The sequence below is a fragment of the Poromitra crassiceps genome (assembly GCF_964638095.1).
Source record: "Poromitra crassiceps genome assembly, chromosome: 8".
Lineage (NCBI taxonomy): Eukaryota > Metazoa > Chordata > Actinopteri > Beryciformes > Melamphaidae > Poromitra > Poromitra crassiceps.
In genome coordinates this window covers 52874604-52946692 of record NC_139629.1, presented here as the reverse complement: position 1 = coordinate 52946692, position 72089 = coordinate 52874604, and the positions used below count along the sequence as shown (strand labels likewise).

The window sequence follows — 72089 nt, the reverse complement described above, 5'->3', positions numbered from 1 at the left end:
GTGCAATAAAATAAACCTCACCTGGAGCCCTTGCAGTGTGTGAGCTGTTTTATTTATTTTTCCGGCATTGACTTAAGCTTAATTTATACTTATTAGAAAGTGTAGCTCAGCACATGGTCGGAGACGAAAAATAAAGTGTCGCTCATGGTGTTGCATTTATATTTCAGTGAACGTTCGCCTCGGTTCAACGGTCACGTGACACTCGAACGCTATCAGTGCAGACAGCCAAGGCAAGAGAGGGAATGGAATGCAGTGAAACCACGTCAGAGGCAAGATGTAACGTACTTGGCTGCAGCCGCATATAACGACACACAACCACACAACTCACCTCCTCTCTCTCTGGGAAATTGGTCACGATGTTCTTTGTGATTTTCACGAAGTCATACATCAAGGACAGGCTGATAAAAATAGCGGGGACACGTTCATTAATTTCAATTGAAAGTGTCGACTCAAGTCCTCATTTCTGTCGGCGACCGTTTCAAAAGTGTCGGCAGACAAAGCATAAATTGGGCTTAAGAGTCTTGACTGAGAGATGACTTGCCCAACACACACACACACACACGTCGGTTGCAACACGCGTGGGTTGTACAGAATCCGTGCTTGTTATGCTTGCTGCAGCACAAATCGTCCTTTTTGGACAAATAATAAACTTGAACCTTGAACCTTGCTCACTTGATCAGGTAGACGTCGAACTTTCCGGCGGAACGTCCACTCTTCCTCTGCTTGAGTTTTCGGGTCCAGCCGTGGGGCAGTGAGGGGTCGTCGTACAGTGGACCACGATCCCTGATGACGGAGCGCCGCTGCCGGGGTGACGCCGCCGGGTCGCCCCCGCCCGGCGGTTCTGACCAGGGCTCCGAGGGGCCCGCCACCTCCAGCGTCTGTTTACCCAACAAAAAAAACACATGGAAACTAGAATTACATGAGAGGTGTTGACGCTTCCTACCAGACGTTTCAGTTTGGCCAAAGAACTTATATTGATAAGAAGTGATGGCTAATACATTGTTCCATTGCAACATCCTGTGGCCTCCGTTGGTGTACTGTACACAGTGCTCATAACAACAGTCGAGTTCCTGGAGGGGAAGATCAGCAGCTACCTGCGAAGATGGCTCGGCCTACCACACAGTCTGAGCAGTGCTGCTCTATATGTGTTAGAGCAGGGGTGCCCAACCTTTTTTGACCGAAGATCTACTTTTCAAGTAGCCAGCCTCCCGAGATCACCAGTCCAGTTTCAACATCGCAAACGCACACACATCGTATCCAGCCTGCAGTAACTAACCTCACAACACTTTCTCGTTGTCCCACAACCACTTGACATTAGGGCTGTGAATATTCACTGGCCTCACGATTCGATTTGATTACGATTCAGAGGGCTATGATTCAATTCGATTACGATTATCGATGTATCTCGATGCATCTTAAATCGATGCATCACTTTTTTTCCCCAATACATGATTTATTTTTTCTCACTTTCTTTTTTCTCACTGTGTGGCTACTTTTACTATGGGCAGTGAATACGCCACTGTCTGTGGCGTGTCTTACTGCTTTATTGCTTGTTGCCTCTTGTTTTTTATTTATATATATTTTATTTTTTGCACTATGTTGTAACGGAGCCTACAGCACAAGAATTTCACACGTGATACTTGTACTACGGAGTGACAATAAAAATCTTGAATCTTGAATTTTAAAATAAAAGTGCATTTGGAATTGCATTGTATTATGATCCATAATTAAAATAAACAACTGCATGTACTTCCATTATATTTTATTTGATTATTATTTATTATTATTTTTATTTATTTTTAATAATCGATTTTTTACGCGATCGACCTGGGGTGAGTCCGCGGTCGACCAGTAGACCGCAATCGACTGGTTGGGCACCACTGTGTTAGAGAATGAAATTCCACAGCCAAAAGGTAAACAGTGAACCACTTGAAGGAAACCAGTTGAAATTAAATGATGGAGCCAGGAGTCAGAAGAAGTCGTCCGATATGATGTATTTAACATAGATGTTGGCCAAGAGATGCACTCTTGTATATTCACGGATGGATAAGCAGGCTTACATACATTGAACAGAAAGTCAAAGATACTTATAGGACACACATCAGATTACATCTGTCTTGACGCACACTTGAAGGCTACTCTGTAGACTCAACCTATCTGTTATTCTGGCCCTGTAGAGGGCACTAGGGATGTTCATTTTGAAAAATGTCCATAATCGAAAATCGGGGGAAATTAACGATCAATTATCGATTATCGATCATATTAATAATATTATTATTATTTATTTTTTTTACAAAATGAATGCCTATGGCAGAAAATACGAAAGACAACGTGTTCTCCTCAATTAACTCTTTATTTCAATGTGTCTCCTCTCTAACACTCTGCTGTCCCCGGCGCATGCCGGTGTGAATTCCCCATGTTTAAAACCGTTTTGTTGGCACAAAGGCCCGTGCCCAGCCAGAAAACTAGACTATATGAAGCTCCACCTCACGTTAGTCGGCTGTGCAATGGAGTGGGGCGAGGAGGAACGAATTCCACCCAAACCTAGTCCGCAAAAAAAAAAAAAAAAAAAAAATTAATAACAAAATCGATAGAAATTCCACATGATCGATTCCATTCCTTAACGATCAATTATCGATTTTCGATAACTGATGAACATCCCTAGAGGGCACCGTGGCACGCTGACAGAGCACAGTGTCAGATAGAGAGGAGCTGCAAATGTAAGGTACAAGTTATCTAAATACGTCTGTCTGTGTATGTACACAGGTTATCCAAATATGATGTCTATCTGTGTATGTACACAGGTTATCCAAATATGATGTCTATCTGTGTATGTACACAGGTTATCTAAATATGTCTGTCTGTGTCATAACTATATGTAACTAAAATGGAAATGTATATGAATATATTAATAACTAGTGATTGTCCAAATAAAGGCTAATGTGATGTACATTTTCTCTATCAATATGGCACCAGCAACATCGTGCAGCTCCCAATTAGTGGCCTCGCTGAGGAGTTCATGGTGTCACGCACACGCAAAGCTCTCCAGTACAGAGAATCTAGGGATCCAAAAGTGGCATCGGCTGGCGTCCAGGTTCGAACGGGCAGGAGATGGATGGCAGATAAAGCTCTGGAGATGGCTGAGTTATGACTGAGGCAGAAGGCACTGGTGGTCTCTGTAGCAACAGGGCGTGCAGGCATAGGCTACTTCCCAGCAACCAGGGTCGACAACACCCAGGGCAAGAAGCGGCAAAACCTTGTGCAGGAGGAAGTGCGGGCAGGCGTGGAGGAGGTACGAGCCAGCAGGATGGTGGGGATGGGACAGCAAGGAGCATGGACTAGATGGGAAAGTGTACTGCAGCGGAAGATCACCTGGTCAAACATCTGGAAAGCAGACTTCCATTGCATCAGATTCTTGATCCAACCTGTCCACGGTGTCCTACCAAGTCCAGCAAACCTCCACGTCTGGGGCAAAAGGTGAGACACCCTCGTGCCCTCGTTGTTCTGGAAGAGGATCCCTAGAACACCTCCTTAGCAGTTGTATAATGGCCCTCAGAGATGGGCGCTATCGCTGGAGCCATGATGAGGTGCATAAAGGATCATTTTGTTTTTTTCAACCTGGACCCTATTTCCCACACCTAATAAACTCATCATGACACATTTTTTTCAAATTGGTCGAGTACTCAAGATAGCCTTGTTTACAGCTGGAGCAATGTGCTCAAACAACTACACAGTGTAACCCAGTCAGGCAATAGCACACCGCATCGTCAATACACGTTCGCTAATAAAACTGCTTGCTTTGCCGGCTGGGAGGCTCAAACTGTCAATAGTGTCTGGCACTTTTGGGACATGGAAGAATGGTCTCCAGCACAGCGCTGACACAGTACGAGCTTCGCTGTCTTACTGGTTGCACCTCAGTCTGCTCCCCTCTCTCTCTCCTCGCCTGCTCGCATGGAGACGACTCTATACATGAATATTATTCTCCGGGGCGTACGTACGAGCAGGCGAGGAGAGAGAGAGGGAGCAGACAGGGGTGCAACCAGCAAGACAGCGAAGCTCGCGCGGTGTCACCATGGAGGATTTCCCCTCTCTCATCAACACAACAGCGCTGTGCTGGAGACGATTCTTCCATGTCCCAAAAGTGAACTGGAAGAAGCGGCCAAAACAGAGGGACCGAATGGGAAACTATCCATCAATAAGCTAAATATATATAGTCTTTTCCATGTTGCCAGACACTATTGACAGTTTGCAAAGCAAGCCGTTTTATTAGCGAACGCGTGTTGACGATGCAGTCCGCAATTGCCCGACTGGGTTACACTCAGTGTAGGAAATAAAAAAATATTTGGGGGGCAGATTTTGCCCCCACGGTCTAAAAAATGGGGGCATTTACACAATTTTGGGGGCACTTAAAAAAAGTATTTACTGCATAAAGTTGCTAAAGCGTAGTGTGCAACAGCACACTGTTTGTGTGAATGTGTTCTTCGTCATCTTCTTCTGGCAACCAGCTTGCAGGTATTGAGTGTGTGTTAGAGATGATTAAATTAATTAAATTGAAATAAAATTATATAAATCTTGGGGGCAATTTTTGCTAAATTCCTACACTGGTTACACTGTATAGTTGTTTGAGCACATTGCTCCAGCTATAACCAAGGCTATCTCAGTGAGTACTCGACCAATTTGAAAAGAAATGTGTCACGATGAGTTTATTAGACGCATACAGTGTGGGAAATAGGGTCCAGGTTGAAAAAAAACGAAGTGATCCTTTAAGGCAGTCGCTGAGAGTGTAGCCATGGCCATCAACACCAGCAAGCATCACAAGCCAAAGAGCATCACATTCCTCAGAGCTGGAGAGAAGCCCCATCCACCACCTAGAGCAAAGTCTGGTCTCCTTGCCACCGACTGGCAAATGGAAGTGGACCTGGGCAAGCAGCTGAAATTTCCAGGCCGGATTACAACTCATCTTCGAACAGTGGTGGTCGATGCAGTGGTCGATATTTATCAGTTGGGTCACATAATTTGTTGGTTGTTTTATAATTACATTACAGTATGATTGAATTTGTGGTCATTCAAATATAGTGTGATGAAGGGCTCAAAATACTTTAAAACAGGTCAGTTATTTGTTTATAATGAAGATTTCTTCATTTCCCTGTCAAAAAAGACATAAAAAATATCGGTATCGGATATTGGCCAAATTGTTATTTTAAACATTGGTATCAGCCCAGGCACCATTGTCGACCCTTGGCTTCAATACTCTTTGGTTTGGATAATGTCCTTACGTGTGTCTGTGGCTCCGCCCCCGTCTGTGGCTGCGGCCCAGCAGCAGGGGGTGTGGCAGAGGCTGCGGACTCCGCCCCCCTGCGATTCTTCTTGGTCTTACTGTGGGACCGGTCTCTCTCTTTGGGGGGAGGCTGGGACCTGTCTCTCTCTTTGGGGGGAGGCTGGGGGTCGACAGGTCGCTCCTCATCCTCACCCTCCCCTCTGCAAAACACAGATATTAAGATAACACATTAACAGAACAGTTCATATTAATAATAACACATTAACACAACAGTTCATATTAATATAACACATTAACACAACAGGATAGAAGACCAACTATTCAGGAACAAGTCCATAATGAGGACCGCATACTCCCAAAAATCCACACGATGACCACATTTATCAAAAAGACATGATTTATTTGCAGGAACAACACAAACAGCCAACAACTCCAGTGTTTCCCATACATAAAGGAATTTATGGCGCACCGCCACAAAAGGATTTTGATCGCCACAAAAAGATGTTGACCACAAAAAACAGTGCACCTGAACGCAACATGCAAGATACCCGCTGAATAAGTGTCCAAATGTTCATGTCATTCTGGCCAATACTTCTGTTATAGCATTTCAGTCAGTCTGGAATATGGAATATCTTTCAATAATTTTATAATATTGATTAATCAATACATGTCAAGTCAATCTTATCAATACATGTCAAGTCAATCTTGAGCTTAAATTGTAACCTAATGTTAAACATCATCAGACTCCTCACTCTCTACCCTCTTTGCAGGATTTAACAGAACAGAAGTACATTTGAAGGTTTTGTAAACATAACTCCTCAGACTCCTCACCCTCTCTCTACTTCTCCTCTTTGCAGCCAATGTGACACTGGCTCTGTTCATGGTCACGAACGGCTTCCAGCTTCATTGATTTACTACCGATGACAAACGTGTTGTTTCTATTTTTCTTTTTGGCATACTTGCGGCCAGTGTTGGGGGTAACTCATTACAAAAGTAACATATTACATGTAGTATATTACTTTTAGCAGTAACTCAGTAATATAACTTATTACTTATAGCAGTGGTTCCCAACCTTTTTACACCAAGTACCACCTGAGAAAGTAGTTGGCTCTCCAAGTACCACCATATGACCGACGTTAAAATACAGTCTATTCAGCTATGCACAGTTCATGCAGGAGGCAAATTTATTCCAACCTGCCGCCTATGTGCAACCTGCAGCAGCTGCACTTGTGCTGGGTTGACTGCTGTCTTCACCTCCTTGTGCTTCATCGTTGCTGCTCTCCTCTACTACAGCTCTTTTACGATTCCCTCCCGTTTTGATCCACTTTAGCATCCCTCCTCGTCTTTGTTCACCAATTGTGTAACCATGCGGGGCGGGCAGGTAATTGTACGGTAACCTACGGTACGCGTACCGTAGGTTGGGAACCACTGACTTATAGGATTTCAGTAATATTATACCAGTTACTTTCTCAAGTAACTCAAGTTACAAATTGAGTTACATTTTATTAAATCAAAGCACATATTTAAAAAAGATACAATCATTTCCTAATCAAACTGTGTGTTTTTATGCAAATAACCACTATAGATGACAATAACAAAGGAAAAGAATAACATTTAGAATTTTGGATTGTTTACACTGACTTCAAGGCGGTTGAAATTATTTTTCTGGATGGTTCTGGGGCAGCGATGTCATTCTGCTGCTGCTGTTGTTTTGGTAAAAGTAATGCAAAAGTAGTGTAATAAGTAACGAGTTACTCTACACAGAAAGTAATATTGTAAAGTAACTTATTACTTTCAAATGAAAGTAACTAGTAATATGTAGTATATTACATTTTGAAAGTAACTTGCCCAACACTGCTTGCGGCACACGGAACAACTCATCACTACAGCCCCAGCATCATACTGTAGCCAGTCTCTTGAAACACCGCTATCGCCAAACTTCCACTCCTCTCGAAACTTTCTTTTGTTAGGTGGTCCCGCTCTCGCTGCCGCTTCATCCTTTTCGTCGGAGAAAGCCGCGGTGGGTTTCCTTTTTAGCGGCCGGCTTATTCCCTCGATATGGTTCCACATTGTAACCCATTTAACGTTATATTAAGCTAACGTTAGCTACAGTATAGCAGGCGGACCGGCGTAACGTTAGCTCCCTGCAGTGCAAGCAGGCGCTGCAGAATGCAGATGGCCACGGCCAGTCAGGACAGAAGAGTAGCGGATGTGACGTCAGCCAAAACAAGCCAAAAATGAGGCCGGAGATGACGCGCAAGGAGAGATTGGGGGCTGCAATAAAGGCGACTGTCGTAAGACCAAAACACACCGCAGTTTAAATTATTTTACATGACTATTTTGTTACCCGCCACGTGGCGGACAGACCTCTCATGTCACTCGCCAAAGCTAAAATATGCCCGCCATTGGCAGGTGGCGGGCTCTAATTTCGGGCCCTGCTCTTAAGCTTTCTCAAAGTACACCAAATTCATGCATTTTACTTTTTTTTAAATTGTGCGGGGGGCATGCCCCCGCACCCCCCTAGGGGGTCTGCGGTCCCCCACCACAAATACTCAAAATCCTGTGGGAAACACTGAACTCACTTCAGTTTTCAATCTGTATTGCATACGTGAAATTTCAGAGTTAATCCAGTACAAAGTTAATTACAAAGTTCAATCCAGTTCCAAAACACAGTGTAATCCAACGTAAACGAAATCCAGTCCGGGTTTTACCACGGATCCAACCAAGTCAACACAGCAAAAACAGGAATTTGATACACAGCACAGTACGTTCATGTTTGTATCAATTTGTCACAGCGACAACTACTCACGGTACCCGTCAGTCAGTCAGTGGTCAAGGAGAGATTGCGTCAGCAGCCTAGATCCGCCATGGCTCAGTCATCATGGCTGATGCCTCTTGGAACTCCGAGGGGAAATACACTCCACTGTTCCAGGAAATTCCAATCCTTCTCCAGACCGCACTCCAAAGACGTAACTCAATCTTCACACGAATGCGGCTATACAACGCGGACTTATCACACACGGACGCCGATCGCTTGTTAAAGTTGAGTTCTCTTCTCCACACACACTGACAGCTGCCAGCTCGCTGGTCTGAGACACTCTACTAGTAGTTTTCCGGGAGGTTGGTTCACACTACGCGGGTTTTTTTTGGAGAGGGCTGTGATTGGATTATGGGACTCTGTGGGTGGTAACATTGAGAGACATGAATGAACTCCTGATGAGTGGGTGGTTCATTCAAACGAGCTGGTCGTTATAATATATAAACACACATGTGAGAGGATAAAGATATGCTATATAATCTGAGACATATAAATCCCCAGTCAGCTGATACTGTATACAGCACAGTAAATAAGGGGGACACCAAAAACCTCATAGAAAAAAGTTATATGATGAAAATATTTTTAAATAATGGTCAGGCAGCAGCGCCCGGCAATATTAAGAGTACAACAAATGTCTCAGATATATGCATATGACGAGAAAATACAACAACAATGGTGGTAATTAGAGAAAACAGAATACATCCGTTTGAGGATGTATTCTCAACAGTATTGCGTTACTGTAATCACGTTACATTTGTCAGTAACTGTAGTGTAAGGCATTACTGTTCCTAAATCCAGTAATCACATTACAGTTACTAATCAAACACTCAAGTCGTTACTTGCGTTACATAAGTTCATCATTTTCAGCAGGATCAGGTTTGAATCTGCAGGACTATAGAGAAAACATCAACTGGGGCGGCTGTAGCTCAGGAGGTAGAGCGGGTCGTCCACTGATCGCTTTGGATAAAGGAGGTCGGTGGTTCGATTCCCGCTTCCTCCAGTCTTGCAAGTGTCCTTGGGCAAGACACTGAACCCCAAATTGCTCCTGGTGGTGTGCCAGCACCCTGCGTGGTAGCCTGCCGCCATCTGTGTATGAATGGGTGAATATACCTACTGATTGTAAAGTGCTTTGGATAAAAGCGCTATAATAATGCAGGCTATTTACCATTTATCAAACTAGGGATGTCACGATACCAAAATTATGAGTTCGATACCGATACCTGCTTAAAGGAGAATTTCGTTTTTTTTTAACCTGGACCCATCTCCTGGCATTAATTATGATTTGGCCACTCACCAGGCGATCTCCGCGGCGTTTCTGGCCGTCCTAGCGTTGTTTTGACATCAATAGCGTCCAAGTCAGTTGTAAAATGGAGCTGACTTGGGGCCAAGTGTGAGCCTGTCTTTCCTGCATCTAAATAGCTATTTTTATTCCCGTTTTCGCCAAATGTCGTCATAATCTGATCCCTCAAGAACCACCACAGTGATATTTCGCCAAAGGCTGTTTCCTGGAGTTGCACAGGGATCAAATTACCTCAAACGTGATCTCGGTCACCAAGTCTCGTGAAGTCCCGCGATACTTTCCTGCCGACTGGCCAAGTACAGGAGGACGCTTTGCGGTGGTGGTTTTAGCGCAACCTATGTGGGGTTTGGCGTAGGGGTGGGGGAAAAAATCGATTCACCTAAGTATCGCGATTTTTAATGTCACGATTTTTTTAATCGATCTTTTATTCCAGAATCGATAATCGCAAAAAAAAAAAAAAAAAAATTGGTGCTTGCAGTCAGGCCACTCACTGAACAGCAGGCCAGGCGCCGCCTACTGGTTTACTAGTGGTTTTATTACTTTATTAGTTAGCCTGAAGTAATAATTACACTTCAGGGTTAAAGTGGGTGCATCTCATTGTAAAATTGGACTTCAAACGGCCCAAATCTGGCTTCAAACGGCCCAAATTGGGCTTCAAACGGCCCAAATTTCACGCGCGTCGGCCCATATCGGCCTGGCCTGCTTGGTATCTAATGCCCGGCCTGAATTATGATCCCAGTCCGCCCCTGTTTTTAACTATATCGCCCAGCCCTACTCATGATATATAATATACAGTCTCTAGTGTATGATTCAACTTTTCCCATGTTCTAATCTAGTGTAAAAAAGCAAACAAACTGAAAAAAGAAAAGAAAAAAATAAACAAAAATCGCAATAAATCGTAATATCGAATCGCAATAATCGTAGAATCGCAATACTTAAGAATCGCAATATAAATCGAATCGGCACCCAAGAATCGTGATAGTATCGAATCGGGAGATAAGTGAATCGCCACAGCCCTAGTTTGGCGTAACCTATGTGGGATTCGAAATAACGAAGGTTATGCCAAACCCCACATAGGTTGCGCTAAAACCACCACCGCAAAGCGTCCTCCTGTACTTGGCCAGTCGGCAGGAAAGTATCGCGGGACTTCACGAGACTTGGTGACCGAGATCACGTTTGAGGTAATTTGATCCCTGTGCAACTCCAGGAAACAACCTTTGGCGAAATATGTGGTGGTTCTTGAGGGATCAGATTATGACGATATTTGGCGAAAACGGGAATAAAAATAGCTATTTAGATGCAGGAAAGACAGGCTCACACTTGGCCCCAAGTCAGCTCCATTTTACAACTGACTTGGACGCTATTGATGTCAAAACAACGCTAGGACGGCCAGAAACGCCGCGGAGAGTGGCCAAATCATAATTAATGCCAGGAGATGGGTCCAGGTTAAAAAAAAACGAAATTCTCCTTTAAGTATCTCGATACCGATACTGAAACGATAAAAACCTAAAACATCAGGAAAAATGCGCTCAGTAATAGGGGTGCTCCAAAAAAATTGATTCTTGAAAGGATCGCGATTCTTAATGCCACGATTCCTGGATCGATTCCCAACTCCCAAGAATCGATTCTTCTTTTTTGTTTTTTCTCATTCCCTCCTCCCCCTCCGCACTGCTTCCCCACCGGCCACGGCCGCTCGTCCTTTCAGGCTTCCGTAGTTGTCGTTGCTAAAAGGCTAGGCTGACGTTAGTAGCGCTAACGTTAACAACAGTTACAGAGCGAAATATGGCATTATTTCTTGCTTACGTTACGTTGATAATAGTACAGAGGAAGCCCATGGACACAACATAGCCCGTCTGTAAACGATGTTTAAAAGTCGCGCAGGCGAAGGGAGCATTGGAAAGGGTGCCGACACATCCGGCTTTGCCAGACGAGCAACAGGTTAGCGAACATAATTACATTCCCTCAAATAAGTCAAGTCAAACGAGTGCTATTTCTTTGTGACAAGCAAACGTTTTTCACCAACAGCGTTTGATGAGGAAATGCGCTCAGTACGAGCACACCTCTGCCAAGTAACGTTATTGAGTCATAACGCTGTTTAATAAGTGATTAATATCTGGTTGCAAAAATATCAAAGAAATCACATTAACTTAAGTATAGGGGACATCAGATCACTGTATACCATGTAAAGGTTTTACAATCAAATGATAATGTTGTTTTTCATTGGGAGGTTGATTCTGGCGCTCAATATTAGGGGTGGGCAATATATGGATTTTATATCAATATTGTGATATGGTAACATGATGATATGGCATAATGTCTTTTGCTGGTTTTAAAGGCTGCATTAAAGTGTACCCAAACGAAGCTGTTTTAGTTGTGTAATATTTTCAAATTAACTGGAAAGTAGGCAACGTTTTTCAAATTAACTTACATTTTCAAATTTACGTTGGAAAATGAAGGTTGATTGATTTGAAATGTTGAGATGCAACATTATTTTGGTTTGCAGAAACGTACAGTGCTAACATTTTATTCTGGCGACTGCGTTGAATGCATGTGAAAAGTTTTTGATTGGCTGAAGTGATATTTTAGAAGCACAAGTGACATAAACAGGCACAGCACAGCACAGCCACACACACACAGGAGGGTATGGAGTTGTTTTTTCTGTCATTGAGAGAGACAGACAGACAGACAGACAGACAGACAGACAGACAGACAGACAGACAGACAGACACAGAGAGAGAGAGAGAGAGAGAGAGAGAGAGAGAGAGAGAGAGGAGACGCAGAGAGAGTCAGACAGAGACTGTCACTTGAAGTGAAGCTCTCAGGTTGGATCCCAGCAGCATCCGGTGTGCCAGGCAATAGCAGCTATAGCTCTGTATTGGCCTCCTCAGTGTTTGTGTTTTAACCTATGGTTTTAACGCTAGCTCAGCAGCTTATTAACTCGCTACCGTTCAGCTAGCAGAAAGGTGTGTGTGTGTGTGTGTGTGTGTGTGTGTGTGTGTGTGTGTGTGTGTGTGTGTGTGTGTGTGTGTGTGTGTGTGTGTGTGTGTGTGTGCGTGCGTGACAGGCAGTCTGGTCCATTAAAACACATACACACCAGTGAGGCTAAAACAGAGATAGCTAGCTAGCTGTAGCAAAGCTAGCTGTCAGACCCTGGGGTGTGTGTTTAGAAAAGAAACACACAGCAGCTAGCTAGCGTTAGCTAACAACACAGCCCTGACAACACACAGTCCAACTTGGTGACGTCTTCCCTGTAGCCCCGCTCGGCTGAGACAGGCCGTGAGAAAAACCAACGCACTTTCTACTCCAAAAACATAAACACACTGCACTAAACACAGCGCACATGACACACGACACGCACGACAACACGTCAAGATGTACTCACAGGCTCTCCTCTGCGCGCTCCGCGGCCGCCATCTTCACTTCAATATATATATTATTAAAAAAACTCCAAACATCTCCTCTCCTTTGCACCCCGCCCCCTGCTCTGACCAGCGTGACAACATACCGCGAGATCTGCGTCACATCAGGCTCGTTAATTCAGCCCAGGACCACGTGGGCCGTGTGGCAACGGCGGGGGCAGGCATCCCTGGGTTGTGGCTAGATGGGAATGGGATACAGCCACGGATGGAGTGATGCAAAGTCGTGGCAATTGTTATTGTTATTCCATTTAATTTGTCTTACTTCTTGTATAGTGTCATGACGAAAGCAAAGATACAACAGGGTGAGATAAAGGATAGATCCCCCCAATATCCAAATAGCCTACAATAGTGTGTGTGTGTGTGTGTGTGTGTGTGTGTGTGTGTGTGTGTGTGTGTGTGTGTGTGTGTGTGTGTGTGTGTGTGTGTGTGTGTGTGTGTGTGTGTGTGTGTGTGCAGGCCCGGCGTTGGAGGGGGGCCTGACCGGGCCGGGCCCCCCCCCCCCCCCCCCATTCCCTAAAAAATTTTTTGCTAAAAACGTTTTTCCGTTTTTCTGTTTTAAAGTTAAAAACGGAATCTGGCTGTCATTAGGCATTGATTAACTGAATGCTATTGCTAACTGTTACTTTGAACATCCATTTGCAATGATTCTGGCTGGATATTAACTATTGTAAATTTGTCACAATGAATGCAATTTGTGCACAATGTGTAAATACATTTAATATTAATTGTTTAGGCCTAATTATTTGTAAAGTCACAACACATTAGAGATGTGTGTAGTTATTCATAGCATAAAATCATAGCATAAAATTCGTCAACCTGGTGCATTTGAGAGCATATTTTGCTCTCAAATGCACCAGGTTGACGAATTTTACTTTAAAATGTACAAAATCTTCTTCCGGGGGAGAATCCCCCCGGGCCCCCCTTGGGTAGCTTGGCCCCCCCAAGCTAGGGGCAGGCCCCCTCTATAATTTCGGTCTGGAGCCGGGCCTGTGTGTGTGTGTGTGTGTGTGTGTGTGTGTGTGTGTGTGTGTGTGTGTGTGTGTGTGCACGCGTGTGTTGAGGAAGGATCACACTTCAATATTTTTATGTTATTTTTATTTATGTTCGTCACAGCATCGCCAGGAAAAACATCAGCTGCCATGGAATGAAAAACCTGCGCTCTCTCATCTGTCTTCCGTGTAACATAAAGAGGAAGCAGAGCAGACTTTACGACTGTTACACAGGAAGTCACGTCACACATGACGTATAGCTTACAGCTTACAAGCGCATTCTAACAGACTGGTTATAAAACATAGGCCTACACATAATACTGGCACATTCTTTAACAAATCATAAAACTCAAAAAACCATAAACAATATTACAGATGAGAACACATAACTCAACAAGATCAATCGTTCATTTTGTGATAAAAGCACCAAATTTTGCAGATGTGTTCAGATATATTCTGAACAAAACTGGATATTGGGGCATCGCAAATTTGCCCCCTGGTGGCCGTGGCAGACATTTTTCAAAATGGCCACCATCGATTTGTCAATATTTCCTATCCCATTGGACCCACATGCAATACCAGACATAATATAGATCCTAGTAAGCCTGATAACCAAATAAAAATAGTCATTCAAAATTATATGGACTTTTACAAAGTAATTGGTCATTTCATTATGTGTGTACATTATAGGCCTATTAGTGTGGCTACTGTTCATTTTGTGATAAAAGTGCCAAATTTGGCACAGGAATAGCTTAATATTGTGTGGTCGACTTAAGAACTGTGCAAAATCATTGTCCGACATATTGTGAATTTAGTCATGAATTATTTTATGAAAATTGTTAATAATCACGCCCCATTAAAGACATTCACTGTTAAAGCCAGATGTGCACCATGAACAGACATCTCTTTAAAGAACATAATGTCTCTGGGACGAGGCCAAAAAGGTTGCTGCTCTTTCAGGTTCTTCTGTTGAGAACTCTACTCTAAGTTAAGAAATCAGGTGACTAGAATGAACAAGTGAATAAGAGAACTTACTATCAGCGGAGAATCTCTGGCAGTGGTAACGGCAGCAAAAAAATATGGAATGTACTGAATTAAATTATGCGTAAAAAGATGGCCCACACTTCTTTTGTTGAATCGAATGGTGTCTATTTGACTAAGCCACTTCAGATCTCAAATTATTTGATTGATTACATGACTATTTTGTCAACAAGGTCTCTAAACTTAGAGAGAACATGGATAGCACTGTCAAGTCTAACTCTGATGAACTGAAAAAAATACATCATGAAAGAAAAGTACTTTTGAATTTGACCTGGATCTTGAAGGGATGGTGGAAATATGTTGAGCTGCCTGTTGGTGGGTCTGCTGGCACAGACCAGCTTGACAGCAAGTTGTTGAGAATTTCTGCTGTACATGTTTCCAAATGTATCTCTGTCACATTTGTAATAGATGTCTGATCAGTGGCGTGTGTCCAGAATTGTGGAAGGAAGGAAAAATAATTCCGCTACCTAATGACACAAAATCTACTTTCTGTTGTCCCAACAGCAGGCCCATCACCATTCTGCCAGTACTTAGCAAATTGTTAAAAAATATGTATGAACAAATACAAGTTTATTTCTCTGCTAATGATTTAAGTACTGTGTTCCAACATGCCTATAAGCCTGGTCATTCCACCTGTACCGCAATGACGTGATGTCTGATAGCTGGTTCTCTTCTATCGACAGCTCTAAGCTTGTTGGTACTGTACTACATGATTTTAATGCTGCTTTTGACATGATTGATCACAAAATTTTATTTCCAAATTTGTCAGTTATGGTTTTAAACCCTCTGTTATTATGTGGTTTAGGAGTTACCTCACTGCCAGGTCGCAGAGAGTGTACTTCAATGGAGCTCTATCTAGTAGTAGAGTCCTTGAGTGCGGGGTCCCGCATGGCCTTGGGCCTCTTTTGTTTTCTATTTTCACTAACGATATGCCATGCAATTAATAAGGCCAATTTGACTATGTATGTATGCAGATGACTCAACTCTCTATTATGCTGCTCCCACATGTACAGAGCTCAACCAGGTTCTGTCTAGTGAGCTAAGCATTATATATAACTGGATAAAGACAAATAAACTTAATATTAATATATCAAAAACAATGTCCATAGTTTTCGGTTCTAATTGTAGATTATCACACAATTCGATAGTGAATTTACAGATAGAGGGTCAAATTATACAAGTAAAATCAATAAAGCTTCTAGGACTTTGGCTTGACTTGCCTCCCTGTCCCACGGAACTGTCCCCTCTGCCTTCAAAACCGCCTCCGTCACTCCAATCCTGAAGAAACCTGGTCTCTACCCTTCCTCAAATACTACTGCCCAATCTCCAACCTCGCCTTCCTATCCAAAACCGTGGAACGCCTCATCGCCACTCAACTCCAAACCCACTTGCACTCCAATAGCCTATTTGAATCGCTCCTGTCCGGTTTTCGCCGACTCCACAGCACAGAAACTGCACTCCTCAAAGTTTTCAACGATCTCCTCACCTCTGCCGACACTGGATGCCTCAACATTCTCATCCTCCTCAACCTGAGTGCAGCCTTCGATACCGTGAGCCATACCATCTTGCTGTCAAGTCAAGTCAAGTCAAGTTTATTTGTATAGCACATTTCATACACAGAGGCAATTCAAAGTGCTTCACATAAAATGGATGACAGGAAAATAAAAGAATAAAAGAAGAGAATAAAATGGACATTTAAAAGAATCACAGCAAAACTTTAAAAAAGAGTAAAAAAAAGTGAATTAAGCAACAGGCGCAGCAGTTGCAAAAAGAGCTAAAAACTTAGAGGACTCAATGGATTTGCATAATGGAATAAATCAATTTATCTAGATTGAGTCCCCCGACATCATGACTAGAAACATCACTACACACACATAATTACAGTCATCTATGTTTTAAAACCAGTTGTATAATAGTGATTGAGAAACAGCTGTCAGCAGTTAAAAGCGACAGAAAACATAAAAGTCTTTAGTCTATTTTTAAAAGTAAGTAACGTTGGGGCAGATCTGAGGTCTTCAGGCAGTTTGTTCCAGCTAGCAGAAGCATGGGTAAATGCAGCCTTCCCATGATTTGATTTGATCCTAGGGACAGTTAATAAGCTGGACCCTGCTGACCTGAGAGGTCTAGACTGTTCGTAGCGTGGGAGCAATTCAGCTATGTATTTTGGGCCTAAGCCATTAAGTGATTTATAGACTAATAACAGTATTTTAAAATCTATTCTATGACACACTGGCAACCAAGATTAATGCACCTTAATGCCAAAACAAGTTCCTATATGTTACATAACATAATGGCGAATAAATGATATCTGATTCTGATTCTGATTCAGTGTAAGAACTGGAGAGATATGATTAGCTTTCTTAGTCTTCGTTAGAACTCTAGCAGCAGCATTCTGAATGAGCTGAAGTTGCCTAAGTTCTTTTTTGGAGAGAGCAGAGAAAAGGCTATTGCAGTAGTCTAACCTACTATAGATGAAGGCGTGAATTAGTTTTTCTAGATCCTGTCTGGACATGTATCCCCTAATTCTTGCTATATTTTTAAGATGATAAAAAGCAGATTTTCTGATTGACTTAATGTGGGAGTTAAAGTTGAGATCAGAATCAATAATAACGCCAAGATTTTTGACTTGATCCTTAGGCTTCAGGGATCGAGACTCAAGACGTGCAGTGATTTTAAGCCTTTGTTCTTTGGGACCAAACACGGTCACCTCTGTTTTGTCTTTGTTTAGCTGTAGGAAATTCTGGCGCATCCAGTTATTTATTTGATCAATGCACTGGCACAATGATTCTATGGGAGCATAGTCAGCTGAGGAAAGAGTTATATACAACTGAGTGTCGTCTACGTAGTTATGATAGGCTACTTTGTTTTTTTGCATAATTAGGCCTAGAGGGAGCATATAAAGGTTGAAGAGAACGGGCCCCATAATGGATCCTTGAGGCACCCCACAGGTCATCCTAGTTAGGTCAGATGTGTAATTGCCAATGGAGACGAAGTACTTCCTGTCTTGAAGATAGGACCTGAACCACTGGAGGACCGTACCCGATAGCCTAACCCAGTTTTCCAGCCTGTCCAATAATATTGAGGGGTCAACAGTGTCAAATGCAGCGCTAAGATCCAATAGCACTAGAATCAAATTTTTGCCTGAGTCTGAGTTCATTGTAATGTCATTTATGACTTTAGTAAGCGCGGTTTCTGTGCTGTGATGGGGCGAAAGCCTGATTGGAGTTTATCTAGGAGATCATTTGAGGTTAGGAATCTATTGAGTTGTAGGTAAACAACCTTTTCAATTATTTTGCCTATAAAGGGGAGATTAGATATTGGTCTGTAGTTACTGATTACCGATGCATCAAGGCTACCCTTTTTTGGTAGGGGTTTAATAACTGCAGTTTTAAGGGACTCAGGAAAAGTGCCGGTCAAAAGGGAGCTATTAACTATTTGCAATAGGTCCGACGACAAGCAGTTATAAACGCTTTCTGTCCAGACTCAAAGCTCTTGGTATCGAAGGCACCGCACTCAGTTGGCTCCACCTCTCCAACCGCTCTTATTTCATTTCCCTCCACAATCACTCCTCTGCCCCCTCCACAGTCATCCATGGTGTCCCTCAAGGTTCTGTACTTGGCCCATGAGGTCATAAATCACTGATGATGTCATACAGTTCTAGATGGCTCGTCCGGGTGGCCAGGCCACTAGTAAAGGCACTGATAATGGCACGATGGCACAATGTCATATGACATCATCAGTGTCTGTCACAAATCACTTACACAATGAGCCATTGTGACATCATCAGAGGTGTCATAAATCCTTCTCTACAAACGCACAGTGACATCATCAGTGATCACTCATTGATGACATATCTCATGCGATCGAAGCAACAGTGCACCTTGCAACTCTTTCTACTTACCCATTGTGACATCATCAGTGATGTCATAAATCTCCCCTGCTGGTGGTATAAATAGGACCTAGATGGTGATAGGAACTATACCATATGGATACTGTAGATAGCTGAGTCCTAGACTACCATTCCCAAAGTTGCATCTATGGACACTTTAAAGAATGGAGGCTCTCTGCCCGTCTACAGTCGCTGGTCACACAGACCCTCTAGTTCTGCCAACTTCTCATCCAACTCAACAGTACCCTCAACCCTAACCCTAACCCCCAACTCAACAGTACGTGGCCTCGAAGATGATGACAGCGGCACTCTTATGCAGCAGAAGCTGGAAAAACAGAGGGCACTGTTTGAACAGAAGCAGCGGAGAAAGCGCCAGGAGCCGTTGATGATCCAGCCCAACCCAGTAGCCCGGGCCCGGTGCTCCAGGCCGCGGCTCATCGTGACTAGCGATGTCCTTATTGATGCTGTTGATGGCCCGGCATCTTTCTTGGGTACAGGAAACGCCCCTGATCTGTGTACGAAAATCCAAATACTCTCAGTGAATCATTCCCAGTCTCGACCTCGGTCCCAGCCCCAGTTACCTGCTGTTGAGACTAAAAGGGATTGGCACAATGAGCTGGTAACTGGGTCGCCCACCGGGGTGAGCTCCCGAATCGGATCTCTGCCCGTCTACAGTCACTGGTCGAACAGACGCTCCAGTTCTGCCAAATTCTCATCTAACTCAACTGAAAGTTGCCTCAAAGATGATGACAGTGGCAGTCTTATGCAGCAGAAGCTGAAAAAACAGAGGGCGCTGCTCAAACAGAAGCAACGGAGAAAGTGCGAGGAGTCTCTGGTGGTCCAGCCCAACCCAGACGGTGTTGATGGCCCAGCAGCTTTCTTGGGTACAGTAAACGCTCCTGATCTGGGTACGAATATCCATATACTCTCGGTGAATCATTCCCAGTCCCGACTTCAGTCCCAACCCCAGTTCCATGTTGTTGAGCCCAAGACGGACATCTGTGAGTTGCTACATAGACAAGGTCTGTCTGGCAGTATGAAGTCTGATAAAGGCAGTGAGGATGAGGAAGATGTGGAAGAAGAGCGGGCACATTCTCTGTCCCCTAACCCGGAGAACACCAGGCCCACCTCCGCCACCAGTGACAAGTTCAATATAGAGCTGTTAACTGGGTCACCCACAGGGGACAGCTCTCTAATTGACGTGGGCAACCTGAAGGAGTTTATGTTACGTCCCACTCAACACGGTGTCAAGTGCTGCATCACCCGGGACAAGAAGGTCATACCCACCTACTCCATGTACATGGAGAGAGAAGGCGGCAGGAGGGTATTTCTGCTGGCAGGAAGAAAGAAGAAGAGCCTGACGACCAACTACCTTTTTTCATTGGACACCACTGATCTGTCGCAGGAGGGCGAGAGCTTCATGGGTAAACTGAGATCCAACCTGATGGGCACCAAATTCACGTTGTACGACAACGGCCTCGATCCCTGCAAAAACCTTGTCTTCCCTCTCCACCTGGAAGAAAGCAAAACACGGCAGGAATTGGCCGCCATCTGCTACAAAGATCGCTACGAAGACGACTGTATTCAACGAAAGATGACTGTCATCATCCCTGGCGTGAACATGAACTTCGAGAGAGTTCCAGCATGGCCCCGCAACGAGCAGGACAGCCTGCTGAGTAAGTGGGAGAAGCACTCACTGGACAACCTGATCGAGCTGCACAACAAGGTCCCCGTGTGGGATGATGATTGGAAGATGAATAAGCTGGAATTCCATGGTCGAGTTACTATAGCCTCAGACAAGAACTTTCAGATTGTTAACGACAATGACCCTGACTATATCGTCATGCAGTTTGGCAGAGTGGCAAAAGACATCTTCACCTTGGACTATAACTATCCCATGTGTGCTCTTCAAGCCTTCGCCATTGGCCTGTCAAGCCTCAACAACAAGGTGGCTTTAAAGGTAAAGGTAGAGGTGAAACGCATCTTAGGGGCCGAACACACCATAGGCCAATCCTATGCTGAAGCAACGCTGAAGCAACACAGCGTGGAGGCAGTTTCATTTCAGCGTCCTTGTTAACAGGCGAGACCGATCACACCAGCCGCAGTGCCTTGCCTCGCCATGCTGAAGCCACGCTGCACGCGTGCTGCAGTGCCTTGCCTCGCCATGCTGAAGCCACGCTGCACTCGTGCTGCAGTGCCTTGCCTCACCATGCTGAAGCCACGCTGCACGCGTGCTGCAGTGCCTTGCCTCACCATGCTGAAGCCACGCTGCACGCGTGCTGCATGCTGAAGCCACGCTGCACGCGTGTTTCATTTTTCAAGCATGCAGCAGCAAGTTGTAAGCGGGGGGGGGGGGGGACTTAGAATCCCCCTAGACACATGATTACCTCACTTCTGCAAACTGGACAGTTGCCATTACACAAATAATGTCACAAATATTGTAAATCTCAAATACATTATTTCATGATTACATTAATTTATTCAATATCAAAATCAGTCACGTTGACCCCAAAACACGTTTTGAGCTTTGTACACTGTGCAGTGGTAGTGCTCGCCTCACAGCAAGAAGGTCCTGGGTTCGATTCCCACCTGGGACACTGGGCGCTGAGGGTGGGGTGCTCCCCCATCTAAGAACCCCCCATGAAAAACATACAGTAGCCTAGATTCATTGGCTGACCAGTGACGGCTGAGAGGAAGTTGGCCCCCGGGCGCTGTGAGGAAAAAAATCTGCCGACCGCTCCTGGCCTGCCCAGAGGAGGAAAGACCAGCCAGGATGGGAGAAATGCGGAGAACACATTTCACAGCGTCACTTAATTGAGTGTGTGTGTGTGTGTGTGTGTGTGTGTGTGTGTGTGTGTGTGTGTGTGTGTGTGTGTGTGTGTGTGTGTGTGTGTGTGTGTGTGTGTGTGTGTGTGTGTGCGTGTGCGTGTGCGTGTGCGTGTGTGTGTGTGCGCCGGCGCCTGTGACAAAGATGGGGGCGGGGGGGGGGGGGGGGGGGGGGTGAGAAGAATGTAAGCTTTCTGGTGATGTCAAAATTATTTTTGTATTCCAAAGATTGAGTGAATACACCTCTTTATGTCGACTGTTTCTGCTTTGTAGCGTTTGAATTTCACAGTAATCTTTACACCGAATGAAAGGCAATTAAGGCTTTATTTAACTAAAATTTGGAGAAACCCCAAAACAGCCAGAACCAATATTTGTGTATTGGAACATTTATGTTCCAATAAACAAACAAAAGACAATGTTCATTACATTATTACATTACATTACATTACATTACATTGTAATGTAATAATGTTCGAATAAAGTATAAACAAAGTACTAATGTAACCCGTGTGTTTTTCCTCTGCGTTGTGTTCATGGATGTGTGTTGCAACATTCACGAGTCAGGAGGCAGCACTGCAGTAGGCTACTGGGTCTCAAGCTCTTTACTGTATTACAAAATAAACAAAACAATAAATAATAAGCGTTCTCCACAAGACTGCTACAAAATAAACAATAAGCAATACATAATAGCGTTACTCAGGTGGAGATATCGCCGACACAGCTGGTCTCGTTGCCATCTTCCCATACGACTGTGTTTCTGGAGCTGAGCCTGCGCGCATGCGCACAAAGCGACGTCACTAGCGTGGGTGCGTTTACACGCAACAACAACAGACCACTCAAGTAAGATTCACACACAAAACCAAGAAATGGTGGTGTTTTGGTTAAATTCATAAGCGAACTAGATTAGTCAAGTCAAGTCAAGTCAACTTTATTTATAGAGCACATTTACAACGACACAGGCCGATCAAAGTGCTTTACAGGTAGATTAACTTGTTACACTTGCAGTTAATATGAACAAGTAGTATAAAGTTCTATATCTAATCATACATTTGCGTTTCAGCGCTACTGTATAATGGAGCGAAGTACAAACAGCCTCAGATTGGGTCAGTGTGAGTAACTCTATGGATACATGATCAGTGTGAGTGTGTGTGTGTGTGTGTGTGTGTGTGTGTGTGTGTGTGTGTGTGTGTGTGTGTGTGCGTGTGCGTGTGCGTGTGCGTGTGCGTGTGTGTGTGTGAAAGACATGGAAGCAAAAGGGATATATAGGAGGCATAACACTGATTATTGATTAGCATGCGCATGTATGGACAAATCAGCTTGGATGGTCCATTTTGCATCCTGGGAATCATCTACTTCCTAGAGTCCATATCTGCAGAAATACTATACTTTTCACAAGACCAAAACCTTCCATTTTCCATCATGTGTATCACCTATACTTGATATTCTGTTGATGTCTTCCAAGAGGCCATGATCAAGGCTAATGTAGGGGTCAAATGTTTTCTGCACACATCCTACATTGCTTGTCTTATGCCTTATAAACAAGTTTCAGATTAAATAAAGAAATAAGGTTTCCCATTAAATAAAGAAGTATCCTATGAATCTACCATTTAAGCCATTTTTTTTTACACTTGCCCAAATTTAGCCTATCTCGCACGCTAAGCACACTCGATTCCTAGGCTCGCCGAGCTGGCCCTGCAGCTTGCCGACTACGCGGCCTCGCCCTGGCTGCTCCTTGATGGCATACTTCAGGGATGCTGGATCACCTGTCCTATAGCTGGCAATATACAGCTGTCCATGGGTGAAGACGGGGGTCTGAAGCATAGGTCTGAAGCCAGACTCCCACTTCTTTCAGTGTCTGCCCCTGGGACTTGAATTTGCTCTTATGACATCACTGATGATATCATCAGTGGGACTCTTATAACATCACTGATGATGTCACAACCGCTTTTATGACATCACTGATGACTTCACAACCATATATATATAAAGGCTAGATGGCTTAAGGCGGAGTCAGCAGCGTCGTTGAACGGCCGTCATCTTGCTACAGTGCCTTTCTGGTACGTTCTATGGTAGCTGGTGACCTGCACAGACAAAAATACTCATAACTCGCTGAAATCTTGACGGATTTACAAACGGTTTGGTTTATTACAAGCATATTCCGTTCCCGAGATAGACCAAAAAAAAAAAAAAACACTAAAAACACTATTTTTTTGATGAGCTCCAAATTACACCAAAATTAAACCGAAGCATCTATGCCAGGCACAAAGTTTCATGCAGTTTCATCCATTTCCCTAGGAGTTATGATCATATGATGTTGCCATACTAACCCAACAACAGATGCTCATAACTCCTAGTAGCTCCCTGTAGCAAGATGGCCGCCATGCGACGACGTCGCTCTCCATTGGCCGGCAGCGCGGGTAAGCTATCTAGCCTTTATATATATCTATGTTCACAACCTCCTATGACATCACTGATGATGTCACAATGCCTGAAGATGTCACAATCTATGACATCACTGATGACATCATCACTGGGACAACAGACAGACAGACACCCTTACTCAATTGTGATAGACTAGGCATCTCGCACGCTAAGTGCATTCGATTCCTAGGCTCGCCCGCTGCGTGGGCTCGCTACCTTGGCCGCTACGCGGCCTCGCCTGTCCTACAATGCGCATTCGCAGCTCGGCCGCTGTGCGGCCTTGCCCGCAGCTTGGCTGCTGTCTGGCCTTGCCTGCCCTATTACCACAAGTCTCAGTCTCTCTCCCCCACTCTCTCCCTCAGTCTCTCCCCCCTCTCTCTGCCTCTCCTCTCTCTCCCTCCGTCTCCTCTCTCCCTCTGTCTCTCTCCCCCTCTCTCTCTCCTCCCTCTCCTCAGTCTTTTCTTCTTTTTGGTGTTTTATGGCAGTTGGTGTCCTCAATGTTGCATTAGGCTACCTACCACCCTCTTCTGGATCCATCCAACCACTGTTTCCCTGCCAAGAGCTTGCTCTCTTCTATGACGTCATCACTGGGACTTGGTGTGTGTGAGTGCATTTATGACATCACTGACGATGATGTCATCAGTGGGATTTATGACATCACTGATGTCATCAGTGGGATTTATGACATCACTGATGTCATCAGTGGGATTTATGACATCACTGATGATGTCATCGGGATTTATGACATCACTGATGATGTCATCAGTGGGACAGACAGACAGAGAAACAAACAAACAAACAGAGAGGATGATGATGATGATGATAGATTAGTGTTGAAAGCATTGGAAAAACAAGTAGCCTATCCTTTTTTTCTGCTGGTCGTTTTCATTCAAACATTAAACCATAGGTTCCTCTTAGTGACCTTGTTGAGTCTCATATTTAGATTACTATTTTCATCTTTATTGTAAAAACCGAACTTTATCCCGCTTTTATTTTGAAGGCAAACCGGACGTCCAAGGCATGGTTTACATCGGGAGGACAGATCGAAGCACTTCACTGCAGTGAGTTGTATGGGAGCTGTGGCGCCCACACAGACGCACATTCAAATCGGGAACGAGGTTACTATCTACGTGTTTATATCGTAGTCTACTCGAGGTTAATCGAGGTGGAGATTGAATGGAAGGTTTTATTTCGAAAAAGTCTGACCGGAAATCCAAATGATCGTGCTGCGCTCACTCACTTGAGCAGGCAGAGTCGGAGCGGAAACAAAGACATTTCTTCAGATTGAGACGGTGCTTGCAAATTTTTGATCCAGAAATCAGCTAAATCAAACAGCTGATCTGTGACGTTATGTGGATTAATCAGGTGTGAGCTGGCGCGTGCTCTGCTGCGGGATGGTGAGTAGAAATATGAAGATAGAGTCGATGTGCAGAGAGAGAGAGAGAGAGAGAGAGGGGGGAGGGAGGGAGGGAGGGAGGGAGGGGGAGAAAGAGAGAGAGTGTGTGTGTGTGTGTGTGTGTGTGTGTGTGTGTGTGTGTGTGTGTGTGTGTGTGTGTGTGTGTGCGTGTCTGTGTCCGTGCGTGCGTGCATGTCTGTTTGTCTGTCTGTCTTAAAACTCACATGTATGAGTATACCCACTTCTAAACCCCCTCTAGTCTAGTGTAACTATTGCTATATCAATGATTGATACCGAGCATTCGTAAGGTCACTCTGGAGTTACTTCCGGTCTGTTGTTGCTACGCAACGGTGGCGTCGGGGTTGGCTGCCCCAGTCAGTTGTTTTCCTGTTGTTGTTTTTAGATCGGAGTGCAGAGAACTGCTCGGAAAGCAGCAAATTGGAGCGGCAAAAACGATCTTTTTCATCATCATGCCTAAGAGCTGCTGTGTGAAGAAGACATTCAATTAAATTATCCAGTTTTCTATAATATGAGGGATCAGCCAAGCAGCATTTTGGTAAACAAACCGGTCACTGCAGTAGGGTTGGGTTAGTGTTAGGGTTAGTGTTACCCTAACCCAACCCTAACCCTAACCCCTGATGACTTTAGCTAGATCACATCTGAAAAACAACCAGTCGGATGTAATAAGTAAATCAGGTTTAATTGTATTTTCTTTATTTTTTTATTTTTTAGAACTCAGCCAGTTGAATAGCCCTGTTGTATTGCATCACCTTGCCCTCCAATGGATCCAAAGTGTACTCATTCCAATTACAGGGCCTCGAAAGAGTCCTGTATTGTTATTCTTCGTCACTACCTCCCCGGGTCGGGAGTGGGTAATTTGCGCGCCTGCTGCCTTCCTTGGATGTGGTAGCCATTTCTCAGGCTCCCTCTCCGGAATCGAACCCTGATTCCCCGCCGTTACCCGTTGTCACCATGGTAGGCACACAAAGTACCATCGAAAGTTGATGGGGCAGACATTCGAATGAGACGTCGCCGCCACGGGGGCCATCCAAGTCTCAGTCTTCTGTCTTTATTCTCTCCTTGTTCTTCTTTTGTCTCTCTCTTTCTCTCTTTCTTGCCCTCCTTCACTCTATCTTGAATAGTTAGGCTACTAAACTGTTTTTGTAGGTTTGATTTGAGTCATATACATGTTGTATTTATACTGTTTATTATTTTTGTGTCAGCATGTTGGCACTGGAAAAAGTGTTCTCTTCGATCGTTAATCAAATCCACAATAAAATTTTGGTTATCGAAAGTTAATCAAGTTAAGGGTGGCTGTAGCTCAGGAGGTAGAGCAGGTCGTCCACTAATCGCTTTGGATAAAAGAGGTCGGTGGTTCGATTCCCGGCTCCTCCAGTCTGCATGTCGAAGTGTCCTTGTGCAAGACACTGAACCCCAAATTGCTCCTGATGGGTGTGCCAGCACCCTGCGTGGTAGCCTTCCCGCCATCGGTGTATGAATGGGTGAATGTACCTACTGACTGTAAAGTGCTTTGGATAAAAGCACTGTATAAATGCAGGCCATTTACCATTTATTAAAATGTCCATCCATAATCCATACAAAGCATACAATACAACAGAAACAAGAAAGCAAATAGACAAAGAAAAGAAAATCAACAGTAAAATAGAATGAAAAAAGAACAAACAAGGAAAACAAATAATCTCCTGTACGTCCTGGGCCGCTCCTCTCTTGCGCTGACGGACGGAGTGCGAGCAACAGGCTGTTGACTGCAGTTACCCTAACGGCCACCGGTGTCAGTAATGTGAAGGAATTTCTGATTCTTACATAATACAGTAGTACCTTTACATTCTGAATTGCGTGTGTGCGTGTGTGTGTGTCAGGAGGAGGCTCTGCCCCGTCTGGTGGAGGAGGAGGAAGGAGGAGATGTTACCATGGAAACGCCCAACGCTCCTGTTTACTGCGTCTGCCGGAAACCAGACATCAACTGCTTCATGATGTAAACCTGTCTGTCTGTCTGTCTGTCTGTCTGTCTCTCTGTCTGTCTGTCTGTCTCTCTGTCTTTTTTTTTTACATTTTGTTCACATTTCCAATTGAAATGAAAGAGCTAGCTACAGTAACACGGCTAACCCTTATGTCTGTCTGTCTGTCTGTCTGTCTCTCTCTCTCTCTCGCTCCCTCTCCAGAGGGTGTGACAGCTGCACTGAGTGGTTTCATGGAGATTGTATTGGAGTGTCAGAGAAAGCAGCGAAGTCCATCAGAGTCTGGTACTGTCTGTCCTGCCGAGGTGAGTGAGACAGGTTAGACAGTAAGACGGGTCATACAGTGAGACCGGTCAGACATGCACATTTTCAATTTGAGCATAAAAAACCTGAGTGGAAATGCAGACAATTCCAGGATTGTTTTTAAATATCGCGAAAAAGTTTTTACGCTTGGGGGAGGAGGTTGGCAGTTGGCAGGAAGTTGGCATATGGATAAAAGGTAAATGTGACTAAGTGCAGTGGAAACAGATTCAGTGATTCCTCCGCTGTGTCTTGGTTAACACTTGTTTAAAGGGATACGCCAACTTTTCGGGAGTTTTGCCATAATCCTCCATACATAACCAAGATACACAGTGTCTTCAAAGTCACTCTCCACACAGTGTACAGTGAGCTACAGTCGTCAAGTTAGTTGGTATCGCCATAGAATGGAGAAAATGCTACAGTCGGTCAAAATCACCAAAAAAACACATCTAACAGGGACAAAAAGCTCTTTGAGCTTCAGGTACTCACCATGCGATGAAATATGAATCCAAAATGTGGAGAAATTATCTTTTTTAAGGCATGCGTGGCATACAGCGCATGCGCTGTGTAGGTCTACAGCAGAAGCGCTGTTTACAGGCAAACAAGGAAGTAACTCGGTGTGGGGATTTATTCCGAAAATTACGTTTCACGTAACTATGGATTAATATTTTCTGGCAGCGAAGCAAAATGCAGAAGGTGATTACAGCGCTCACCGAGAAGTGCGATGACCTCGAAAACCGCAGCAGGAAATCCAATCTCCGTGTTGTCGGTCTCCCGGAACATGTTGAAGGCAAGGACGCAGAATCCTTCTTGGAGAAATGGCTTCCAGAGGTGCTTGGCCCTGAAAACTTTGTTCAGACAAAAAAAAGAAAAACTCTGGTAGTGTTGTGCGTGTTCTAGGCTGTGTTCTAGGCGTTCTAGGCTGTGTTCTAGGCTGTGTTCTAGGCTGTGTTCTAGGCTGTGTTCTAGGCTGTGGCGATCCCACTGAGGAACAAACATGTTGTAGGCTACTCACAGAGTTGAAAGCACTCTCAGCTCAGCACCGATGCGCTCCGCGGCTCATAGTAAACTTCCTTCCAGGCTTCTCCTGACAAAACGCTCCTCATCTGCTCCTCAACTGCTCTGAGTCCGACGTGCGAATATTATTATTATTTGGCACAAAATAAAGAATTTATTCAGGTGAGCTCAGCATAACGTTAGCGGATTTCCCTCTGCTCTCTGAGCTGATCGTCTGACCCCAGTCCAGAGATAAAACCACTCAGAAATCCTCCTATTTTAGGATGAAAAAGGTGACTGTCACCTAAAGGTGACTAGTTTACATAAGTGACTAACGTTATACTAACAAACACATTCCACATGTTGATAATCCTAATATGATGTGTGCTCCGGTTGTATGTACATAACGTTAAAGGATGGCTTTACCGGCAATCAACTCACTGTGTATCATTAATAATCTCTGTAATATAAGCACATGCTTTTGATTATTTATTATGCATGTTTACCTTCTCTCTCTGTGTTTTGCTCACGGAGATCTCCCATTTCCTGCTCTGGCAAAGCGCCCCGTTGTGACGCGTTTTACGTCACAACGGATCACAACGGATCACAACGGAGCTGCAGAGGTTCTGCTGGAGAGGCAGAATCTGCTCCAAGGGCGGCTGTTATTGTTTATTTTAATTTTTTTAAGACAGACAGCGCAAGTTAGCTGGCCAGCTATTTCACTAGCTAACTTAAGAACGTGGGGAAAAAATAACACACCACCCGCTGAGTCGTGACTAGAAACACAAACAGTTGCTGACCCTCTCCCGCTCTGCCCAGGGCCTAAAAAAAGCAGTCAAAGAGACTACTGTTGATATTGTGTTTTTTGTCTTTTGCCAAAGGGAATGTTATTTGAAAGGTTTTTGCCAAGTACATTACATAACATGCCAGACAATGTTATGCAAATTAAGGTTTTAAACTGTGATTGTTTAATAACTTTTAGAAAGAAAATATGCTTGGATGAGGTATTTCCCAACATTTGATAAAAAGTGCCCTGGAAATGATCCAAAATGCCCCCGAAACATATTTCACAGGGGCAGAAAAAAAAGCCCTTGTTAAAAAAAGTAAAAAAACTATTAAAGACTCACCTGTTTACACAGGCTTTTTAGTCATTCTTAGCCATTGTTTTTACCTGTTCATGCTCTGTGTATGTTTTTTATGTTTTTGCCTTTTTCTGTATTATTCCTGCACTTATATTTCTGTGTTGCTGCTTTAATGTGTAAAGCACTCTGTGCATTAGTGCTGGGAAGGGTGCTATATAAATAAAGTTTTACTTACTTACTTACTTATATGCAGACCATACTAAGACCAGTAGTGCAGCGATTTCATCACTCACATCAGATCAGGTTGAGTGGCCTTATATGTTTGAGTCACTGCACAGATTCGGGTTTGGCGAATCATTAATATCCTGGGTAAAGCTCATATACAGTATGCTAGTCCACACAGACAATTGGACTCGAGTCATAGGGACTCGGACTCGAGTCGCAAATTTGACGACTTCCGACTCGACTCGGACTTGGAAGGTAAATACTTGAAACTCGACTCGGACTTGGACGAAAATGACTCGAAACTCGACTCGGACTTGTGACAAGATCAGCCGAGTGCACCAGCTGGGCGTACGCCTAGGTGTAACGCTACGTCCGATGTAGAACTCAAAGTTACGACTAACTTAACTCATTGAGTGCCAATGACGACAGTTGTCGTCAATTCGAATACTAACGTAGAGTGCCAAAGACGACGATTGTCGTCAATTGCGTTTTTTGACGGTGGGACGTGGATCAATGCCCGATACATCTCCTGTACAAATATTGTAGCTATTGGAGGTCTATAACCTATTTTACCGACCCAGTAGGTGGCGACAGTGCTCTCCAGATTACAGAAAGGTCCGGAAAACAGGAGGAAAAAGCCGTGATCAAAGAGAAACCGATGCATGCTGCAGCCAGAGCCATATAGATTGCTCTGTCTGCAGCTGAGGTTGTCTGCGAACCGCAGTCAATCCGCGCACACAACTGAGCTCCTCTGCCTCTGTCTGTCTGTCTGCATAGTTTCTTCACACGATTAGCCGCCAGAAAGGCAGCACCCGACGCCGAAGGGCCAAACCTTTCCCTGCAGTCCGGGTTGGCATTTCCTTGTTGCGCTGGGAGCCGCCCGGCGCACACAAACGGAGCATATTATTATATTATCTTCAGACTCAGTGAATGTGCTTGAAATGCTGCATTTCACAAAAGGCGGAATAACTCAGCTTCTAATTTGAAAAGTGTCTTTTTGCTCAAAACAGCCTATCTTCTCCGGCTCATAACTAAAGAATGGAAAATGGGATCAATAAACTTTTTTTTGCAGATGATAGAAGAGAGTCTCCTCGTTCTTTGTACGTGTTCGGTGTTTACATAGTAATATCACACAATATTCTGTGGGCCTCGAGAAATCACTGAAAACGCTCTGAAACTCTGGCACTGGGAGCGTCCGTTCTCCAAAAGTGGCTGGCACTCAATGAGTTAAAGGAACACTCCGCCCATTTTCAACCAGCTTTGTATCATTAGAACATCAGTAGTATATCAGAAAACTGTAAACGGTTTTGAAGTCTGTCATTTAATTTGACAGTTATTGAGTGTTGAAGTGTGGACCAGTGACATCACTGGTCCACACTAACTCAAATTAATAACTCATTAACTCAAATCAACTCTCAATAACTGTCAAACTAGATGAATGATGAATAGTTTGACAGTTATTGAGAGTTGATTTGAGTTAATGAGTGAGTTCACTCGGTCCAGCAGGTCTCTCACCGGCCCTCTTCGCCGTTGTGCTCGAGCCCCTTGCCCTAAAAATATGTAGTCACCCAAGCCTTGGAGGCCTGGAGATCGGAGGTATTGAGACGTATCAGTTTGTAGGCAGACGATGTAATATTATACTTACATAATTCAGAAAAATGTATCCCCCTCTCCTAGAATGAATCACTTCCTTCGGTAAGCTGTCTGGATACACAATTAACTGGACAAAGAGTCTTTACTGGGAAAATCTCCCATTCATATTGGAAAAGGACCGCCTCACCTATCTTGGCTTGACCATACCCAGAGATCCTAAACTAATATTTAAATAGAATTTTGGTGATTTTGTTCTAAGACTTAATGTATAGAAAACTGGAAAATCCTGCCTTTATCCATGATTGGCCGCATAAATTCAGTTAAGATGGTTTCACTTCCCCGGTTCCTCTATCTATATCAAAATCTTCCCATCTTTCTTATGTCGGCTTTTTTCAAAGAACTGGACTCCATAATTCTGTCTACCATATAATTTTTAAAATTCACTTGCAAAAACCTAAGTCTGAAGGAGGGCTGGCCTTACCAGTGTTTAGGCACTACTACTGGGCTGCCAATGTCAGGGCTCTAATGTTTTGGCGGCAAGGTACTCCTGGCAATTTAACTCTCGGGGCCCCCCTGTGGCTGAAAATGGAGGCCAGTTCTCTATTGCAGCCATGTTATTTTTATAAGCTAGAGAGGCCTGGGACCTTACAAAATTAAAGTTTTATTATGAAAACTGTCAGCATTCTAAACCAAGTTAGGGGTGTTTTGAATCTGCCAGATGTTTCTGTCCACAATGTGTCACTGCTCGACAGCTTAAGTTAAGTTATCCTTTATTTTTCCCCATTGGGAACTGCATTTGACCCGTCCTCTACTAGGAACCTTCCTAGAACTAGGAGCAGTGGGCAGCTGCAGTGCAGCGCCCGGGGACCAACTCCAGTTCTTTTGCCATTGCCTTGGTCAGGGCTACTGACTGGAGTCTTAACCCTAACATACATGTCTTTTGGTGGTGGGAGGAAACCAGAGCCCCCGGAGGAAACCTACACGAACACGGAGAGAACATGCAAACTCTACACAGAAAGGACCCGGGGTTCGAACCCGGGACCTTCTTGCTGTGAGGCAACAGTGCTAACCACTGAGCCACCATGCTGTGCCATGCCGTAGCCCAGCGAGCACAAAACGTTTTTTCAACGTTGATTTTTAGTTGAAATCTGGGTTTGAACGTCTAAGACCTAATTTCACCCTCTTTTCAACCGGCTAAAATGCTGTTACAACGTCAACGTGTCAAAAAACACAATTTGGTTAATCATATTGTTAAAAGCTTTGTTGTAGCTTGAAATAGAGACAATATTGATAGTGTGTGAATTGGCATTTGTCCAATTTATTGTGTAACGGAGTTTAAATCTGGTCTACACGAAAACTACATTTCAACGCATTTTACGTCACATGAAATATAAATATGGGACTATATACAGTATAGGCTATGTGGTGCCAGCAAAAAGCTTCCAGGACACATATGGTTAATAGTTTAGGCAATACTATAAAATAATGAATTTAGTTCCTGCAGCAATGCGCATGCACAAGTAGCCTACTTAGTCGCTAGCTAGCTGTGACTGACTAGACCAAAGCAAGTCTGCACCGGTCTGCACCAAGTGCAGAACGAGGTGCTCTGGGCACGCTATGTTATTGTAACAGACTGTATATGAGGTGAGTTTCTGGTGTTAAATGAAGTTAACCTCTGAAGCCTACAGACTATAGATGCACACACACACAACGTAATTTTAGTCTGTTACATAATATTATAGTCTTGCACACATCACATAAAATAACCTGTCCTCCCGATCGTTGAGCCTACAATCGTGTAGTCGACAAGTTGTGTGCGAGATAGAGTAGATAGAGTATATATGTGCCCGGCTCCCCATGTAATACAAGTAAAAGTATAGCTCATTCTGTGGGAGAACGTGGTTCGAATCCCGTGAGTGGTGCTGAATTTTTAATTTAAGATCTTGGTGAAATATGGTCTAAATGTGAACATTTAATCAACGTCTGCAAATAGTCGGTGAAAAAACGTTCACTCTTGAACCTTTCTTGGACGTTTTTTCAACGTTTACCCTAAACGTTTTTTAAACGTCTTTTCAACCTAAAAATGCTCGCTGGGAGGACTGAATGGGTTAGAGCTGTGAATCTTCACTGAGCTCACAATTCGATTTGGTTATGATTAATCTGTCAATGATTCGATTCGATTCCACGATGCATCATGATGCATGTATCGCATCTTGCTACAGTTCAAAGTATCGCAGCTCCAAGTATCCAATCCTCAATTTTCTATATTATTACTGCACATGGCTACTTTTTCATCAATTAATACAAGTAGTCAGATAAATATCAACCCCTTTTTTATTTAGAAAGTGCTTTAAAATCTGAATGGCAACATCAATTTTAAACGATTCAACGATTCATCTGTCTTTGATTCGATTCCATATCCGCATCGAGATGCATCTTAAAAACAATACATTTTGTCACCCCTAGAATGGGTCTCTCTGTGCTCGACAGCATGGGTCTGAATGGGTCTCACAGATTGGGTCTGAATGGGTCTCTGTGCTCTGCAGGGAAGGATGCGTCTCTGGAGATCAAATATCGGCCCAAGAAGACTAAGGAGAAGGATGAGAAGGAGGTGGAGCTAGAGGACGGAGATGCAGGCTCTGCCCCCCACCCCATGATGGACAGGAGGCAGAGCTCCCAGGTAGGCTTGGGCAGTATTACGGTATACCGAGGTATTTAATAATAATAATCATCATCATAATAATAATAATAAACTTTTTGTATAGCACCTTTCATAATATAGAATGTAGCTCAAAGTGCTTTACAATAAAAACCAAAGTAAAAAGTAACAACAACAACAATGCTAATAAAACAGTAATATAAAAACGTAAACCGTAAGAACAGCAGAATAAGTCATAAAAGGGATAATAAACAAGGGTAGCAAAATCACACAAGGGTAGCAAAATTACATCCAGTCAAGAACATAGGTTCTGCACCAAAATCACATCCAATCAAGAACATAGGGTCTGACTCTGCACCAAAATTACGTGCAGTCAAGAACATAGGTTCTGCACCAAAATCAGATCCAATCAAGAACATAGGATCTACCTGGAAAGATATTGAGTTTTAAAATGGAAAGTATGGGAACTAGGCTTGCAAGGGTTGGCGGAAAATGTCAGGTAACTTTCCGGAAACTTTCCATGGGAAATTAAGCTTGGGAATTTTGGAAATGTGTACAATTGTTTTGCTTGTTCCCAATATTCAAACTGTATTTAACTTGTCATATACGACATAAATATATAAAGTCCCATCCCTACCGATCACTTAATTTAAATTGAGCACGTCAAAACAGTATTTTATGATGTCACGGCAGACATTCGAAGCTTCAATCGAAAACATCAATAGAATCTTCAAATGTGAAAGAATGACATTGGGTACAGCCATACCAATAGATTAAGTAAAACATGTTGTATTAGAAATGTTTGCATGGCTGCATGCATGTCTGTTTATGACAAAAAAGTTTATATTATGTCTGTATATGACAAGATAAATACAGTTAGTATAAATTACCCCAAAATTTCCAGTTTATTCCCATTAATCCTATAATAAAATTGGCTCGGTGGACGGGTCGGTCGCGGGCGGTGTGTGTCACGATTTGCGTCACGTTTTGTGTCACGAAAGTGACATCGGGCTGCAGACGCCGGTCGACCGATACCACGCCGCCCCTCTCACACACACAGACACCCCCCACCCCACCCCCCCACACACAGACTCGGCATAGTGCCACCTACTGGCAAACACAAGATGGGGTTTATCTCGAGAACCGTTTGTCCGATCTACTTCAAACTTGGGGAGTGCTCTTAGGGGGACCTGACAGAGTGCAGTGTCGAATCTTGTGCTATTGGGCATAGCGCCATCTCCTGGCAAACAAAAAGTGGTTTATCTTGACAACCATTCATCGGATCGACTTCAAACTCGGGGAGTGCGCTTAGGGGGACCTGACGGAGTTCAGTGGCAAATTTCGTGCAATTCGGTATTGCACCACCTACTGGCAACACAGAAAGTGGTTTATCTCAAGAACCATTCATCCGATCGTCTTCAAACTTGGGGAGTGCGCTGCTGGGAACCCAACATAGTACACTGTCAAATCTCTTGCAATTCGGCATAGCGCCACCTACTGGCAACACAAGAAGTGGGTGCGCTGCTGGGAACCGCCCAGAACACACACAAACCACTTTCACACAGAGATCACCCAATATTGCCATTCAGAAGGCCCACAACGCCGGCAGCCTTGCCACAGAAATTATTTTCACACAGAGCCAAGCAGCCCCACCATATTTCCGCCCCGGGGTGCGCTTTCACGTTACATCCACCCCTCCCGGATTGAAATGAGGTGAGGAGAGGCATTTCCACCCAGTTCCTCCTAGTAGCCTAAATGAATATTTTCATAGGTTAGTGTAGCCTAGGCTACTGTATTGTTTTTGTAGCCTAGGCTACTGTATGATGAACAAATTCATTCAACAACTAAACATCGCCGATGTACACCAGCAGCTCTAAACGTGCAACTGGTCATTAAGAACATCAAAGAATAAAAGATGAGTCTGATGAGAGTTCCCCTTAATATACCCACAACGCAGAAAGTGTTGTCCACATGCAGCATGGTAACAAGGTTTTCAATATTCATCTGATCGACTTTATGGATCACAGAGGCACCATCATGTATTAGGTACAAGGCTAATTCTTCTCTTTCAGTTCCAGTTTTTTGTAAAGCAAATTATTCCCATGAAGTAGCCTAATTAGCGTCCGTTCTGAAAGTGCCCGTGTGTCAAACAGCTGCAGTCTGCATAACGTTACTTGTCGTCTGGAGAATAGTAGGCTATAGGCTATAAATGCACATGAATACTATAACGTTATTAGTTTTTGTAAGTGACAAAAACAAGCTAGACAGATTGCAGTTCTGGAGCTGGTTTCCCCAATTGGGATTGTTTTGAGGAGAGACAAATAGAGGGAATATCCTCAGACCGACTCGCCACAGACAGATGCACGCCTGAGACGTCCTCTGAAGCTTATTATTATATCCGTTAATTTTGCCTACTAATGTTAACATCGTTTGAGCATAAATAGCCTAACCTACTTACTCATAGTGTAGGCTCGGAGCATTCCTCCTGGCGCCCCTGTTGCAGTCATGATTGTATAGGCTACTTTTTTTCTACTTATGCCTTTCTTGCTGTGTGAGGTGGTTTCTCTGTAAAAAAAAATAATTAATGAGCTGACCATTCGCACCGTTCTGTGTCGCCGCTCCTACCCTTTCAGGTGGAGGTGGGATGGAGCCCGATCCGCCGCTGTGACTCGGTCCACTGGCGGAACGAAAGGCGTAACACAATTATCCACGACTCCGCTTTCATCACTTTCACATCGGAGATGCGGATTACATATTCTGTAACATTTACCACTTTCAATGCCGGTGTGAAAGCGGCTACAGACCTTACACACACAACATAGTAGCAGAAGGCCGCACAGCGGCCTGAAAATCTAGTTCCCATACATTCCCCTAATTCCCATGGAAAGTTTCGAACGTTGGATATCCCGGAACCCTGCCAATCATCTCACATATTCTGATATTTGTGGCTGTGAAGAACAATCTTCATGCCTACAGTGATATGACCTAGCTAGCAGGGGCAAGATGTCTATTTGCCTAAATCATATTGAACACCAGACAAGATCTTCAAAACAAACCAAGGTCTGGAAAAATTCTGGTACTTTGGAATGCAAAATGTGTCTGAACCCTGACTGAATCTGTTTGTATACAGCAGCAAATAAAGCGCTCGGCTCGGATGTGTGGGGAGTGCGTCGCCTGCCTGCGGACAGAGGACTGCGCTGTGTGTGACTTCTGTAAAGACATGAAGAAGTTTGGAGGACCCAACAAGATCCGACAGAAGTGTCGACTGAGGCAGTGCCAAGTCCGAGCCAGGGTCAGACCACAACGCGCTTATTATACACATTATACACATAGTCATACACACACTATATACATATTGTCGCTGTCTGATGACAACCACGCATCTCCAAAACGGCAACATTTCAGGAAATAAAAAAAAACGCTGGGCTCTTTAAATACTGAACATCACGTCGTCAAAGTTGGCACATGTCTTCATTATAGACAGTTTCTCGCTGAATGTGTCATTACATTATTAATATCTTACCTGAATAAGCTCAAATGATGTTAGAGGATTATCACTCTGAGTTTGATGCACTTCTTCCGGGGTGCGCAGCTCCACAAGCCTCCCGCCGTCTGAAGCAGACGTATATATATACATATATATACATATACCTCCAGGCAGGTCCTCCAGCATGTCTGAAGCAGACGTATATATACATATATATACATATATATATGTATATATATACATATATATACATATATATACATATATATACATATATATACGTATATATACATATACCTCCAGGCAGGTCCTCCAGCAGCGAGCGAGTTAGAGGCAGCGTCTCGGGGCAACAGAGCCTCTAACTAACGCCAACATTATTCTCATCAGAAACCACTCTGATCTCCACAGTTTAAATGAGGTTGCAGCCCAGGGACAATTCGAAAACATTTTATTGATCTATTTACGTCAGAGGACGTCAGAAACTAACAATACTAAACCTTAAATACACAGTGGCGTTTGGACCTGCTCAACAGCGCCGGCTTTTCCGGGTAATTCCTCATGCCTGTAAGGGGTCAGATGGAGTGTCTGCCCTCACATACACGGTGTGATTGGCAGCTCTAACATCCAATGGTGATACGTGTTAAATAGATTACCCAATAAAATGTGTTTTCATTGGTCATTTAGACATCAAAACCTACCAGTAGATAGAGGAGAATGGATATATTCTATCTATAGTAATAAGTAAAAATCATAGAAAATTGAGTTAAGTGGTTTTCATCAGACAGCGACAATATACACATTATATATAGCCATACACACTGTATATAGAATATACCAGTCACAGTTTGTATAGAGAGCCAAAGTCACACCCTCTTCTGCATTACGAACCCTCCTCTGCATTAGCATATGAACCCAGGGATTTCAGCTGCCATTTTTTCCATCTACATTTCATAAAATGCTTATAAAAATAGCTATGTTCAGGAGAAACCATAAAACATTTCATTCGGGCCAGACACACACACACACACACACACACACACACACACACACACACACACACACACACACACACACACACACACACACACACACACACACACACACACACACACACACACACACACACACACACACACACACACACAGTAGCGGTTTGACTCAGTGTCAGGGTGCTAGTCAGGTTCAGGCCTGATAATATTTCTTTACGTTCGTCACATGCATATGAGTCCGTTTCAGACTGAAAACATAGTTTGTCTAAGATGACAGGTTGAGAGGCGGGTCATAGTATCATGTCGATGATTTTATTTGACAATTCTGGGGACTGGATTGGGCTTTGGCCAATCCTGGCGTGTTCCGCCTCCAAATCGAGTGGGATTCAGTGTGTTGTGGCGCTCCCCTCGGGAAGAGCCTTTGTGTTGCCGAGTGGAGAGTGCAGCACGTCGGCCTGGAATCTCCAAAGTGCGACCCCTGACAACCAAGCTCTCGGATGCGCGCGCCATTATCGCTGCTGTAACGATACGATATCCCTGGAATGCGCGTTTTAACAAGCCAGTTACATTTCTTTGCATTCTTAGAGATTATAGTTTTTGTTTTTTGTTCATATTTCTAACAACTGGCCAAGTTAGTAGTTAGTTAGTTTATGGGATAGGAATTCTACCAGATGACAGGCACTAGGCGCCATTTTCTACTTCATTTGGAAGAGAAAATTATCCTGAAATGAAGATTTGATTGATTGATTTAACTGCATGTCATGATATGATTGGTTGAAATAGGGTAGAAATTTGATAGTACAGGGTGACGTGAGCAAACTGTACATTACTGTTATCAATGAAATCTTGAAAAATGAACTTTTGATGTGAAAAAGTGTGAAAAACTAAAGAAATTAGATTGTTGTGATTTTCTTTGCATACATTATTAAATAGGTGCACTGCATACCCAGGTATTTGAACTAAAAGAAAATAAGTCATTTTTGGGTTCAGCTCGACTTTAAGGTTAGACCAAGTCAAGTCAGTCAGAGTCAAAACCTCCCACAAAGGATTCATAAAATATGGTTACATAAATACATACTTCAGCATGCGCCGGGACGCGTCATCAGTGATGTTGACTGGGGTCGTAGGGTGTTTCGGGTCTATCGAACATCATACACCCTCGCCCAGTAGACCCAGCCGAGGCCGATTAAGACCCCGACCCGCGTCCCGGAAGCAGCCGCTCACGGATCAGCCTTCCTACTCTGTCTGCAACGTTGCCCGCGGAAGGGTTGATCATGCCCATGATCAACCCTTCGGTGCTTTTTTTTTTTTTTTTTAAACCTTTATTTAACCAGATAAGACATTTGAGATACAAGATCTCTTTTGCGAATGTGATCTGGCCAAGAAGGCAGCAATTACAAGCCAGGTTACAATCAACATAAATTACAGTACATATAAAGGAAACATAAAAACAGGGCTATAGATCTGAAACATTTCAAAAAGCAAGGACAACCAAGTACATCATAAAATACCACATCCAAGGGTAATAAATAACACAGGATCAAGAACGTAAAAACATATGGCCTAAAAACAAAATTAACAGGCATGGAGGGCTAAGGCTCTGTGGGTTAATCCAGGCCGCGCTCCTCCTTCGTCTCATGTACTTAAACCATGTAAATGGTAAATGTCATGAACCCAGGAAAATCAGAATAATAATGTAAGCAGCAAGCAACCATGAAGACAGAATGAATGCAATTGAAACACAACCATCATCACCACACAACAAAGAGTGTATATTCAATGACCAGCTGTACTATTGACCGTTCAGTTCCCATGCATTTCAGTTCAGCTCAGCAAAAATAGTTCAAATCCCCAACAAAAAGTTATTCCACTCCAGAATCTTTTTATGATCAAAAGTAAAGTCAAAATAGTTCAAAATACAGACATGAAATCCCCCCCAGAAAACGCTTCTTCCCAAAATAGACAATCTCCAGCAAAGCTGGAGTTACCTCAGTCTGCGTCACGTGGCCACTATCTCTCCAGTCAGTAGTTGAGAAGCCGGTGCAGTTGTGAATAGGCTTTTCCCTCGGCATGAGAGGATCCCGTGTTGGTGGTAGGACAAGCGGCTACGACGCTTCTACATGGACTTTACTCAGCGCAAGGATATTTTAAACAGGGCGGTCACTGCAGGACGCGCTTTGCTCCTTCCCTGCTTGTGGTGAGTCGTCGCCATCTAAGTTTTAGGCTGCGCCGTAGTTATTTGGAAGGGAGTGGGTCGGATGAAAACAGGTGAGGTGAATGACGATTTGTGATTGGATGGACAGGTGTGTCAAGGGATGTACGTCTCCATTGAGAAATACGTAGTGGGGGTGTGGGAGAGAGATGAATGAAGGAAGCGATGTTTGTGGAAACGGCAGATCGCCACACCATACCCACACACACACAAGGTTTTTTAATCCGTTTTATGTTTTATTTTTGGCCAGAGGGAAATGTTCTATGGTCTCTCCTAATTATAAATATAGCTGAATCGCTTGGTTTGGCCAAGTAAAATTATTTTTATAGGCATTTTACGAAATCTAGATGGAAATATATACATACATACATATACACACACACACACACACACACACACACACACACACACACACACACACACACACACACACACACATACAGTACACACATACTGCTGCATCCATGTGCTCCTTGGATGGTTCGATCTTCCGAGTTGGCATGTCATTCTTCCGACGTCGGTGTGTTCATGTGCTTGTGAGTCGGAATGATGGGAATGTGGAAACATATATTTCAATATTCAAATAGGCTAGAGAAATAGAACAATAGAAATAGGAAACAAATAGAGAAAATACACGTTTTTAATTAACTAACTTAACAAATCATACGCTTGGATACAGTATCAAATTTACAGGGCGTATTTCCCTCCCATGAACATAATATAAAAACTGCACAGCCTGTCTTATTTTATTCCTCTTTCTCTCTTATGTCTGTGAGCATGCATTGTAACACAAAGAGGCATGCATTGTAACACAAAGAGGCATGCATTGTAACACAAAGAGGCATGCATTGTAACACAAAGAGGCATGCATTGTAACACAAAGAGGCATGCATTGTAACACAAAGAGGCATGCATTGTAACACAAAGAGGCATGCATTGTAACAAAGAGGCATGCATTGTAACACAAAGAGGCATGCATTGTAACACAAAGAGGCATGCATTGTAACAAAGAGGCATGCATTGTAACAAAGAGGCATGCATTGTAACACAAAGAGGCATGCATTGTAACACAAAGAGGCATGCATTGTAACACAAAGAGGCATGCATTGTAACACAAAGAGGCATGCATTGTAACACAAAGAGGCATGCATTGTAACAAAGAGGCATGCATTGTAACACAAAGAGGCATGCATTGTAACACAAAGAGGCATGCATTGTAACAAAGAGGCATGCATTGTAACACAAAGAGGCATGCATTGTAACACAAAGAGGCATGCATTGTAACAAAGAGGCATGCATTGTAACACAAAGAGGCATGCATTGTAACACAAAGAGGCATGCATTGTAACACAAAGAGGCATGCATTGTAACACAAAGAGGCATGCATTGTAACAAAGAGGCATGCATTGTAACAAAGAGGCATGCATTGTAACACAAAGAGGCATGCATTGTAACACAAAGAGGCATGCATTGTAACAAAGAGGCATGCATTGTAACAAAGAGGCATGCATTGTAACACAAAGAGGTGTGCATTGTAACAAAGAGGCATGCATTGTAACAAAGAGGCATGCATTGTAACAAAGAGGCATGCATTGTAACAAAGAGGCATGCATTGTAACAAAGAGGCATGCATTGTAACAAAGAGGCATGCATTGTAACACAAAGAGGCATGCATTGTAACAAAGAGGCATGCATTGTAACAAAGATGCATGCATTGTAACAAAGAGGCATGCATTGTAACAAAGAGGCATGCATTGTAACAAAGAGGCATGCATTGTAACACAAAGAGGCATGCATTGTAACAAAGAGGCATGCATTGTAACAAAGAGGCATGCATTGTAACACAAAGAGGTGTGCATTGTAACAAAGAGGCATGCATTGTAACAAAGAGGCATGCATTGTAACAAAGAGGCATGCATTGTAACAAAGAGGCATGCATTGTAACAAAGAGGCATGCATTGTAACAAAGAGGCATGCATTGTAACACAAAGAGGCATGCATTGTAACAAAGAGGCATGCATTGTAACAAAGAGGCATGCATTGTAACAAAGAGGCATGCATTGTAACAAAGAGGCATGCATTGTAACAAAGAGGCATGCATTGTAACATTGACAGCCGTCACAGCAACTAGTAATACCATATTACAAATTAAATGCGAGCAAAATAAAATGTTTCCAATACATCAACAAAGCATCTACTTTCATCCGCCATGTTTCTGCATGCTTTATGACGTCAAGTTGGCAAGTTGTTGTTCCAACTTGAGCATCCATTCACATGAATTTTCCCAGTCGGGATCTCAGTTTTTCCGATTACTCCGGCAGCACATGAATGCAGCAATACATACAGCATATATACACATATATATTCACACATGCATTGTGAACAGTGCTGTGACATTAACCCCTTACTGACTGTGTATTAATTGTCCTGATCAGATTGAGTCAGTCATTGATCCATCCCTCTGTCACATCATCATCACTGAGCAGAAGATGCTGCGTGCCGGAGGGAGGGGGCGCAGCCTCCACAGGAAAGGGGCGGGGCTTCTGCCAGATGATGACGACGACGACGACGACGACGATGGATTCAGCGAGAGCGAATTAGAACTTTACCATCAGTACCAGGCAGCCGGGTACCGAGACCTGGTGGGTGTGTGTGTGTGTGTGTGTGTGTGTGTGTGTCTTTGTGACTGTGTGTGTGTGTGTGTGTGTATGTGTGTGTGTTAGGGATGGGTGGGTATACTCGAGTACTCCTTCATAACGTCAGTACTCGAGTATTGATTCAGCTGTTTGGGGTACTCGTCCCACCCCTTAAAAATGTCACGTGGATCTGGCGATACAGGCAACATGGCGCCACATAAGAGTAATGTTTGGAAGTATTTTGACAAAAACTATGACTGTGCAGTGCAAGATATGTAAAGTTAAACTTACGTATCATTGTTTGATGCTTAAACACATGCGCATAAAGCACAATGAAAAAGTAACAGGGACAGATGGAAAGCAGTCTCACATAACCTTGTTTGTGAGCAGTAACAGACGCCGTTTTGATGCTGTCAGAGCAGAGAAGATTTCCCAGCTTGTCACAAAAATGGTGGCTGGAGATATGCTCCCGTTAAACGAGAGACGAGACAGATGCACGGTTCTCCATAACACACGCCTGATAAAACTCATTCAAAACTTTGCTCTACTTTACTGACTCCACTGTTGTTTCCCATAACGTTAGCCACAAGAAATATAGAGAAATAAGCACTTTTTGGGAGACAATCGCTTCATGCCAATCACTATTTAGCAGCTAACGTTAATAGTTAAAGTATTAACTTTTTGGCAGAACAGCAGACATTGTAATCAGTGGATTTACATGACTGTAACAGTGATCATAAAGCAGTATGGATTTTATACCAGACACGTATTGGGAATATCTGAGCCTTCACTTGTTTCACAACACTGTTGTCTGCTCGAATGAACCAACCAACCGCCGGAGTTACTGAGGTAGGCTAACAGCTGCTAAGCTAACGTCACATCACCTTATCACGTCCGTCCGTTTATTTCAAGCACCGCTTTCTCCATGCCAAAACGCTAACGGCATGTGTTAGCCCAAGATGGCGCCGGGAGAGGGCGACTCGCTTTTAGCTCCGCAACAAATGTAAATAGCATAGGTATTTTATAGTGTTTAGTATTTAATGTTATCGTTTTTTTCTAGCATCGCTTCTCAACTTATACAGGTATAGCCTAGATTCGGAACTGCTTTGTATAGTCGTGTTTTTGTATGACTTTTTCTGACTCCTCGGATAATTGACCGCTGGCTGGCGTTATCAACAATGGAGGACAACAACAGCCACTACAACAACAAGCTTGCATACAACAGAGACACACTGATAAACATCAGATATGCGTGCACACTCACCACAGCCAGGACTGGCTCGCTCCTGACCTCTCTGAATTTCCTGAACTGAGAAAGATCCAGCGGAGAAAGGGAGGCAGGAGAAGCGGGGTCCTAGTCCGTCTGCGAAGCGAGCCCATCGCAGCCCGCTCCCCAGTATGTCGCTGGCCAATGTACAATCACTTGAGAACAAGATGTGTGAGCTGCGGGCACGGATCTGCTTCCAACCGGACATGGCGAGCTGCAACGTGTTCTGCCTGACCGAGACGTGGCTTTCAGCGGAGGTACCGGATCACGCCATCAAGCCCCCTGGCTTCTCTGGTCATCGTGCAGACAGAGAGGAGAGGCTATCTGGCAAGTCTAGAGGAGGGGCGGTGTGTCTCATGGTTAACCAGGCCTGGTGTGAAAACATTGTGACCGTTAAGACATACTGCTCCCCTGACTTGGAATATCTCATGCTGCAGTGTAGGCCTTTTTGGCTACCATGGGAGTTCACGTCGGTAACATTAGCCAGCGTTTATATTCCCCCTCAGGCAAACACGGGGAACGCCCTCAAAGAACTACATCCAACGATCAGCGTGGGTCATTCCGCATCTGCTGATATAGGCCCCGCCCATTTCCGTCTAACTAGGTTTTCCGCCATTTTGAATTTTGCCGAAAGTTTCCGCTATTTCTCCTCCAAATTTTGCCCAATCTTCACCAAACCACATCACACAGCGTGTGTGGACTGTCCTGCACAAAACTTATTTCACGGTTTTTTGACTAATATAATTGACTTCCGAAATGTTGTGGGTGGGGCCTATTTCACAAAAATCGCCATAACTCCGGACCACATTGTCCGATCCGAACCAAACTTGGTCCAGGTATGCACATAATGTACTCTGAGCTGATAAAAAATTAAATTGTGTCATTTCGCCTATAGGGGGCGCTATAGCAGCATTCAGTAACTGTATCTCACAAACCGTAAGAGCGACTGTTCCCAAATTGGGTACATAGGTTCAAAGAGTACTCTTCTAATCTGGCCTAAAGAATTATACCAATTGACCTCACGGTGGCGCTATAGCTGCCCTCTTTACGTTTTGGTTTGTAAGTTTGGAACCGTAGCTTCTACGATCAAAATTCTTTCTGCCCTGGTTTCCTTGGCTCCTCCCACTTGTACTCACAAAGGCCCGCCCATTTCCCGCCCAAAACTACTTAGTACACCATAGCAACGATCTATGAACGCCCTATAGCGATCAGCCAAAAACACCCCACCAACCAGTTAATACACCCTTGCAACCGCCTAAACACGTCTGAGCTACACAGTGTCGATTGAGGCTGTATTTATACTGGATGGGAGGGTGGGGTCTAAGGCAGGGGCGGTGCAAGGGGGGCGGAGCGTCACGCGGGAGCAAGCACAATCAAATTTGCTTCAGCAAATTTAGCCCGTTCTAGTTTTACATTATTATTCCATAACGTGGTGAATGCACGAGTCACAACATGTACATGAGAGTACAAAGGAGCATTTTGGCGCTGTTGGAATGAGTATTTGGTGACTTAACGTGGGTAGGCTAGCCCGTTCCGCAGACTACCACTCATTGTGCTAAGCTAACTAGCAGCAGGGTACGGCGATGCGCACAGAGAAGAGATGGGCATCGATCTTCTCGTCTTATTATCGGGAATATGGCAAATAGACGAATCTCCCAAACTGTTGGCGTGTTCCTTTTAAGTACAGGAACATCTCTGCCAGCCGTGCATTATGGGAAGTGTCAGCGGTGTTGGGATGTGTGTTCCTGTTGTGTGATGTCACTTCCTGTGTCAGGTGTGGCACAGTGAGGAGGAGGAAGAGGAGGAGGAGGAGGTGAGGAAGAAAGCTGTGAAGGTCAAACACGTCAAGAGACCAGAGAAGAAGACGGAGAAGAAGGTGTACACACACACACACACACACACACACACACACACACACGGCAGATGGACGGAAAGACGCACGCTTCTACATAGGCCCAATAAAACTCATTCAAAACGTTCAGCCTATCAGAACACTGAGCTTTTTGAAGCAACAGATACCCACCAATGATGGGGGGGGATCATTAGTACCCATTTTTTAAAGAGAAAGTGCTGGTATCCATACTTTTGCAAAGGAGTATCGTATCGTATCCATTTAAAAATGTATACTTATCAATACTTTTGGAGATTGTCCAACCACTTGGTTGGTTGCTATGCAGCTTCTCTGTGCCTGCCTGAGCTTGGGGTCGGAGGGCATGCTAGAAATGAGCCTGCAATATTTCTAGTTATTATAATAATAGAAATACCACACACAATTTAAAACAGCATAATGCTTAACATAATAACATACATAATGTAGGGAAGAGATTTCCTTTCACCTCCAACTAGAATCCGTATCGACCGCCCGCTCCTTATACACGAATCCGCCGGCCAATTTGTGTAGTCTGCCATCTAGTGGCGCCGCCATTACTGCGGTGGCAGGTAGACTGTGCTGCTGGCTGTTGCAGACTGCAGTAACGCTATGCCAAATGAATGACAGCATCATGAGCTGGATTGATGATGTGAGACAGTGCCCAGTTACTGATGAAGGTACCATCTTATTATGGATGGAGATAGTAATTATTCAAATTGTAAATAGTGGAAAAAACACCACTTAACGAGCCGCATTTCAAGTGACGTTATTGTGTAAACATGCTAATGTTAACGTTACTGTAACTACCGGTAGCTAGCTAGCTGGCATAAACAATCAAGTTGCATGTAATCATTGCACACCAATCACATTAGTAAAAATGTAAAAAATATGTGTATTTTATTAATCACCTGGCTTGTGATGATCAACAGAATGCCAATTACAGGTCTCTCATAGAGGGTCAAAATGACCTGAGCTCGGGATGGATTGGCCAAATAACATCATTCTGAAAGGACCTGTCCAATATTCACAGTCCATCAACAACCATCATAATGTTGACATAACCCATGTCATTATCACTGTTAGCTTAGGCTAGGCAGCTGCATGCTACTCATTATGAGGTGAAATAACGTTAGCGATTCACGACTGTTAACCAAAACCTACCATGCTGTTGTTATTGGGAACAAAGTCCTTTCTGTTAATATTCTTGATCCACCTCTGGCGAACAGCTCGGTCCTCTGCACGTCCAGGGAATCTATATTTGTATGTTTATGTATGGTTTCAGACAGGGGCACTCTTCATGTAGTAAAGGCTTGTGTATTTCACATTCGATTCTCTTCCAAAGCTGAGGTTTGCCACTACTGTTGGAGCAGCTGAGAACTGCACAGCTTCTTCCCGATTTCCTAGACATCGTTGTCAAAAGTAACGTTGAATAAAAATGTAAACGTAGAAAAATATCAGGAAAAATATACACTCGAGGACAGCTTGCATTCAAACGCGCGCGCCGCGTATTTCCCCCAGGAGCCACCGCAGTAATGGCGGCTTGTTTACATCCGGGACTTCGCCGGATTCGTGTATAACCCGGACTTGATACCAAGAAGCGTAGGAGGCTTTCTGGATTCGTGTATAACCCGGACTTGATACCAAGAAGCGTAGGAGGCTTTCTGGATTCGTGTATAACCCGGACTTGATACCAAGAAGCGTAGGAGGCTTTCTGGATTTGTGTATAACCCGGACTTGATACCAAGAAGCGTAGGAGGCTTTCTTCATGTTGGTAAGCAGGCTTAGGCTTAGGGTAAGCAGGGGGACTGGTTGTTGGATATAGGCTACCACTTGACTCGTGGATGTTGACATGCGTTGACCCAGGACTGCCTTTCACAGCATGGGATGTAGTCGGGTCCCTCCGATCCCAAAACCCTTCCCAGAGTGGGAAGTGGCCTCATCATGGTATCCTGACAGACCGTGTGCTCTAAGCGCTCCATTAGTAGGAGTGGTCTGTGCGGGCGCTGAAGTGTCAATGAACATACGTAATGGAGACATGTCCTAGACTGAACCGAACAAACATGTCACTTGCGTCTACTTATGTCATCAGTGATTATGACATCACTCATGGCTCTGATGATGTCACCTCTCTGGTAACAGTTAAATTACAGCATCCTGTCTCGTTTGAAACCTGGATCTAATCAACAAATGCATCTCCCTTAGACATGCCACTCCCCCAGGCTACACCCACATACATCTCCCTCAGTCATTCCACTTCCCCAGGCTACACCCACATACAGTACATGTCACTCAGTCATGCCACTCCCCCAGGCTACACCCACATACATGTCACTCAGTCATGCCACTCCCCCAGGCTACACCCACATACATGTCACTCAGTCATGCCACTCCCCCAGGCTCCACCCACATACATGTCACTCAGTCATGCCACTCCCCCAGGCTCCACCCACATACATGTCACTCAGTCATGCCACTCCCCCAGGCTACACCCACATACAGTACATGTCACTCAGTCATGCCACTCTCCCAGGCTACACCCACATACATGTCACTCAGTCATGCCACTCCCCCAGGCTCCACCCACATACATGTCACTCAGTCATGCCACTCCCCCAGGCTACACCCACATACATGTCACTCAGTCATGCCACTCCCCCAGGCTACACCCACATACAGTACATGTCACTCAGTCATGCCACTCTCCCAGGCTACACCCACATACATGTCACTCAGTCATGCCACTCCCCCAGGCTCCACCCACATACATGTCACTCAGTCATGCCACTCCCCCAGGCTACACCCACATACATGTCACTCAGTCATGCCACTCCCCCAGGCTACACCCACATGCGCCATCTCAAATTGCCTTAATATGCATCCTAGTTTAATATTTTATTTCATGGCCAGATGTGCAAGTCGAGCTGTTTATGTGCTTTGCCTAATTTTGACATTGCTTCACTAGTATAACATTTGTTTAGAGAGGGTCAATCATATTATTCTAATCACTTGTAGAGGGTCAATCATATTATTCTAATCACTTGTAGAGGGTCAATCATATTATTCTAATCACTTGTAGAGGGTCAATCATATTATTCTAATCACTTGTAGAGGGTCAAGGAAAAACATATTTTTGTCAGAGAAGGGTCACAGCTTTTTATTATAGGGCACTCCAAATCCCTCCAGTGACCCCCCGCTTCTAAATAACCAACTTAGCTCCCCCATCATTTGAACCATAACCCTGTGTGTGTGTGTGTACTACACGCACACACACACACACACACACATGCACACACGCACACACACACACACACACACACACACACACACACACACAAACACACAGAAAAACACACTGACCTTCTCTCTCCTCTCCTCCTCTCATCTCCTTGTCTCCTCTCCTTAGAAGTCTGTTTCTGTCCCTAAAGAGGAGGGAAAGCCTCGGCGCCACAAGCAGAAGCAGCGTCACAGGGAGCGCATGGCCCCGCCCACATCTAAAGAAGTGGGCGGGGCCATGCGTCACAGGGAGCGCATGAGAGGAGAGGGCACATCTAAAGAAGTGGGCGGGGCCATGCGTCAGTGTCTGGGGCCTGGCTGTGTGGAGCTGGCCCGGCCCAACTCCAAATACTGCTGCGAAGACTGTGGCATGAGGCTCGCCGCCAAGTGAGTCTTAAGCCAAAACAAACCCAGGCCTGTGCGAAGGGTTAACGAGCAACATGGCAAAAGTAGCTTGCTACATCGAAGCTACTTTTTGACATTTTTATATTGAATCCACTTCAAGCCAAATCAATGTTATCAACAAATTTCCACCAAACAAATAGGCAGGCAAAAAATAATAAAAAAATGCCCGGTTCAATTGGTTAATATAAAACAAACTGCCACTGCCAAACTCACTGCCACATTACTGTTACTTCAGCACAAGATAAACTCAACTCTCCTCTCCTCTCCGCTCCTCCCCCCCTCCGCTCTCGTGTTGTGTATGTTCCCTTCCCGACGGCATGACCCGTCCTATACTGCCTCTGATTGGCTTATCAACCTAAACCAACCAATCGTCACTCCTCATGCCTAAACCCAACCCAATCTATGCTAGCTAAAACACGGCCAAAATACCATCACAACAACGCTATTCATTCTTTCTATCCCCCAAAAAGGGGCGTGGCCTTGACGCTTTGGATGTGCAGGTCTGGTCTATAAATAGCTTCGCTATTGAAAATGCTAATTGATTGAAAAAGAGCGACGCTACCACCAAGCTACTGAGAAATTGAATAAGCTAAATGGCTTCGCTACTTGTAGCAAGCTACTGCCCAACACTGTATATAACGTGATGTTTTAAATCGCGGTTAATAGTGAAACCGGTTAACCACTGCATCCCTATACTGTATGCTCTTCTCTGCCCCCTGCCCTCACCGCATCACCCCAAAAAACACCCCATCTCTTTCCGTAACATCAAAACTGTTGCCCCCCTTTCTCTGTCTCTTTCTCTCTCTCTCTCTCTGTGTGTGTGTGTGTCTCTCTCTCTCTCTCTCCCCAGTCGTATCTATGAGATTCTCCCTCAGAGGATCCAGCAGTGGCAGCAGAGTCCATGTGTTGCTGAGGAAACGGGCAGAAAGCAGCTGGAGCGAATCAGGAAGGAGCAGCAGGCCGCCAGGCTCCGCCTCACTCTGATGGAGAAACGCTTCCACGAGCTGGAGAACATCATCGCCAATGCTAAGCTACAACAAGTCCAACACGATGAAGAGGTAGAAAGACACAGAGTTTTTTCAGTTTGAACAAGCCTTTATTAAAACCTCTACCTACGACATGTATATCTTCAATCGATCATGGCATGGCAGAGGACAAAAGAAGATTTTCACAAACCAAGAATTCACAAACCAATGAACCCCAAAAACAATGTTCAACAAAGCAACACCAATCAGAACAAAACAGATCAGTCATGGAGAGTCATACACACTGTCAAGCCCTCCTTATCCCAAACTGTGTGTTAATGCCGTTAGATTCCCTAGCTACAGCCCCCCCCCCCCTCCACATCACCCCTCAAATCCAAACTCTCTACCACCTTCCTGATGATATTATCGATATTGCGATAACAGCAACTCCATGTTAAAAAGCAGCTCTCCTCCCTCCAGCCTGCACACACTCCCCCCAAAACACCAGCTGCTCTGAAACACTCCCATGTCTGCACCCTTTTGTACTTCTCAAAGTATATGGTTACTCTTGCCCTAATCAGATCCTTAAACAAGACTACAAGGCCTACTTGGACGTCTGCATCTATTTCCTCTTCCTGCTAAAGCTGTGTTCACACCGAGATATTTATTTTTCGCTCTGTCGCTTGATTCAACCCTTTGGAATCGCTCTGTCGCTCTGTTTAAATCGCTCATCAACAGGCACACGAATTGACGGACATGTGGGGGATATAACGTTACGCAATGTCATGATGTTTGTCCACTACGAGCCCCCGTCGTTGTTTACAAGCTAAGCCTATCAGCATGCTCCTAATGCGAGCTGCATACCGGTAGTACAGACTTCACTTCATGTCAGCTGTCAGCCTGTCAATGCGGTTTGTTGCCACACAATAAACCAGCGGTTTGTTCCAAGCCAGTGTGATCCTTGACTCACTCTCACACGGCAGCCAATCAGCGTTGAACAGCGAGCGACTGATGCCAGCGTATTTTCGCTCGAGTTGGGATATTTCATCTCGGGCGACGAGCATATTTTCTCCCTATCGCTCTGTCTCTGCCGCTCGGACGCCCAGCGATTTTTCTCCCGGGCGAATATACGCTCAATCGCTCGTTTGCATTGACTTTGTATGTAAACTCGATGCCAGCGAAAAACTTTAATAGGTCGGTGTGAACGCAGCTTTAGGTACACAGCCATCTTTGCTGCCCCAGCAAGACATTTACAATATACCCCATTCTTTGTTTGCTCTTGCCACACTGGAAATTGAAAATGAAGACAGAAAAAGTAAAAACGGCCCCAAGAAAAGTAAACAAAGAACTCAATACGTTGAAGAGAGGCCTGAGCCTCACACAGCAATGAAATAATTGTTTCTCTCACTGTTCACATCAGCCACTGTTCACCACAGAGACAAAGGCATTGACTGGCAGTGCCCCATGTACAGTAGTACCCTCCACTGTAAGTCCCTGCCCTATTTTGGCAAGGGCCCCTTATACAGTGTGGTCCATGCAGGCTTCACCTCCGACCCCACCCCCAGGCTGGTCCTCCACGGGGTGTCTGTGCTGCTGCTCAGCCCATTCTGACAACGTCTGTAGTCTCCAGAGGGGCCCCATCCACTCCCCCTGCAGTGGAGGGGCCCAACAGTAGCCTCGGGAAAGGTGGACACCCCACCTCGCCCCATCTGTCCTCCACCCCACCTCGCCCCATCTGTCCTCCTGGGATAATCCAAACCCCACCTCGCCCCATCTGTCCTCCTGGGATAATCCAAACCCCACCTCGCCCCATCTGTCCTCCTGGGATAATCCAAACCCTGCATCCCCTCTGTCCCCCTCCTGCAACAGCTTCCAGTCCTCTGGAGTCAGGGCGCTCCTGTACTGCCTAAGCATCAGTCCAGCCACTCGCATCGATCTCACACTCAGCCACTCAGCCACCGGCCCGGCTTCAATGATGTAATTTCCTGCAAGGCCCACCAGGTGCCCCAGGGTAACCACCTTGGCTGCCTTTAGGGTCTCAGAAAGTCCTGGCGTGGCTGCTGTGGTGATGTCCAGCCTCGCCCCAAAGACCAGCGGCTCCTCCAGCAGCCACTCCACCGAGCTGAGAGGCGCTGCTCTCAGCACCTTCATCAGTCATCATACTCTTAGCAGACCTCTGTAAAATGGTGGAACATCATTGAGTGACAGTGCGTTAGCATTTACAAAGAAAAGTGACAAGCCCAGACCCAGCCCTCCCACCTGTTTCAAGAGTATCTCTGCAACCTGCCTCCATACCGCCCACCCTTTTGCATTCAGTAATTTCTGGATCCACTGAAGTCTAAAAGCTGCTGATCTAGGCAGGTGTATTAGCCCTTGGCCACCCTCCTCCCTTGGTAAATATAGAACATTTGTGGGACCCAGTAGTAACCTCTCCAGAAAAAAATCGACCAGGATTGCCTGGATTTGAGCTAACAGGCCAGCCGGTGGCTCTAAAACTGAATCTGTGCCACAGTCCTGAAGCTACCAGGTTGTTAACAATGAGGACCCGCCCCCTGTAGGAGAGGCGTGGCAGTAGCCTCTTCCACCTCTGTAACCGGGCCCGGATGGCCTCAAGAGCTCCCTCCCAGTTCCTCTGCATCACCCTGTCCTCCCCCAGGTGAACCCCCAGGTATTTAAACCATTCCTGTTCAACTCTAGCCTGGTAACACTGGCTCTCCATCCGCCCAATACCCCATTATAAGGGCCTTTATCCAGTTAACCCCTCACTGAGGAAATCACTCCAAAGCGCCCCACTATCTGACTCAGTGTATCCACATCCCTCTGGCTGTTTGTCATGAGTACATCGTCTGCCTCGGCCCAAAAACAAACCGTTAGCCACCGGAGGGTTCCCCCTCTCTCTACCGGTCTGATCACTAGTCTGCTCCGGGCAGGAGCGCACTAAGTGTCCCTCCCACAGCAAAAACACTTCATTGTATCAGGAGTAACACGGATTACATAGTCAAAATGATCTATCTTAAAAAAACAAGCCTGAGATTTAGCTCCTCGCCACTCTGAGGAATCATTTGAATCTGTCTCCTCAAATATATTACATGTTTCATTGTAGGATCTCTCGCACCGAGATTTACTCTTTTAAACCCGGAAACTGTCGGGCCATAACGCGCATTGAAGACGCGACTACATCGCCGACCGCAAAGCCACACTCCTCCACCGAGCAGGCTGCAGCCGGTGTCGTCCTCAAGCCATGCCGTCTCGTCAGCTGCTCAAACCCCGTATTCACTCCCTGAGCCGACGCTCACCCAACTCCCCGACGCCCAACAGCTCACCCAACTCCCCGACGCCCAACAGCTCACCCAACTCCCCGACGCCCAACAGCTCACCCAACTCCCCTAACAGTTTGTCACCAAAACCAACGCTAGACAAAGAACAGCCAACAAGAAAAAAGTCAACCAAACCATGAAACTCACTGAAAGGGGAAAAGACGCCAGCCACTCTCCACACACACACCTCCACACACACACCTCCGGCTTCCACTTAGATTCCCAGCATGCACACGTGCAGAGAGAGAGAGAGAGCATCATCACCAACGTTAAGCTACAACAAGTCCAACATGACGAAGAGGTAGAGAGACACTGAGAGAGAGAGAGAGAGAGAGAGAGAGAGAGAGAGAGAGCATCATCGCTAAGGCTAAGCTAAGATGACCAGATTTCTGAAATGACGATCTGGGACATTTCCAGTGTGGCACTCAATATATCATTAAAATATAGAATGTTAATTATCTATGAAATAAAAAAGGAGACAATTTTGGTTTAGGGCTACTGTAATATACTTTGGTGCAGGCCGACTCATATCCCTCCAAAATACCACATTAAGATACCAAGGAACCTTGAGGAACACCATAGAAACATTCATGCTGTGATTTAGCGTCAACAGCTTTTGACATTTGGAGATGAGTTGTATTTTTTGGTGATTGAGTGACGAGAACTTCTGTTCTGGAAACGGCTCAGACCGAGACAGACAGAGGAAAGCCATACGTGTGTGTGTGTGTGTGTGTGTGTGTGTGTGTGTGTGTGTGTGTGTGTGTGTGTGTGTGTGTGTGTGTGTGTGTGTGTGAGACAGACAGAGGAAAGCCATACATCCCCTGAATGCCCTCGGTCTCTAGTTGTGAATCTTGGATCTTGAAAATCTGAATGGAAATGTGCTTTCTCTTGTTCTCTCTCTCTCTGTCTCTCTATCTTCTGTCTCTCCCTCTCTCTCTCTATCTTCTGTCTCTCCCTCTCTCTCTTCTGTCTCTCCCTCTCTCTCTCTCTCTCTTCTGTCCCTCTCTCTCTCTTCTGTCTCTCCCTCTCTCTATCTTCTGTCTCTTCCTCTCTCTTCTGTCTCTCCCTCTCTCTCTCTCTTCTGTCTCTCCCTCTCTCTCTCTCTCTTCTGTCTCTCCCTCTCTCTCTCTCTTCTGTCTCTCCCTCTCTCTCTCTCTCTTCTGTCTCTCCCTCTCTCTCTCTCTCTTCTGTCTCTCCCTCTCTCTCTCTCTCTTCTGTCCCTCTCTCTCTCTTCTGTCTCTCTCTCTCTCTCTCTTCTGTCCCTCTCTCTCTCTTCTGTCTCTCTCTCTCTCTCTCTTCTGTCTCTCCCTCTCTCTCTTCTGTCTCTCCCTCTCTCTCTCTCTCTCTTCTGTCTCTCCCTCTCTCTCTCTCTCTCTCTCTCTCTCTCTTCTGTCTCTCCCTCTCTCCCTCTCTCTCTCTCTCTCTCCTGTCTCTCTCTCTTCTGTCTCTCCCTCTCTCCCTCTCTCTCTCTCTCTCTCTCTCTCTCTTCTGTCTCTCCCTCTCTCCCTCTCTCTCTCTCTCTCTCTCTCTCTCTCTCTTCTGTCTCTCTCTCTTCTGTCTCTCTCTTCTCTCTCTCTCTCTCCAGGTAAATGAAGGAGACGGTGATGACACAGACTTTCAGATCTTCTGTGTTTCCTGCAGTCATTCTATCAACCCCAAGGTGGCGCTGCGGCACATGGAGCGATGCTACGCTAAGGTCAGTCAGTCAGTATATGGCTGGAAGTAGCATGATTCCTCTAATAAGACATTTAGGATCCATAACATATTAAGCCCAATTTATGCTTTGTCTCTCGACACCTTTGAAACTGTCTTTCAACAGATATGACATCTTTAGCCACAGAAAAAAAGTGTCTCTCCGCACTTTTCTATGGTGTGGCCTACCTGGAGAATGTTGTTATATCGCATCATATTTTGCCGTGCACTGTGATTGGCTAGAGAGAGAGTTGTGCACTGTGATTGGCTAGAGAGAGAGTCGTGCACTGTGATTGGCTAGAGAGAGAGAGAGAGTTCCATCAGTGTAGCGGTGTCTGACAGCTTCCTCCCCGGGGGAAACAGACAGGGCTCGGTGTGGGTGGAGTAGAGGTCTGGAGGAGCGGAGAGATTCTCTGAAAAGAGGACTGAGCTGTGGGGAGATACAGATTTGAGGGTCTGTGCCGTGGTTATTTTTTGCATTTAGGACTCGGGCAAGATGTTTTTACATAGATTTGAACTCCGAGGAAGGCGAAGATATTACAACAGGCTATTGTAAACCAACAGCCGGGGAACACCACGCTCCTCATGGAGATGCTGTTGCGGGGAAGGGGGGGGGGGGCGGCAGTTACCATGGAGATGTCTGAAACCTGTCGCCGAAGGCTAAATTAAAAGCGTTGTGCGATTCTTTTATTTCTGTCGAGCGAAACTTATGAAAAATGTTGAGCACCCTACCATGAATCAACCTTAAAGGGATAGTTCACTTTTTTTAAAGTCCAGCCCTATTTGTTACTTACTTACCAATGATGATGTTGATTGGTAGAGTTCTATCTCAGCACAATCCATTCTGTTCCTGATAAGAGCTCTGGAAAGTTTGGCAAAAACGAATGCAAGGTCAACGGGGTCACGGGTTAACTCATTACAAAAGTAACATATATTACTTTTAGCAGTAACTCAGTAGCTAATATAACTTATTACTTATAGGATTTCAGTCATATTATACCAGTTACTTTGTCAAGTAACTCAAGTTACAAATTGAGTTAATTTCTTTTAAATCAAAGCACATATTTAAAAAAGATACAAACTGTGTGTCTTTATGCAAATAACCACTAGATGACAATAACAAAGGAAAATAATAACATTTGGAATGTTGGATTGTTTACACTGCCTTCAAGGCGGTTGAAATTATTTTTTCGGGATGGTTCCGGGGCGGCGATGTCATTCTGCTGCTGCTGTTGTTTTGGTGAAAGTAATGCAAAAGTAGTGTAATAAGTAGCGAGTTACTCTACACAGACAGTAATATTGTAAAGTAACTTATTACTTCAAATTCATTTTTTCCCAACTTTCCAGAGCTACTAACAGTAACAGGATGGATTGTGAGAGAGAAATAACTTTACCAATCAAATCATCATTGGTAAAGAGCAAATAGGGCTAGACTTGATAAAAAATGTCCCTTGAACAATGTCTGTATGTCTGTCTGTCTGTCTGTCTTGCAGTATGAGAGTCAGACATCATTTGGCTCCATGTATCCAACACGCATAGAAGGGTAAGAACACTACCTGCCTGTCTGTCTTTTTATCAACCTTTTGATCTGTCTAGCTCTCTGTTTGTTTGCCTGTCTCTCTTACCTGCCTGTCTGTCTCTCTTACCTGCCTGTCTGTCTGTCTGCCTGCCTGTCTGTCTGCCTGTCTGTCTCTCTTACCTGCCTGTCTGTCTGTCTCTCTTACCTGCCTGTCTGTCTCTCTTACCTGCCTGTCTGTCTCTCTTACCTGTCTGCCTGTCTCTCTTACCTGCCTGTCTGTCTCTCTTACCTGCCTGTCTGTCTCTCTTACCTGTCTGCCTGTCTCTCTTACCTGCCTGTCTGTCTCTCTTACCTGCCTGTCTGTCTCTCTTACCTGCCTGTCTCTCTTACCTGCCTGTCTGTCTGTCTCTCAGAGCGACCCGGCTGTTCTGTGATGTGTATAACCCTCACAGTAAGACGTACTGTAAGCGGCTGCAGGTTTTGTGCCCTGAACATTCCAGAGACCCAAAGGTATGTCTGATTTTATTCATAAATATCACAATATCATAAATGAATAAAGCAAACCTTTTTCTCATATTGTTGGATCAGAACTAAATAAAACAGTGGAATCTATTTGAAGGATTTCAATTCAAAATGCTGTCTCTCTCTCTCTCTTTTGTTCTCTCCCTGGGTGTCTCTCACCCCTCAGGTCCCAGTAGACGAGGTGTGTGGTTGTCCTCTGGTGAAAGACGTCTTTGAGCCGACGGGAGAGTTCTGCCGTGTTTCCAAGAGGAAATGCAACAGACATTACTGCTGGGAGAAACTGCGGCGTGCCGAGGTCGACCTGGAGCGCGTCCGAGTGGTCAGCGGCTTTATCATTATCATATCAATCCTTTATTAACCCTTTATTACCTCCGCCCCCGTTTGGATGGGCTTTGTAGAACTGCCACAACAAAAATACAATGGGAGACACGGTTGAAAGCCAAAAATATAATATTTATTCATTAAACCCAAATCAAACAAACTAAAAGGAACCATGAGATGTGAGAATCAGTAAAGTCAGTGGTGTAAAGCATGTGTGCATGTGTGTAATGTAGGGTGTGTGGAGAGTATTGAGTTTAAGTTATCCTTTATTTATCCCCTTGGGGAAATTCATCCTCTGCATTTGACCCATCCTCTACTAGGAACCCGCCTAGAACTAGGAGCAGTGGGCAGCCACTGTGCAGCGCCCGGGGACAAACTCCAGTTCTTTTTGCCAGTACCTTGGCCAGGGGCACTGACAGGAGTATTAACCCTAACATACATGTCTTTCTTTGATGCATGGAGGAACCAACATGTTGGAGTGAGTGCAGGGTGGTGAGGAGAAAGGAATCAATCAAAATCTGGTCTCAGCCAGGAGGGCAGAGCTTTAAGCAGGGAGACGCACAGGATCCAGGTGTGATGATACAGCCTCTGCCCTCCCAGACTCCTGAGACAAGCAGAAACACAAGAGTACGAATCCAAAGCAAATCAACAAATCATATAAGTAAAGGGAAGGTGCAAATGGAAATGTGAAACATCAATAATAAACAGGGAACCGTCACAAGAACGTTATAGACCGCCTGGATTAAAGGAATCCACACAGGTGTTTTCACTTATTCTGGCTGATTAGAATTCAAAGCGCGACCATCAGGTGTCTCCAGTGCATTTGGCAGCTGCGCTGACGTCTTGACAGGTAGTGACCCAGCCCAGCCACAGGCACATGCAGTAGGCATATACTGTACATTCTCTCTCTCTCGCTCCCCCCATTTCCCTATGGGTGCTCGGCTCTTTCTGTGGGTGCTCGTGCCCCGGAGCACCCACAGAATCGGCGCCTATGGTAACAACACCGGTTTTACCGGTGCCCACATGGAAAGAATCTATATGAACATATATGCAACTATATGCAACCTATATGCAACCTATATGCAGCATATATGAGCATATAGGCCATATATATGCCACATATAGGTTGCATATAGGCCAGATTTAGGTGCATATATGCGCATATAGGAGCATATAGGCAATATATATGCCGCATATAGGTTGCATATAGGCCAGATTTAGGTGCATATATGCGCATATAGGAGCATATAGGCCATATATATGCCGCATATAGGTTGCATATAGGCCAGATTTAGGTGCATATATGCGCATATAGGAGCATATAGGCCATATATATGCCGCATATAGGTTGCATATAGGCCAGATTTAGGTGCATATATGCGCATATAGGCCACATTTATGCCGCATATAGGTTGCATATAGGCCAGATTCAGGTGCATATAAGTGCATATACCGGGCATATAGGTCTCCTATAGCTTCTTTATATCCACATATAGGTACTATATGTGCACATACAGGGCATATATGTCTCCTATATAGCTTCTTTATATACACATAAAGGCCCTATATGTTCATAATACAGGTCATATAGGTCTCACTTCTTTATATCCACATATAGGCCATATATGTACACAATACAAGGTATATGCCTCCTAATAGGTCATTTACAAATCTGTTTGTATACACTGTGTCATAATCCATATATACCCAGCGAGCACAAAACGTTTTTTCAACGTTGATTTTTAGTTTAAATCTGGGTGATATTGGGTTTGAACGTCTAAGACCTAATTTCACCCTCTTTTCAACCGGCTAAAATGCGGTTACAACGTAAACATGTAAAAAAACACAATTTGGTTCATCATATTGTTAAAACATTTGTTGTAGTTTGGAATAGAGACAATATTGATAGTGTGTGAATTGGCATTTTATTGTCTTTTATTGTGTAACTGAGAGTTGAAATCTGGTCTACACGAAAACTACATTTCAACGCATTTTATGTCACATGAAATATCATAAATATGGGACTATAGGCTATGTGGTGCCAGCAAAAAGCTTCCAGGACACAACTATGGTTAGCGCAATACTATAAAATAATGAATTCAGTTCCTGCAGCAACGCGCATGCGCAAGTACTTACTAGCTGTGACTGACTAGACCAAAGCAAGTCTGAACCGGTCTGCACCAAGTGCGGAACGAGGTGCTCTGGGCACACTATGTTATTGTAACAGACTATACGAGGCTCTGTGTAGGCCTACCTCCTGAGTCTCTGGTGTTAAATGAAGTTAACCTCTGAAGCCGTACAGCCTACAGACTATAGATGCACACACACACACAACATAATTTTAGTCTGTTACATAATATGACTCGTAGCATCACATAAAACAACTTCCCGATCGCTGACAATTGTGGTCTACATTGTGTGCGAGAGAGTATATAATGTGCCCGGCTCTCTGGTTAGTATAAGAAAATGTATTGCGGTACCTAACCACTGCTCGTCTGTACAAGTCGACGAATCACAGGGCGAAGTCAATCTTTCTAAAGCCAACCACATGCCGAGCCTAATCTTTCAAGAACCAACCACATGGCGAGCCTAATAATTCAGGAGCCTATCAAATGACCAAGTGAATCTTTCACAAAGCCATCCAATCAGAAGGCGAATCCAATCTTTCATTCAGCCAATCCCAGCGAATCCGACGGCCGAGAGGTCACCGCCCTCTTCTTCTTCACCGGAAGTACCCCAGTGTGTGGTTTGTTTGGCTAACGGATAGCTAGCCATTAGCTCTTATTATTATCCCTACACAACGTTACAGGTAAGCAACTGCCGATCCTTTTCATGTTTTAATTAAATACACATATTTCACGTCCACTTTGGCCATATCGTTGATATTTGCGCATATTTTTGATCGCGGTCTTTGACGTAAATATCACAGCATAACGTAACGAGAAGCTAACTAGCGTTAGCTGTGGCTGTGTTTTCGCTATCTGAACCCAAGTTCACGTTAACGTTAACAGCTAAATAAGAAATAGTAAACCTTGTTATCAGTAATCTGCATAATGAGAAACTCATACACAGATAAAAGTAACAGCAGGTAGGCCTACTGATATAAACATTAAATGCCTGTCTATGCCTGTGTTTCTGTTTGTATGTTTTTAGTATCTAATGTATGTTTGTTTATTGCTGTAAGTATAATTTAGTCTACTGTACATAATTTCAGATGTCATTACGAAACAACAAGGCTATGGCAGGTGACACTGAGTGGCTCTCTACTGGGGTGTCTGGTATGGCCATCCAGTGAGGGAAACAGACCTGCTCCTTGCCCAAAAAAAGAGAGATGGCATGACCTTTATAAGGTAAGATTATATGGCTTATCCATGTTCAAGTTAACAACATGACCCTAACACAATACACTGTAACATCAGGTACAGTATGTGATGGTACATGTATGCAAGTCCAGTTAAGTTACCGTATGTGCATTGTGTGTTTCAGACTGCCACAGCCAGGTATCTGCACAGCTCAGGGATTACTGAAGTATCCCAGCAAGATGGAGCAAGGTGACCCTCTACTCCAAGCAGGGCTTCAGGTATGACCTCACCTTCACCCACTCATGCCTCCTTGGCCAACAAGGTGAAATAGTCATATTTAATTTCACTGGGACTTATTTTTCCCTCTGTGTATCTTTCTCAAGGTGAGCGCGCCTACACTCCAGACAGCGTGTCCCAGGCATTGGAGTATCTGAAGGAGCTCCTGCTCGTCATCCAGCAGCACACCACATCTTGTCTGCACAGGCACACATCCCACCTGCTACAGCGAGCGTGGACCAGCCTGCACGACTCCTGACAGTGAGTACCTGATTGTGTCTCCTGTCCAGATTGTGTTAAAAACGTTTTAACAACCTCACACAGACAAGACTCAAGTCATTACTATTGCTTCAGACAAAATCATTTCCAAGGTTGTTCAGTGTTTAACTGTATGGTCTAATCTTAGAAATATTGGTGTTATTTTGATCAGGCTATGTCCTTTGATCAAGTTAAGTCATTGTCCTGTACATGCCACCCCCCCCCCCCCCCCCCCCCCCCCCCACACACACACACACACACACACACACACACACACACACACACACACACACACACACACCCATTTTAGAAACAAACACTCAGGTCTGTTGTGTCACACAGATTATTATTGATGCCTTTTGTATCATCCCACCTGGAGTACTGTAATTCCCTTTTGACATGCCTCACCGGTCCCTGGACTGTCTACAAATGGTCCAGTACACTGCTGTTGACTAAGGCTGCATGCCCACAGGGATTGTTTTTTGGTTTTTTGTTTTTTTCCCAGGTCAGAATGCTTTGGAAATCATGTCCAGAGTGCTTCCAACGTGCACAGACACAGCATTTATTTGTTGCTGCTGAAAAAAATTGACATTGATGAGTAGCCTGCCTCTCCAAAAGTGTAACTTTTCTCTGCTTGAGGCGCCCAGAGCACCCTGCCCAAAAACACTAGCCATCGAGAGCGTTTAAACACCAGGTGCGGTGCTGGGAAGAGGAGCGCTCCTAGAGCGTCCTTACCATAGAGAATGAATTGCAGAAAGGCGCTGGCAGCTCAAACAGACGTTCCCTGTGGACACAGTTGCTTAGTCCAGCACGACATGTCACATCACATCCATCTTAGCTTCCTTACATTGGCTTCCATCAAGTTTAAGGTTCTTGTAATCACTTATAAAGCCCTGCATGGTCAGGCACCTGTGTAAATCTGTGACCTGATCCATCCCTACATCACCAGTCAATGTGACTGCTCTGTGAAAGGTGCTATATAAATAAACGTTACAAATAAACGTTACTTTCTTAGTTAATTGCTTACTTACTTAGCTGGATTCAATTTACACCTGGCATTAAAACAGGTCCAGGATCTACATCAAAAATGTGATTCATCCTGTGTAATCCATGCCAACTATGTCTCTTTTCATCTATCATCTACAACGTGTATCTATCAGTCTGATGTGTCCCATGTTTGTGTTTTCCCTACAGTGGTGAAGTGTCAGTGTGGTGTCTGCAGAGCCTGCTCGCCTCCAACACAACCCACCATCATCAAGACCTGGACCCAGGAGCTGCTGATGCCAGCATGATGGCAGCATACAGATGCCAGCTTTTTGCACACCACACACACTCGACACTGATCTACACAAAGTTACACTCACCACACACACTCGACACTGATCTACACAAAGTTACACTCACACTGACCCTTTCTGATGCTGCCATTTGCTCCTGCTCTCTAGCTGTGATTGGACACTCTGGGGTCAGACAAGTGAACTCTCATTCAAAGGACCCTCTCTGTCTCTTTTCTTCTTTTTCTTCTTTTCATTGCTGTTTATTATTATTCATTGTCCACTGTGTTCTTTATTTGATTTAGATTGCACATTGTGTAATCGTTTTGTTTTTGTAAATGATGAATTTATTTGAAATGTATTCTCTCTTCGTGTCTTTGATAATACCATGATATTTAAATCTACTACATAATACATTATAGCCAATACGTTTTATACTTGACTGAATGACCAATAAAGTGCTCAAATCAGTTATCACTCATTCAATCATTACTTTCAACTTTTCTTTAGGGCATTACCCACTTTTGAGATAGCCTAAAAAAACTAAATATTTAAAGTGCATACTTTCTTTCCCTATTACAATAATAAAGACCCAGTTTTAAAACCATGCATTGCATATTTACCAACATGCTTGAGGTGGGATTGTAAACCTGTCTCTTCCATTTTACACAAGTAGCCTAATGTGATGGTGCATTAAAAGTTGATCAAAATCACATTATAGTTTAATTAGATTTGAGTTGCAGCACATTGACATCGTTTCAGAGCACCAAGGCAATAACTGAATGACATTGGACAAAATTCAAGTAAGTCCACAGCTGGATTCGAACCTGCGTCCTCCCAATTTTTCTTCCTTTTCCTCCCCCTTCTTCCCCCTTTCTCCCCTTTCCCCCCCCCTTCTTTATGGACTAATGTTCCCCAGCCTTAGCTCAGCACGTAGAGCGCAGGGCTTGAACCTTGGAGAATGGGGTTCGAATCCCGTGTGCGCTGCTATTTTTTTTCCATTTAAGATCCTACATATAGGTACATATATGTACATATAGGTTTCCCATATATGGTGCATACATAAAATTGGCCGATTTCCTATATTATATGTACATATATGTACATATACATATAGGTACATATATGTACATATAATATAGGAAATCGGCCAATTTTATGTATGCACCATATATGGGAAAACTATATGTGGCCCTATATTAAAACATATAGGGTACATATAGATTCTTTTACCGGTGGCACCGTATAAATAAAGGTAAAAAAAAAGGTCCTGTGCTCCTCAGCCCCTCCCCTCCTTGCTGCTGCTCACTCGTGCGTTCACAAGTCACTGAAGCCCTCACAAACATACACACTCTGACTCGGGACACCTTTTCAGACCCTCCTGGAGAAAAGAGACTGAATTTTTTCTGGCCATGGGATTAACATTACCAGCAAGCAGTAGTAAGCCAGCCAATTATGATAGCTGAGTAGCATGTGCTTTTATCACAGCTAAGTCCATTAGCATCAATGCTAGCTGACTTTTAGCTATGGTATTAGCATCAATGCTAGCGGACTTTTAGCTGTAATAAAACCACATTTCCTATTTCCAGAGATGGCAGTTGTAAAGGAAGAAAGTAGGACTGTTCGTCTTCCTTATATAATATATTTGTGTGTGACACGTGATATAGAGGAACGCCAGGATTGGCGGGGAGCTTCAGGAAGCAGGAAGTCAGCAGACAGTAGATATACCTCCGACATACCTCACGTTGTGATCAGCTCACGTTGTGTTCAGTTCAAATAAAAGAAGTAAACGTACAATGTCTCATTATTTGACAGCAGTGACAACAGAATACACACAGGTTTAGATAAGGGTCTTACCTACATGTGTATGAGGGGATATTGTGTTCACAACATGCTAACGTTACTTGCTGGTCTAACCAGAGAGATATGATGAACAGTGCAGCCAGATAGGAGAGAGCGCTTGTCATTTACACCGGCACATGCTGAAACTGGCACGAGTGGGCAGAGTTTTTTCTTTCATTTCTTCCTCCATAAAATGAATGGTGTTACCGGTGGGCATGTTATGTAATTGGTGTATGCCCCACCAACGTGTAACACCGACTAGCGCAGCAAGTCTACTCTCAGCTCTGGAGCAGGTGAGCTGGCTGCTGTGCTTCTGCCCTAGTAGCTGTTTGGTAAGCCCAGAAGGGTTTGAAAGGCAGGAGAAAGAGGGTTCTCCACGCATCATCCAGGAGAACACAGCTGAACCAGCTGCTTCTCAGTTTCAGGACAACAAACCTCCAGGAAACAAAGGAGTGACTAGAGCAGCTTTTATTAGTGCAAACAGGTGCTAACGTTTCGACACTAGTGTGTCTTCATCTGATGAAGACTCTGATGAAGACAGTAGTGTGTCTTCATCAGAGTCTTCATCAGTCAAAAAAAGAAAGGCAAAAGGGTTTGAAAGGCAGCTTGTTTCCTGGCTCTCTCCTTCCTCTGAAACTCTGCCCTCAAAGTCATTAGCGTCTTGCAGAGGATGCTGCGCAGCTCTGTGAGAGGTCCCCTCTCCTCCTCCATACCTCCAACCAGCGCTGTGACAGGTCACCTCTCTTCCTGCCTCACCTCCAACCACCGCCTCAAGCTCTTCAGCTCCTGCCTGAGCTGGTGGATCTCACTCGCTCTGTTGTTCCTGGTGTAAGAGCAGGGATACTCAACTTGCTTTGCCCGGGGGGCACTTTTTCAAAATGACAGGAGGCCAGCAGCCGGTTAATAAACAAAGGTTATTTTTCGGTATATTAGGGAACAGACACACAGAGAACAGCACTGCAAGGAGGACGATGAAGAGGCATGGTAGGCTAGGAAAGAGCACTACAGGTGACAGATGGCAGAAATGAGCGAGGAGGGGAAGGAGGAAGATGACGACGCACGCTAGGCTAGAAAGGAGTGTGCTCTATTTCTAGTATTAATAATAATCCAGACAAAGCGGCCGGGAGACGATAGAAACAAAAATAAGAGAAAAGAAACAAGCAAACAATAAGAAAAGAAACAACAGTAAAAACAAAACAAAAAGGAAAACAAAAGACAGAAGTCGTCTGAACCACCAAGCAGAATACCAACAAATAATCAAAGCAATAATCAGAGCGACAATGCAAAACAACAATGTCCTTTACAGGCAAGTCTGAATAAACGAGATGTTATTAAAGAGATATTGAACCCCAAGGGATCACTCAGACGTTCATCATGTCAGTTTTTCCAAAAAGGGCGGGCAGTTTTCAGGCTTTCGAATCCGCCCACTCCACATTTGGATAGGATGAGCTTTTGTGTGGCGCGCAAATTTCAGAACCAATGGCAGAGCTCTGTGCATTTCCTGCTCACGCATGTGTAGTTTCATTTAAAGCCAGCTAGCGCTGTGAATGGATCTGCTGCTCCGGTTTCTCCCTTCTCCCCATCCACCACCCCCTCCCTTCTCCTGACCAAACACCAGCATTGTTTGGATATTTCCCAGAAAGCTTTGAGGCGGCATAACTTTTTACAAGAAAACCATCAAATCAGGCTAAAAAAGTTCGAAATTATATTTATTTTTAACACAACATGCAATTCTGGAATATTTGAATATTGGACAAAATAAAATGAAATGAAATGTAAACCCTAAGAGAAACAAGGCAGACAAACAGAAAACATATAGAGAAGGTAAACACTGCCCACTGGCTTATATTACCGAGATTATAACGATACAAAGTGTTGATAATCGGCAAAGCCTCCCTTTAATGGACAACCCACTCTACCTGTTAAACCACATTACCCCTTCATTACCTGCTTAACAAATAAAGTCTATCTCTCTATGTCTCTCTCTCCCCTCTCTGTCTCTCTCTCTCTCCCTCTCAGTGGTATAAGCTGGATGAGTTGTTTGAGCAGGAGAGGAACTTGAGGACGGCGATGACGAACAGAGCCGGCCTGCTGGCTCTGATGCTGCACCAGACCATCCAGCATGACCCCATCACTACCGACCTGAGACACGCCAAGGACAGATAGACAGACAGACAGACAGATAGACAGACAGACAGACAGACAGACAGACAGACTGTCTGGATGTGTCAGTAGTTGCGTGTGTGTTGATGTGTTACATTGTAGTTGAGCTGTAGACAGACCAGAGTTGCCACGGAAACTGTCAGAGGAAACCACAGAGCTGCAAAAGCTTTCGCAGGAACCAAAAAGAGAACAGAAGGTTTTAAACCCTGTTTAAACCGGGTCTGAACAGGTTTTAAACCCTGTTTAAACCGGGTCTGAACAGGTTTTAAACCCTGTTTAAACCGGGTCTGAACAGGTTTTAAACCCTGTTTAAACCGGGTCTGAACAGGTTTTAACAGGTGTAACCAGGTTTGACCTGCTTTAAATGGGTTATAATACAGAAGCCCGGGGAGGCAAGTGAGCTAAATGAGCGGTTCTCAACCGGTGGGTCGGGACCCAAAGGTGGGTCGCGGGGGGCCATTTTGAATGGGTTGTGGCTGTGTGCATGAAAAAAAAGGTTCTACTCCTTGAGGATGCCAGCGTCCGTGGTTAACATTACTGTCTTTCAGAGTTTCTAGCAGGCTCATTTTAAAGCCAGAGTGAATATTCTTGTATCCCCTGAAACTAGAAGACAAGGCACCCATTGGTACTAAACATGTCAGGCTACCTGCAAACAAAGGAGGGACTGGAGCACACTGATACATTTTCAGCTTTTATTAGCACAAACAGGTGACTAACGTTTCAACACTACTGTGTCTTCATCAGAGTCTTCATCAGATGAAGACATCAGAGTCTTCATCAGATGAAGACACAGTAGTGTCTTCATCAGAGTCTTCATCAGATGAAGACACACTAGTAGAGGTCTTCACGGGTCCAAAATCACGGACCCGGATCCTAATGGACCCGGGGAATTTGTGCCCGACCCTGTAATGGACCCGTCTATTATTACAAATCTGAGACCCGGCCCCGTTCAGATCCGAGAAATACCGAGGCAGAGACTAGTGGTGTCGACGTCAAAGTTGCTTGTTAACTGCTACAAGTTGTATATCAAATGAAACTTTGGGCATCTTTATTAACTAACGTTATAGCATATTCTCCCCTGGTTGATGCTGCCTAATGCTAGTTAGATAGTACAGTGAGTGGCAGTCTTTGCTCCGCCCAAAAACACACACAACAGCGCTAGAAACAATCACATACATGTTGTGACTTGTGTACTGACCATGCGATCATCGAATAATAATCCAAAAGTACGGGAAACAGTCATCTTCAATTAAATCCATAGCGAGAGGAACCAGCAAGAGGGTTACCTCTCTGCAACGAAAATCACTTCCTCGTTTGCCTGAGGCGCATGTGTGCGCATGTGTACGCATGTGGTTACATGCGCCTCATGTAAACGAGGAAGTAATTTTCATTGCAGATGGGAACGCTCTTTGCTAGTTATTTTCTCTATGGATTTACTTGCAGTTTGTGACAACAAGCCTCACGTGTGCTGTTTTGATGCGTTTCTCTCGTGATCAGCGCTGATCGCCGGGCCCACTTGGGTCTTATTGGACCCGGCATTTCACTGTCAGAGCCCCGATACCCGTGACAATCGCTACCGGAACCGACCCAGACCCGGAGGCACTTCTTTTCAATGGACCCAGATTCGGGGGGTCGGGCATACCCGAAGACCTCTACACACTAGTGTCTTCATCAGAGTCTTCATCAGATGAAGACACTAGTGTCTTCATCAGAGTCTTCATCAGATGAAGACACACTAGTGTCGAAACATTAGTAACCTGTTTGCACTAATAAAAGCTGCTCCAGTCCCTCCTTTGTTTCCTGGAAGTTTGCTGTCCTCAAACTGAGAAGCAGCTGGTTCAGCTGTGTTCTGCTGGATGATGCGTGGAGAACCCTCTTTCTACATGTCATGCTACCTTTTTGGAAACACTCCAAAGTTAGGCTACATGTTGGTGAGGGAAACACTTGCATAGCCATTTTCAAAGGGGTCCCTTGGCCTCTCACCTTAAGATCTCTGAATGAGAATGGGTTCTATGGCATGCCCCCTTTATGCTAATCCCATGCATTATATAGGCCTAAAAACAGAAAGAAAGAAAAAGAACTGGACAGACAAACCCGTCTGTATTTGTCACACATGCCCCACATGTCCCGCATGCAGCCAGCCACACACACGCACGCACACGCACACGCACACACTTTTTTCTCACAGCGCGCGGGGACCAACTTCCTCTCGGCCGTCACTGATCAGGCGACAATCTTCTGCATGTTTTTCATGGAGGAAACCCCAGGGGAGCACGCGGAGAAGATGCAAACTCCACACAGAAAGGCCCTTTCACGAGATAGCCCACCTGGGCAGTAGGCAATGAAGACATGGGGAGGCCGGCGGGGGGGGGGTGTAGTTTTCAGTTTTTTTTCATGTCATCAGTCATGGCATGCAATGGGGAGCCAATACAATTTGTGAAATAGGCACAGTTGTCATATCTACATTTAGGCGGGCTGAATGATTCACATGTCAACTCGTGCTTTGAGTAAGGAGGAAGGAAACATTCCACCTTAAGTAGCTGGTGGCCTTTTTGTAAAATTGACCAATCATATCGTCCCTCTAACGACCTCATAGGTGCGCTCCGGTAGTTCTACAGATAACACTACACCCCTGGGGGTGACACACCCTCAGTGTCCCAGGTGGGAATCGAACCCAGGAACTTCTTGCTGTTAAGTAACAGTGCTACCCTGAATCAGAAAATCTGAAATTTGGATCACGACTTATTGACAAAGGACAAATGTGGGTTGTGAGGCTAGCAGTTGAGAACCACTTATCTAAATAGTTTTCTCTCCTGTGTCTATGACGAACAGGTGGGGGAAAAAGTTTTTGGCAGGTGGGGGTGGGGGAAGTTTTGCTCTTATAATACTAATTTTGGCCACAAGAGTGCACCACTACCCCATGTTAAACAAGGCCAGGTCGAAACCTGGCATAGCCCCGGTGCATGTTATCGTCACGCATTTTTTCCAAAGGTGGGTTGTATCATTTTAGATAGTTATTGTCATGCTAATGCCTGTGCAAGTGGTCATTTTTCTGATCAGTTTGTTTTTAAGTACGTATTTGACATATAAAAAGGGATGATTGACAGCTGTGGCAGCCAGTCTCAAGCCATCATCTACAGGCTACAGGCTCTTCACCTTATAGATCTGTTTTAGATAGAGAAGACACTGCTTGGTAAAACAAAAGGAAGACACTGCTTGATCTGTCTACCAGACTGTATATCGATGGACCGCAATAAAAAGGACATTGTTTTGAGAAAGCTGCGCGAAGTTGGTTGGGGACTTAAGTAAGTTCAGAAAATAATGTGTTTTATTAGTTACTCCAGCTACGTTATCGTTTATTTTAATACACAATGGTTTTAATGGAAGCAGACTAGCATTAACCGCTTGTCTGTTTTGCCGGTTTTTGTCGGCTTCATATTACTCTAACCTAACAACCGATAACGATAGCTGGAATAACACAATAATAGACACATATTTTCAGAACTTACCAGGTTTTCCAACTACCTGCATATGCCAGGAAATGTGTTTTATAATGTTAACTCCCGGGTCTAACCATAACATGGGGCCTACACAAGTGTACACAACAACCAGCCAATAGCTAATCGCTAACGCGTTAGCGTTAGCTTACAGACACTGGAGGTTTTATTTTTGGTATTAAAGCAATAAACGTTTTTATATAGATATCTCAGGGAAGTGCTTTGACTGTGGGGATGTTCGTTCAATCTTCACAAGCTCCTCTCTTAGCTGGATATACAGAGAAGAGACCAGGCAGGCTGGCTAACATTGTGTAAAACAGAAGGAACACACTGCTTTATCTGTCTACCAGACTGTATATCGATGGACCGCGTTAGCTAGCTAATTAGCCATGTTAGCTGCCTCAGTAGGTAACGTTAGCCTATAGAGTATTTATCTGACGTTTATGTTAGCTACTCCTCAAACCTGCGGGTGGAAATGGTTTATGCGATGCGATGTATGTTGAAGCAAGACAACGTTTTAATGTACCTTGAATTTGACAAATTACGACGGGTCGTGCTCACGCAGATCTAAGCCTTGGCCATCCTAGGCTCAACGCGAGACTCATCAGTCATTCGGATGAGTCTTGCGTTGAGGCTATGGCCATCTGTATTTTTACAAACGGCGAAATATTCCCATACAGCCAACGTTTTTAGATGGGGGAAAGTTCAGGGGGGTCCTTGCGTTCTCCTGCTTTATCACACACATGATTGTAAACACACAGGGTCCTCTCTACTGTGCGTCTGGCATGCAG

At 44.4% G+C, this 72089-nt stretch overlaps 1 protein-coding gene and 1 pseudogene across 2 annotated transcripts; both read left to right on the top strand.

The window, feature by feature from the left end:
* The first annotated feature begins 18882 nt into the window (after positions 1–18882).
* LOC310780805 (tubby-related protein 3 pseudogene) lies at positions 18883–23031 on the top strand (annotated as a pseudogene). Its single transcript has 2 exons — positions 18883–20694; positions 23023–23031. The product of its transcript is annotated as a tubby-related protein 3 pseudogene (transcript).
* Positions 23032–25253: 2222 nt separating this feature from the next.
* On the top strand, positions 25254–68709 carry cxxc1a (CXXC finger protein 1a). Its single transcript, XM_083641004.1, has 14 exons — positions 25254–25378; positions 27258–27373; positions 27561–27661; positions 34099–34232; positions 37342–37503; positions 43386–43541; positions 46577–46678; positions 50076–50332; positions 51201–51408; positions 56218–56328; positions 57818–57867; positions 58257–58353; positions 58532–58684; positions 67658–68709. The coding sequence occupies exons 1-14, from the start codon at positions 25376–25378 to the stop codon at positions 67802–67804; spliced, it is 1797 nt and encodes a 598-aa protein (XP_083497130.1). The 5' UTR covers positions 25254–25375; the 3' UTR covers positions 67805–68709.
* Positions 68710–72089: the final 3380 nt, after the last annotated feature.

Coding starts and splice junctions, on each gene's coding strand:
- cxxc1a (XM_083641004.1), top strand. Junction 37,504..43,385: donor AGTGCCAAGTCCGAGCCAGG/GTCAGACCACAA, acceptor ATCACTGAGCAG/AAGATGCTGCGTGCCGGAGG. Junction 46,679..50,075: donor AGAAGAAGACGGAGAAGAAG/GTGTACACACAC, acceptor TCCTCTCCTTAG/AAGTCTGTTTCTGTCCCTAA.